The sequence below is a fragment of the Nicotiana tabacum genome, chromosome 22, assembly GCF_000715075.1.
Source record: "Nicotiana tabacum cultivar K326 chromosome 22, ASM71507v2, whole genome shotgun sequence".
NCBI classification, from domain to species: Eukaryota; Viridiplantae; Streptophyta; class Magnoliopsida; order Solanales; family Solanaceae; genus Nicotiana; species Nicotiana tabacum.
Window position 1 is genome coordinate 110,126,962 of NC_134101.1, and position 72,089 is coordinate 110,199,050.

The 72,089-nt window shown below is 36.8% G+C and overlaps 1 protein-coding gene across 6 annotated transcripts; it reads right to left on the reverse strand.

Annotated features, from left to right (window-relative positions):
• Positions 1-11,461: 11,461 nt before the first annotated feature.
• On the reverse strand, positions 11,462-54,104 carry LOC107761091 (uncharacterized). Of its 6 annotated transcripts, none has more exons than XM_075243213.1 (19): positions 53,595-53,678; positions 52,357-52,436; positions 51,293-51,357; positions 49,351-49,401; positions 41,672-42,190; positions 41,332-41,589; positions 40,791-40,856; positions 35,488-35,667; positions 34,725-34,776; positions 34,365-34,646; positions 31,811-31,921; positions 21,143-21,334; positions 20,087-20,362; positions 14,779-15,402; positions 13,748-14,238; positions 13,598-13,658; positions 13,446-13,514; positions 12,259-12,816; positions 11,462-11,974 (listed from the first exon to the last, which is right to left on the reverse strand). In XM_075243213.1, the coding sequence occupies exons 5-18, from the start codon at positions 42,118-42,120 to the stop codon at positions 12,745-12,747; spliced, it is 3,183 nt and encodes a 1,060-aa protein (XP_075099314.1). In that variant the 5' UTR covers positions 42,121-42,190; positions 49,351-49,401; positions 51,293-51,357; positions 52,357-52,436; positions 53,595-53,678; the 3' UTR covers positions 11,462-11,974; positions 12,259-12,744. The 6 variants fall into 6 exon arrangements, with proteins under 6 accessions (XP_075099314.1, XP_016434743.1, XP_075099313.1 ...); XM_016579257.2 differs by having other exon boundaries at positions 51,293-51,360; XM_075243212.1 differs by lacking the exon at positions 53,595-53,678 and adding an exon at positions 53,258-53,372 and having other exon boundaries at positions 51,293-51,360.
• Positions 54,105-72,089: the final 17,985 nt, after the last annotated feature.

Sequence of the window (72,089 nt, forward strand, 5' to 3'; positions counted from 1 at the left end):
TCTATAGCATTTACTTGGTGAGGATTTTGAACTTGTTGCAACTGTTCCTTTGCTAGTTGGTTCATTGTAGTTGTCAACTCAGCTATAGCCTGCCCACGATCATGTAACTCCTTGTGCAAATGAGTGACCATGGGGTCACCCTGGGGCACATTGTCTCTATTTTGCCAAGCAGAAGAAGTGTCAGCCATCTCGTCAATAATGTCACAAGCCTCATCATAAGACAACTTTATGAAGTTGCCCCCAGCAAGTTGGTTCACTATGCACTGGTTTGTTGTGTTAATGCCTCGGTAGAAAGTTTGTTGGATCATCGCCTCGGTCATATCATTGTTGGGGCATTCCTTTACCATTGTTCTATAGCGCTCCCAAATCTCATGTAAAGGCTCAGTGGGCTCCTGCTTGAAAGCTAAGATCTCATCTCTCAATATTGCCATATGCCCCGGTGAGAAAAATTTTGCAATAAACTTGTCCGCCAACTCATCCCAAGTAGTGATGGAATAGTTGGGAAGTCGCTCAAGCCAATCCAATACCTTCCCTCTAAGTGAAAATGGGAAGAGTCTCAACCGAAGTGCATCCTCTGACACAATTAGTTTGCTTGCTCCCCCAACAGGTATCCACGAACCCCTTAAGATGTTTGTAAGCATTTTGATTGGCAGCGCCCGTGAAATACCCACGCTGCTCCAGCAATGTCAGCATCACATTGGTAATTTGAAAATTGCACGCCCGAATTCGGGGCGGGACAATTGCACTTGCATAGCCTTGGTTTGGAAGCACTTGAGGAGCCACTCTTGGAGATGGCGGGGGAGGGTTTGGAATATTATCATTGGCCTGGCAGCCTCTCCTTTGTCCTTGAGGCACAATAGGGACCTCATCTTCAACATTGTCATCTACTTCCTCCCCGGTGGAAGATCTCCAAGAGATGCGTTGTTTAAATTTGCTGTTATTTAGTACCTGAAGTTGTGTCACACACAAATTAGTAACACAGAAGGAAAGAAGAACAATACACAAAACTATATAGATAGATAGACAAAACCGTTAGCTCCCCGGCAACGGCGCCAAAAAGTGATCGAGGCCAACCATGTACTACTATGAAGTAGCAAGAGAGGTCGAAGCAGCTTTTACCCGAGAAGGTCGGGATCGATTTCCATAGGGAGCTAGATATTGGAGTTGAGTTTCTATCTAAATGGGAATTGTGTAATTGTTCCTAATTGCACTTCCAAACATTGTTTGTTTTGGTTTTACTTCTAATTTTATATTACTACGATGTTGAATTAAGCTAAGTAAAGCTAAGATTAATCTATTGAGAGTTGATCAAATAGATAAAAGGCACTAGGGTAGTGACTTTCTCCCTAGGTGGTTAATTGACGGATTTTTGAGTCTAAGGCTAGATTGTCACATTTGGGGAGTATGATATAATCATTACACGATTTTACTCACTCTATACCTCTCGATAGTTCGTGTGATTTTGCCCGAATTGACTTTCCCAAGACCAATTGGGTATGCAAATTTGTGCAAGCAATTGAGGTTTAAGTTGGGTATTACTATCTCTAAGTTTAACCCTTTAATTGGGCTATCAATCTCTTGAATACACCCCAATTCCTTGTTGGACCAATTTCATGGACTTAGACTCTCTTTCTCAAGAAGAGCCAAAGTCTACTAGGCATAAACTAGTGTTTGCAACCACTAATTCAATATTAAAACTCTAAATTAGTCCGAACATCAAACACCCATAGACAATCAAGCATCAAAACACAAGATACATCAATTACCCACACTAGGGTTGAGCCACAACCCTAGCTGATGGGTCTAGCTACTCATAATTATAGAAGAAAATAAAGAAATAGATGAAGAAAAGCCCATAATAATTAATTACTAGATAAAACTTGAAGATTCAATGTTGAAACTAAGCTAAAATTACTCAAAATGGTAAAAGAGAGAAGTTCACGAGCGCAGCTCTGTCCCAAAATCTATCTCCTGACCTAAAAATGGGAAAAGAAACTATTTATACTAGGCTGAAAATTCTGGATAAAAATACCCCTGCGGGGCTAGTGTGGACCGCACAAAATCGAGTGTGGCCGCACTAAGGCTCTAGGCTTGACTAATCTGCTCTCTAAAGTTGGCCACCACGGACCGCACAAAATGCACTGCCGCCGCGGTGGCTTCTATTGCGGTCCGCAAAAAATGGACCGCGGACCGCATTGACCAGGTTCCCCAAAATTTCACCTCTCTGAACTTTGGCTCTACATACCACACGAAATCGAGTGTGGCCACATTGCCTGGCTGACTGAGAAGCATACTCTCTAATCTTCATCTTTGCGGACCGCACAAAATGGTGTGTGGCCGTATTGGCACTGTTTGACTCAGCTTGGTCTTGGTCTTGGTATTTGTGCAAGTTTCACTCCTTTTTGAGCTGGTTTTTTTTTGATACCTTGTCACCTTGTTGATCAAACCTGCAAATCAAGTACAACTTGTGAGCCTTTGGTACTATTTTGTACACATTTTTAATCAAAATTTAAGCAAGAAGGAGTTTAAAATGCATCATAATCCCTAGTGATCACAAGGAGAGAGAAAGAGAGGGGTAGAGAGTGAGAAGCGAGCAGAAGCAGTCGTCGATGACGGCTGCTCCTTCAACTGCCTAAGGTTCAAAGACGGGAGAGATAAGAGAATAAATAGTGGAGAATATAATAGAGAGGAAAATGATAAAGAGAGAGAGGGAGAGAGATAGGAGAGAGAAGAGAAATGGGGTTACATGTTGTTGTCATCGGAATTTCGGTCGTCGGCGGGACTGCTTTTTTGCCGACTACTGTGGGTTCCAAAATAAAGAGGTAGAGGAGATAGAGGAAGAAAGGGAGATAGAGGGAGGAGAGAATGGGTATGAAAGAGGTATTTACTTGTTGTTGCTATTGGAGACCCGCGATGATGGCCGTGAACGGCAGTGACCGTTGGGGAGGGTTGTTTGAAGAGAGAGAGTGTGGTGAGAAATTTTGGGGAAGGCCGTTCAAACGGCTACGTAATAACTAGTCCTTATTCATATACTTGCTAATAACTATATTTAAGCTTTGTTGAGATATTTGGACATTACAGTTATTGAAATGTTAGTTTATCTTTTGGTGCAAAGGTCATGATTATCTCTTACATTATGCGTTATGCTTAATCACTCTTGTTGATGTTATTTATGCTTCTCACCTTGCTTGGTATTAATTTATATATGCCTGTTGAGGGTGAATTATTATATATGACGTGTGTTTCCATCCTGTGAAGATGAGTGATTATGCACGATAGGTGTTTTCATGCTTTGAGATTGAGAGATATTGCACGATAGGTGTTTTCATGCTTTGAGATTGAGAGATATTGCACGATGGGTGTTTTCGTACTGTAAGGATGAGTGATATATGCACGACGGGTGTTTTCATGGTATTTTATATGATATATTTTACTCATTGGACTCGGCTATGTTGTTTCATGATTATCATTTTATTCTTTTGGATTTGAGTTGTGAAGACAGATTTGGTTGTGAGATTGGGAAGCATGATGGTTATTTCCTTTAGTTGCGTATTTTACTTTTCTCGTATTTGCTCTAAATATTTTTCCCATTATTTATCTTGTTATGTTATTGTTCATTCTATTGCTTATTAACTACATGGGTTTATAATGTAGGTATTTTGTCTTAGCCTCGTTACTACCTTGTCGAGGTTACGCTCGACACTTACTGAGTATCTTGGGTCAGTTGTACTCATACTATACTTCTGTACTTCTTGTGCAGATTCAAGGTTTGATGCTAGTAAAGTCCTGAGAGGTGTTAAGTTGTTTACTAGTCAAGAGACTCGAGGTAGTACTGCATACTTATTCGCATGCCTTGAAGTCTCATATCCATTATCTCTATTATTGTTTATTGTATTAGACCATATGATATTCTTTTCAGATATTGTATTTAGCATTCTAGAGCTTGTGTACTCAGTACACCAGTCTTGGGAGGTTGTTATATTATATGTGATAATTTTAGACTTATTTTGCCGTTATAGGAGATTTTACTCTTTATCTATGATAAAATGCTGCTAAATATTTACTATTGCTTTTTTATTTAATGTTATGTGTTGGCTTGCCTAGCAAGGGTTATGTGCCATCACGATCCTTTGATTAGGATTTTGGATCGTGACATAATTCTTAACAAGACTTAGGCTTGATCCCTTGTATGGTATAACGAAGTCCGCAACGCATTCCTTGGATACACATTTCTATTTCAGAAGTTTCACTAAGTTTTTCTTTACTTATGAGTCTTGCATTCCACCATCGATTGATGAAATCAATGACCCATTAGTCCTTCAACTGAAGTTTATTATGAGTTCAACCATATTCAAAGTGCACCTTATGTTATATAAGCGGTTGAGAAATTTATGTTCAAGTTGCTCCCAGCTATCAACTAAATCAGGCTCGACATTTCCTTTTTAGGAGCGGACGAAATAGTACTTGATAAGATAATCTCGATAAGTCCCAATAGAGTTGCATGTTTTAACGAAGTGTGACATGTGTTGTTTAGAATTACCTTTCAATCAAACTATTGAAACTTCAGAGGTTGATAGCCAGCCGGCATCTTCAAGCTATCAATTCTTGAAGTGTATGGTTTTGCATATGTAAAGGAAGACTTGGCAACAACTTCGTACTTATCTTTGATTATTCCCTTAATGAACTCCTCCAACCGATCAATAGCAACCAAGCATTCAGAGGATACTTGCTGATCCTTAGCAAGAGGCACTTGCCTTGTAGATGAGTCTCATTTATCTTGCACCTCAAGAAGCTTTCTAGGTGCATGACTTGTATCTCCCTCCATCATGGTTTCAACTCTATTTACTGTCTTGATAATCCAATTATCCCGATCTTGCACATTCTTCGTTAAGCCTTCAATTACTTTCGTCAATAATTACAAGTTGCTCTTCAATAGTTAAAGTGTTAGTTATTGCTGGTTGGATGACCGTCATGGATGATAGAGCAAAGCATGAATTTTTTCTTACCGTACAGTAAGTGAGCAACTCATGTGGAGTGATTGGGACAGATCTGGTGTTCAAGGCATCATCATCATCTTATGCGATCGTTTCCTTAGATCTTAGATGGGCTAAGTAGAGCTAACGTCTTTTCGACCATTTTAGTAATATTCTCTCCTTCTTCCAATTCATTTAAGAAGGATATTTCCCCTTTTAAAGTTTGTGAACCAAAGACAGGAAATGATGCGTACGGCACTAGAAATACTTGCTTTCCCAACAAGTTTGCTTTGTTCTAGAGATAAGTCCTAGACATAGTTGCCTCCATCATGCTTTCACGTCAGAGAAAAACTTGGAATCAATAGCCTTAGGAATAGAAAATTTGGAGATGACCTTCGTATGAGCCATTTCTTAAATTTTGAAGGTTACCGAGAAGAGATGAAAGGCAGAGATGGTGCCGCTGGACGTACCAAAAAATTTGTGTCTATTTCTCGTCCTTTTTATTCAAGTCAAGAAAAAGGTTAGAAGTTACAAAATATAATATGAAGAGTTTACTTGGATTGCAATCTCTAAAATGCTACTAAATCTACAAACGATATCCTCTGATTCTTCTACTCACAAACATCACTTCAAGAGCTCTTGGCTTGTTCTTGAAAAGACAAGATCCGTCACAAGAAGTTTGATGGCTGTTTACAAACCAAGATTTGAGATTTGGCTGCCACGAACCAAAGATTTGGGGACGCCCTCTTAGATTCTTGACTTGCAGTTTTGTTGTTGGATTGGATCACGAACGAAAACGCAATGTAGAGAAGCCTTTAAATGTTTGCTTCATAGCTTCTCCAGCTTTCCTCTAACTTGCTTGATGTATTACTCGTATCCCATTAACCTTATGGGAACTCTCTATTTATAATTGTAGAATAGAAGAGTTGTGATAAAGCCAAAATTATTTGCTTTAGTTTGATTCATCTATTTGAATTATGAAGCAATCTCATGTATTTACACTTGTCATGCTTGGATTGGCAAGTTACTTGACTTGGTATGCCACATCACTTATGATGGCAAGCTTCTATTGGTCATACCACATCTATCTATCTATACTATTATAAAAGTGGGAACCCCTAAATCAAAAAGTTGAATTACTTTAATATCCTTCTAAATAAATTAAAATTTTACATTTTAAATGAATTAAATAAAAAAAATTAAATTTGTATGAAGGGATGTAACCCTTCATATTAATTTCTAACTGACGGTTCCATTTTTTGCTTTTATTTTTTAATGAAATTTAATGCCTTTTCAAGGTAGAAAAGCATACTATTGGCTGGCTTTAAACTTAGTGAAACATTTTCCTATCACGCACAACTACGTTATGCTAGACATTTTCTGATCTTAATTTGAAAGCAGCATGACAGTCTTTGCAAACACGAAGATTCTTCATTATTTTGAATGTCTCTCCTGGTTACATCAAACCAAAAACAAGGGACGGGTTCTCATTATGGAGATATTTTTTTTACTCACCATTTTCACAAGCCTTGCAAACATCTCTTAATATATACTCCAACTTCTTCCTCCGAATACGGAAAAAAAAAAGGTAGCAATCATCTTCTTTTCTCACTTTTTCTCTTTTGTGTACTTGATTATTAGAGTTCACACTCTTCTTATAGTTCATTATAACTTTTTCTAAAAAAATATCGTAATAACATGTCATTGTATTCAGTGTCGCATATATGATGGTTTTTGTGTTAATTATATGTAACTGTGAGTCTTTGAGAGTGTAAAATATGGTACGTACATTGTCCATTTACACTGGTGAAAAGAAGAAGAATACGAGTCATTGTATTAATTATGATTAACTATGTTCCTGGAAAGAAGAATAAAATAAATATCTCTCTGAAATTTGGATTGAATTACCATGTGATAAGAAATATGTTGGTGATGTTTCAAATCGTCTATACAACTTTCTCATGAATCATGATGTGGTTTAAGAAACAAAATTAGTGATCGTAGAACAATTGGAATATAATGTTAAACAATTGTCTTCGTCTTCAGGCTAGAAATGACATTTGTCTAATTGGGGTTATACTTTTGTATGTGGTTAGTTGCAGGTTTTATACATAAAAGGGTAAAAGACTTTCATGATTTTCGTCATTATTTTGAACACTAATTAGGGTTGGATTTAAGATGATAATAGTTGCTAGAACGCCTTCCTATTACAATTTTTCTTTGTGCCATTTAATTCGGCTTGTTTACTTTCTTTGTAACGTACATATTGATTTTATTCCTTTTCGCTGGGTAAATAACCATTTGTGATAAAGTACATATCTTTCACCTTATCATTTCCTCTATATATACTCTTTTAAAACATATCACACCAATTCTATATTACTTAAAGAGCATGTGGATTTGATTTTTAAATTATGAGATGATATGAAATACTTTATTTACAAGGATCATATCTAGACGTGAAAATCATTTTACCGTTTTGAGATCATAAAAAATAATATTTATTTTAGTATCATTTTTACTCATTACAGTGTAATAACACTTTATAAAAATAGTGTCCTTTTAAAAGAAATATAGGGTATAGCATTTCAGTACTTTAACTTGACAATGAAATAGTGTAGTGAGTTAAGTTTGATCCATACACTTTATGAAAACGTCACTCAAATAAACAAAATATGAGGGTGTTTGACTTATGACTGAAAGTCAATATTTGAATTAGTAATATAAATGAAGAACTTGAGATATAAAATTTATTGAAATTAAATTTTGTATTTCTTCAACTCTGAGAAAATTCTTGGTGAACATGTAATTATTTTGTGTTATCTTTTCCATTTGTTGATAGTAGTAAGCAATAATATGAACGGCATGGCAGAAACTAAGAGGTTTCTATCTTCCACATTTGAAAGAATGGATGTTGGAAAAGTGAATACTATATTAGGTATCAAGATTAAAATAAATAGTGGGTTTCATGTATCCTTCAATCTTATTACATTGGAAAGTGCTAAATAATTTTAAACTTAAACATTAAAAAAGTCAGTACTCTGTTTGATCGATGTATCAAATTAATTGAAATGATGGAAGATTTGCGGCTTGATTAGATTTTGAATGCAAGCGCTATCGAAAACTCATCGAATTTTTTTATTATTAAGAAAACTAAAGATTTGAATCTGCAATACTCAAAATTTTCTATATGACTCGGTATACACGTGCAACGCACGTGTCGAGATACTAATAATTTGATATGTGGCATTAGCTTGGGCTTCAAGATTAACTAGTTGCCACTTGGTCCTTGAGCAAGTGAAATGACTCATATTCTGAAGTCCAACTAAATGGGCTAGCTTGGATAAAGTTAATTAAATGAATTTTTCCCTTCTATAGCAAAGGTTAACACCTTATTTATTTTAAATAAATATCATTTTAAAAAATTATATTCTATAGATACCTTTTAATGTTTATAGCAAAATATCTAATTTTGGTTACCTCCTACTCCTAAGCCACTAAATACGTTATTTAGTTACACTATTTTCTTTCTCTCTCTACTTTGATACATGTCATTCTCTTCCCCATTCTCTAAAAACATGATGCTCAATCTCAAAATTTATCACCCACATCACCTACCATTAGTCACAAACAGATTTAGAAGAGAAAATACAGCGACGGAGATATGTGTAGGAAGAAGAAAACGGCGTCGGAGATGGCCGCCGGCGGCCGATGAAAGTGGACTGAGCAAGTGAACAATGGGAGGCTTTGAGAAGTACCCTAAGGCAAGTCGTTATGGATTGTTAGATGGAATTTCGAATAAGGAATTTTTACATTCCTATGCAACATAGGAAACCTTATTACCCTCAACCTTTAAGGTTTGACTTAATTACATTTAGTATAACAAATTACCAATTCTATACCATAATTAATTAAGGGTATAATTAATTGTACGTTTTTTACTCCTTAATTAAAGGAATCTAAAAATTCTTCTTTGTTTATATGAGAACAGAATTTGAAGTGCTTAATCCAGGCATTCTTGGATGCAGATTCCTCCAATATTCATTCTTCGATGCAATAAGTTTCTCGTTGAAGTCTAATCTAAAATATTGCTTTTGGTTCTTCCATATATTCCAGATGGCGCTATTAGTTGTGATGGAAAATCAGTAGCAACTTTTGGTGAATAAATACTGTATTTCTTGGAAATGTTCGGTAATATTAACTGGAAATCTTACCTTAACATTTCCCAATTCAAACATCCATCAGAACCATTCCAGTTAGAGATAAGATGAAAACAGAATCAATTAGCAACAGAGAATATGCTAGATATATACTGAAAGAACATATCTTTCAGTATATTTTCTACAAAAATTCTACAAATACAACAAATCAGTTTAAGTATGTATAAAGCAGTATTATTTGTAAGGGTATCTACATAATTACTACATTTATACTAAATTGTAGACTGTTTTTTGCAGAAGATTTGCAGAAGTTTTAGTCGTTTTTGATTTGTGAAAACAGAAAACAAAGCATCTAAAATCAGAATACAAATAATCTACAATTTATCTACAAAATATCTACAAACTGGGTACATTGAATTTTAATATCCCAATTCCATTCAATTGTAGCTTAATTGGTATTTTCGACATAATTGCATTTTTTGCAGAAGTTTTAGTCGTTTTGGATTTGTGAAAACAGAAAACAAAGCATCTACAATTAGAATACAAATAATCTACAATTTATCTACAAAATATCTACAAACTGGGTACATTGAATTTTTATATCCCAATTCCCATTCAATTGTAGCATAATTGCGTTTTTTCAGAAGATTTGTAGAAGTTTTTATTTGTGAAAACAGAAAATAAAGCATCTACAATCAGAATACAAATAATCTACAATTTATCTACAATTTCTGCAATGTGTCTTCTTCTTCGAGTTTCAATCTGAAATTCAGTCAAAACCAAGTCTAATCTTAACCAAAACCCCTCAATATTGAGATATAAACTCCAAACCATATTCCCGATTATTTTCAACAACACACAATCCAAACAAATAATGATTTTTGAAAACCCAAATTTGAATTCAAAGCTTTCAAACTTTTTAATGGCTGTCAATGGTGGAATTGCTGCTCTCTTTTCATTTGCTTTGTATTACTGAAATTTGCGATTGAGAATAGAGAGAGATGTAGAGAGAATTTCTGGAAACAGAGTGTATCGCAAAAACAGAGTTTGGAAAATCTTGTTATGCGTTGTGGAAGATCAGAGTGAAGCCGACGATAATTATGGAATGTGCGTGATTTGCGTTGGGGAAGATCTGAAAAATATTTAATTCCCCTTTTTTAGCGCGCAAAATAAGGAATCATAAAGCTACAGTGATTCCTTATTTAATGCATTGTATATATTAGGTAGAAATACTATTAACATGAAGGGTAATAAGCAAACTATGAACATATTTGGTTATATAGTTTCATATATGGTATATATACGAAAACGCCTCTTCGAATAATTGTTTGCGTGAAAAGACTGCGAGTATATGGATGTTTGAGATTCGACCCAATTTTTGGGGCTTAATAATTGGCCAAATTTTAGGGTTTGTTCTTGAACAAAGATGACGGAGTTTGGGGCTGAGCAACTTGATTTTCTGTTCATATTTTTCATTGTAATTCAATGTATCTCGTTGTATTCCATGTATTTCATTGTATTCACTGTCTTTTTTTTTCATTGTATTTCAATGTATTCCGTTGTATTTTATGTATTTTATTGTATTCATTGTCTCGCCATATGTCATGAATGTATTCATATATTTTTTTTAATTAATATAATTTATATATTTAGTTGTATTATATAATTTCTCTGAAGATTGCTATGTTTTTGGGTATTTATCGGTTGAGAATCTTTTTTATAACTGAAAATACAAATTTTGTGTGTTGTAATTGAGTTTGTTGAGTTATATTAGGAGTCTATTATGTTAATTGATTCACTTTCCGTTTAAAAACAGTATAATCCCCTGTTTCACGCCGTAAATACAATCGAATACTGTTGAATACAATAATCTATCCAGCTGTAATCTCACGTTTCACGCCATGAATGCAGTCAAATACACTCGAGTACAACAACTGATTAGCTAAACTTTCTTGATTCACGCCTATATTTGCTATTGTATTCATGAGTACGGTAGCTTAAATACTTATAACAAAAAACATATCTACAATCCGTAATATAGCAAATGGTATCTATAGATAGCTAATTACCACTAAAAGATAGTGTTTTATGAAAATTTCTCTTAATTAAACTCATTTTGTACTTAAATAATTAACCTTGATTTGGGTTTAGTATTTCTTGAACTTAAGAACTTATTCAAATTTAACATGAACTTCAATCCATAAAGATTTGTATGTCTACAGTTTGACAACAAAATATTTGGATAAACGAACAACCTATTTGCGGCTTATACCAAGTTGACGCATAGACGGGCGAATCATCGAAACATATCTGCACACTAGCTAAAGATTTCCTCGGCTTATAGTTTGATGGAAAAATCAAATAAATGGACTTACATTATCTAATAATTTACATGTTAATATGGATTTCAGTTAGCATCTCTTTTACATCTATCAGAAAGATGGTTCCCCTCCAAGGATCTACTATTTCCTTCTGATGACCCAGAAAGGAAGGACAAAATTTCACACATGTACAATTCTCTGATAATAAATAATAGAAAAGGATAAAAATACTTACCCCCCTCCCTTCCTTCCACCATGTTTTATCTCACACTAAACAATCTAACCTGAAAATTTTTCCCCTCCATGATTGATCTCATTAAACATTGCAATCTGAAAGCCGTCCGAGCTTGTGATTCTCATAAGTGCGGGATCCAGATTATAATCCACGGAAATTTATCCACCATGGTGCATGGAAGAGGCAGATGAATTTAACTCCATAAAGCACCATTCCTAATGAATTCCAATTGGATATTTTATCCTGTACAAAAGTTCTGATGTTGAAATTCTTGTGAACCAGCACCTGCTTTCACATGATAAGCACAAAGAGCAATAATCAGGCAGAGTGTAAATAAATAGAGCAAGAACAAGATTAGAGTAATTAAAGATTTAAGAGGTATCAATCGTCTTTATTTCACTAGGCAAGAATGCATTTACCCACAGGAAGCAGAAGTGCTGGAAAAATGAACAAAAGGCTAAGAGAGTAAGCTGAGTCCACTAGCTTTATATTTCTGTGGGAGAAATTCACATAACTAAAGCAAACTCACACTGAGAAGTCAATGTTGTACAGAAGATAAGATTTAATACCTGAAGATGGCTTAGTAAACCAATCTGACACACCAACAATAAGGTCGAAGTGTATCCTTAGGATTCCATGTGCTGGCTAGTTCGGGACATATGACGCTTACCAAACTCACTGATGGACAAGAAGGCTTCAAATATCATCAGGAGATCTCTCATCCATGAAAAGAATGCCAATAAAATCAATGGAAACAAACTTCCATGGTTGTAATTTCAGAGGAACTTCATGAGATGACATAAGAGAAGCTCCTGAAGCATAAAACTGAGCCAGCCCAGTACAGCTACTTGGCATCCATGTTCCGGGGAGTATTATTCTTTGGTTAAACACCCATATAAATGCACACTTGCAACCATTTCATGATAATATCCTCCTTGGGCTTGCAAGTTGGCGTACTTTTCCTGCAGTTGGGCTCCATGATTATCACAAGCAGTGAGCACCAAGATTCTTCAAATGGCAATTTCATAAAGCAGAGCAAAGGATCATGTGGTAGGTCATTCATTAGACAGATGAAGTAAGCCCCGCATTTGAAGGTAAGGATTCTCCAGGAGTTTTTCATTGTTGCTCTGCAAAGAACACCATATCCCAAATGGGAATCTGTTATTACAGTTCTAACACCATTAACACTTCACGAGCACAGCTTTTGCAAATGAATGTTCCATACCAATTTTACAACTATCTACAGAAACTGATTAGCTGTACATGCAACCTACAATTAGCATTTACTTATACTTCTATATGACAGTCAACAGATTTAGCTGCAAATTGCTGCTGCCGCTGACATGGTAATATGAATCAGGACACATTAAGTCAGCAATTTTACTGACGAAGTCATGTTTCATATAGCAGATATAGGCGTCTCAGCCTTTCAGGGATACTGCATTTTAAAAAATGTCTTGAAAGCAACCAAACATCAGACCTACAGATACTAGCTACAAGAAACAATGAGGTCCAAGTGACATCAAGAACCAGCAATTCAAGACATTTGATGGAGTTGCCAGTAGATGCAACTAGTGAATGCAGCTTCCGCCAAAATCAATGATAGAACCAGAATATGCCATGATGAGGTCTGGAAACAAACTTTTGCAAGATACTGGTATTCATCATCAAGTGCACACATGGAGGGAGGACAAATACCACAAACACCAGTCCCATAAATTTTCTAACAAAGAAGGTAACAAAAAGGAGACTGCACCTGCTGAGCTCTAGAAACAAGGTTATGCAGCATGCGTTGGTAATTTTCTGGTTCCTCTGTCATCATCCTCTGCAAAATGCCAATTTCAGATTACTTCATATTGTAGAAGGACATATCATTGCCAAAGATCAGGAAAACAACAAGAAACTTGCCTTCAGAAGAAACATTGAAGAGTAATATGCCACTCTTGAGTCTGTATCATCCAATAACTCCCTGCGAAATACCCATATGTGCAAAATTGTTTATGAACCTAAATTAACTCAAATGTACTTATTTGGAGAAAAAACAAATGTAGAAATCACCTAAAGAATTCCTCCCCACCAACTTCTTTAAAAGCTGCAGGATCTGCTGTGCATTTACCAATTAAAAGTAGGAGAAGTGTGGCTCGTATGTCAGAGGTCGATCCAGGAACATTTCCTCTTCCTTTGCTTCCAACAGAAACACCTAATGCGATATTATCAGTCGCAGCACCAGCAAGTTGGATTAGCGGCCAATAAAATAAAGCAGCAGGAACACGTGCGACCAATTGCATAGGAACAATGGCCTGTCCATGGAGAAGCAGTGCCGCCATGGATGCAGTTTCTGGTTTTGGAGGATCCTTGTTTCTGAGTTTGTGGTTAGTATCTTCAATGTGTTCCTCCCAGCCAAAGTTCTCTTGCCGAGAGAAGCTTTCTCCTGGACCAAGCTTCTTATTCCAGCTAACATCTTTGATACAGGTCGTAGGATCATCCATAGATGTCACAGTTGAAGGGAGGACTTTTAGGCACAGTTGAGAAAAAAGAATTTCACACATCTGTTAAAAGGTCAGCAGAAATATTGGAGTGAGACACGGAAACTGACTATTAAAGACACAGGTAAGTAACAGCAAGAAGATACAACCACTTGTGGTGAAGTAAGTTAATTGGTAAGTAAATTGGCATTTCCTAAGATGATCACTCTATGGGCAATGCAACCCTAAACAATAGACAAAATAGGCTGGATCTTGCACTGATAATGATCATGACAATAAGTCCATAAGAGCAGAGTTATCCAAAATACTGTTGTGATTAAGGTTTGAAGTTCTCTTTTTAAGGGATGAGAGCCAAATATTTATCGTTCCTAAAAAGTATAATACTATTGCTCTCTTCAACAGAAACAAGCATTACAGAGATATGCACATAACAAGGCATAAAGGTGCAAGTGTCATCTAACTCTGTGTCCACGATTTCCATCCTCTTAAGAACACCATGTCTGAAGCGTTTCAAGATTGAATTACTTTATTATTATTATTATTATTATTATTATTATTATTATTATTATTATTATTTTACAGAGAATTGACAGAAGAAATCACCTTTAATATATTCATGCGGTCCGTTTCATTAATCTGGGCCATCAGGCACAAGGCGCTATTCATGATGTCAATGACTGCATTCGCTTTCTCGAGACGACTTTTATTATGCAGATCTCCAACCGTTTCACCACTAATTGCATGTTGGACTTCACTTTCATCTAATAAAAACTTGCAACGCATAAGAAGCCTCTCTAAAACATATAAAAAGCCCCATCGAATGAGGTTATTTTTCGATTTTAGTAGCCCACACATGAGCCATATAGATAATGGGACATCTAAATCTGGTGAATAGTCAATAACACTGGCTAGAGAAACTTTGTCCTGCAAGCTTCTGATGCTTGACCATATACTAACATCCCCTTCCTCGACAATTTCTGTGATGATCAAATCCCCCAGCCAAAGATAACCATTGTGACGACACAGAGTTCTTTCAGAATGAAGAAGAGAATGTAAGGTGGCCCAAGAGTGCTTTGCTTTCATGCCAAAACTGTTTCCATAAGCTCCATCAATCCTTTCCAGCAATTTGCATGATTTAGTTATCTGCTTCATATGAGCAAATTCCTTATCTAGATGAGTAAATGACTTTATAAGCATCTCAAAATTCTCGACAATTTTTCCCAAGAACTGCAAATGAAACAAAGGTCAGACAACAACAAGAAAGAAAAACTAATTCACTAAAAAAAGTCTCTGTGAATGGAAGGAGCATTATGTAGGCATATATGTAGGCATATAACAACATAAATAGAAGACAAAATAGTTATAACAGCCTTTAATTTCTTTGCAGAGTCGAGAAATCAAATTTATACACTCAAGTGAAAAGAAAATGACAGATTCAGAGATGCCCAACAATCCAAAAGGCTTTTCATTTGTGCGTTCAACTAGTTTATCAGCTCAGTTTAGCATGAACATTAAGAAGTCCAAACACAAAATGTGGAATGTTGTTATGGAGTTTTTGCTATAAAGTACCCAAATATCAGGCTAGATCTACCAACACTTGTCCGAAACTCCTAGGACAAAGTCCAAACACACCAGTTTTGCCACTTCTCTATCAGGCTAGATCTACCAACACTTGTCCGAAAATCCTAGGACAAAGTCTAAATCACACCAGTTTTGCCACATTTTTCAACTATTGGACCCAAGTAGGGTTGTGCATAATTTGGTAAATACCGAATTACCGTACCGAAACAGAAAATTTTGGTATTTGGTATTCAATATTATGGTATTCGGCACAGTATTTGGTTTAAGTTTTAAAAAAAAATTGGTATAAGGTATGATATTTGGTATTTCAAAATGAAATACCGAAATAACGATACCGTGCCGAAATATATATTATATTACACAATACACATATTATTAATTATAACATAAATATAAAAAATCTAAAATTTTACTTTTCTTTATTTTCTAAGTTCATCAATTAACTCTAAGCAAATAACAAGACATTTCTAATGATTAAATTTATTCCTTTATGTACAGTTTTCTCTCTCTTGGTTGATATTTGCTGGTTTTGAACAAAACTTTTGTCAACAAACATTTTTAGTTTTGTACTTTTGAGTACTTTAATTAAGAATATTACAGTCTATGACTCCATGCACTAGTTAGTATTCAAACCGAAGTTACCGAACCGAAAGGAGAAAAATCGAACCATACCGAATTTAATTAGGTATGATATTGGTATAGCATTTTATGAAATCGAATACCGAAAATACCAAGCCGAAATATCTAAATACCATACCGTACCGACCGACAAACGCCCCTAGACCCAAATCCTTAAAATTGGATACAAAGACACCAAAATATACCTAGTAGTCTTCAATTCAATGATCTCGGAGATATATATAATTTACCGTAGAAATATTCTATTTCACTCTCCCACATCCTTCTTTACGTGCCAGTATGTGACTAGCATAAATTTAAGATGCTAACTTGTCTTGCATAGTTTATAAGTAGTGGTGGAAGAAACAGGAAGAAACATAATTAAAATATAATGGTCCAAAAGTAATAAATCATGGGAACTGACTCACCTAAAAGCTTAAATTGTTGGAGATGGGACACTTTATTTATTTATATAAAGTCAGCACCATATCCGCCCCCTCTCTTCCTCCTTATTCCATATGGACCTCCACCTGATTCTCTCTTGAAACAAGCAAGTGAAAATATTTTATTGATGTAATTTGTGTGAATTGACTCATCTAAAAGCTTAACATTTATAGATGGGAGCTTTTCTATTTATTGATATCAAAGCAACAAAAAGTTAGTTTAATTGAGAATTTATTTTTAAGAAAACATTAGATGAATCGAGAAGAAATCAAAGAATGAAAGGTGATTAATCGAGTAAATTTTAATTTGAAAAGTTGTGGAAATTATGTAAAATAATATTATTAGTATAGTAGTATTAGACTAAGTTGCTCTGACACGACAGTTTAGGTGCCGCACCCGTGTCGACACAACACTAGTATGGGTGTGGGTATGGGATACCTACCGGATCTGGTCAAACAATTTTGGGTACTTTGATCACGACAATGGAAAAATTCAAGACGAGATACAATTTGATTCCTAAAATCAAAACCAAAACTAGGGTAAATTTGAAGAAAATAGCATACCTTGTCTAAAAATCAATCTTTTACTTATCTACAAGTTGAGAATAAAAAAGAAATTCACACTTTACAAGCTATACGTAAGTATACACACTTGGAAGTTCCAAAATGGACAAGCCAAATGAATTAAGACGGTATTACAGGTCCAAATCCAGTATAAGAAAGACATCATTCTAGTGAACTCCAAGAAGAAAATTAGAAAAAAGGAGTCATCCCCTACCAACAGTAACAGATGTGTTGTCTGCTTTACGAAGTTCAAAGCTGAGCAAGACGAAGACTTTTTTATGTTGTGTAAGGTTGGTGCTTTTACTTTGAATCAATTCTTAAATTGACCTTATCAAAATAAAAGTTTGAGATATTCCTTTGGTGTTTATATATTTAACTTTTCATGGAACAGATGGAAAATATGTTATTTGAATTATCTTTTTTTTTTGGTCGTCAAAAGAACTTATATTAATTTAAACAGTGACATTACAAGGAGCTAGCTGCACAGTATTACAAAATTGTAATCAAAATGTTGATCAACTGAGTGATCATATGCCAAAAAGAAAGGTGGGACTGTAGGACAAATCCGTCGTGCATGCAGACTTCACTAATCTTTGATAGGCAGTGCCTTGTTGATCAGCCAAGAATTGCGGTAACAAAAAATCTGGAGGCTGAGTGAAGATTGTTGTGCAGAGCATTTGTAATATTTGAATTATCTAAGTATGCTTTTGGAAAATTTTTTAGTCGAAATTAAAATAGAGTATTTGAATTGAACTTGAAAAAGGTTTGTGAAAATTTAAGTAGTGTTTGGAGATGGACTTTCACTTGAAAAATTATTTGTGAAATTGAAATTTTTCAAGTGGAAGCTGAAGGCTTGAAGCTTTGAAAATTTTTCCTTAATTTCACCTTCAAAATACTATTTTAATACTTTACTTGAAGTTCAAGTAATATTTCACTTAAACTTACGACCTCATAGCAAGGCTATTATTTGCAAATTATTGTTTCAGTATTCGAAATATTGAAATAACTATCTCATGGTAAGAAGGAACAAGCATTTCAATGGCATATTTTAAGATATATATGATACTACATATAAATACCAGTGCCCATGTTGCTAATTTTCGACCATTCCATGTCTTCTTTTGTTTGTTTTTTTTTATAATGGTAACATTAACATTCCATGTCTTCTTTCTGACTCCACGTTGTACATAAAGTAGTGACTGCCTCCGTGTGATGTAAAACAGTGACCAATCTTGAGGAAAAGGCAGCAAATAAAATAAAAATATCTTCAAGAACAGCTTCTAATCGCATCATGAGGTAAATTTGAATGGTGCATTCCAGGGAAAAATTTGCATATATCGTACTCCCTCCGTTCCAATTTACGTGAACAAGTTTGACTGGGCACGGAGTTTAAGGAAAAATAAAGACTTTTGAAATTTGTGGTCTTAACAAGTCAAAAGGGGGCCCAGGGTATTTGTGTGGTTATAAAAGTTTCTCATTAAGGGTAGAATTGTAAGTTTAAGCTAATTAGTTTCCAAATTTAGAACGGGGTCATTTTTTTGGAACGGCCCAAAAAGGAAATAGGTTCACATAAACTGGAACGGAGGGAGTATTAACTAATGGCTCTCTCTAATGGACTTGAAGGCGTTATTATAACGCTACTTATAGATTCTAACACCCGATCCTTCTCTATTACCTACACAATACAGATGCATACATCACTAAACTTCCACTTGACACTTATTCTATGATAAATGGGCTTGTCGCGCCCTGACATTCTTAGTAAAAACATTCAGACGGCATTTCAGCTAAACTCCCCAAAAACTAATAAAAAGATGCAAATGCCCAACATTTTGAAACATCACTAAGTTTTCTTTCTATAGATTGTATCACTAGGTGACTATATGGTAGACACCCAAATCACACAAACTCATGCAAAATAACATGTCCCTATGTTTAAGTTTTTGGCGAAACAACACCATCTGGAGGAAAACCTGAAGGGATACAGAGAAAAATATAAAATAGAAAATCTGGGCTTACTACGTGAATGTTATAGGCCATTATCATCTTGAATAATCACATCATTAGCCTAGTCTTAGATTAACTAAGATCATGAAATTTACACACAAATGGTAATAAATTTGAACAAGTAATGCCGACAAAAAAGTCAAGATGATTGAAAATAGGAGTAAAACAAACTTTTGGTTCCTTCCCGGGACTAAGAAAAGAGAATAAAAGCTCAATGCATATGGAATCTTTATCTGTAATATATAATCGCCCTGGCTTGGGGGGTACTGGATAAGTGGAAACAAGATTGGAGTGCACATAGAGAATTAATACAGGTAACGAACAAGATTACATTAGAGACCATTTTGATTGCAGGGTAGACAGGTGAATCTTCATCATACATACCTCGAAGAGGCTTAACAACGCCACAACCTCCTCCAAAAAACAAAAAGAAAGGCAACCATATAGAGAATTACTTTCACTGAGACGCAATTTCCCCTTTTATCTATATTTAGGCTATTAACTATGTGATTAATCACCAAGAAGCACAACCAAGCTACTTCTCATTAACACATCATATAATGAGAAGCATCAATCTTTTTACACTTCATCACAAAGAAGCATGGTTGGATAAGCTTTCTCAGATGTTTTTACCGCAAAAATGACACTATCATGTTTTGACGTCCAATGAGAATTAGCAAGAATGAAGTGAGCATTACCATAGCAAGTCGGTCAGAATTTGGATATTTGGACAATGCACTAGATATTGGGCGTTGCAGAAGCTCCAAGATGCCTTCCAATCCAAGCTTTACGGATATATGCAAAGCTTCAGGTGCATCTGCGAGCATAAGCAGCATAGCGACAGGTTGGACCTCATCATCACTGTAGTCTGAAGTTCCACTAGCTATGCATGACTCATTTATTTGATGCAAAGCATAATCAAAAAGCACCAGGTACAGATTCCTTCTTTCTTCCCTTGAGTTTGAAAGCACTAACTGCATTGGTCGAATAAACTTATCTTTAAGCAAAACCTATTTCTTTGTGCGACATACAAACAATCACAAGTGAGATTACTAAGCTGATACTGTAACTTTATCAGCAAAAACATCAACCATCCCCCACCCAAAATGAGGAACGAGAACAAATATAACATTCCCAACTGGAAAAGCAAATTACCATCCGACATAAGACTCCCTAATATTTGAATACATAAGACGCCCTCACATTAACATGATTTTCAATAACCCAGTTAAAGTATAACCAAACACCAACTCAGTAAACCAGAATATTTTTTGCTAACAGCTCATGAGACAACTGGAATCTTTTCACAAACTCTGCTGGGTAAAAATCATTATCCTGCTCCAACTTTGCCTAAAAAATTATTAATTAAACACCCTTTCCCCACTCAGCTTTAGATTATTCCATCTATCACAGACGAAATCTCTTCAGACATTCTGCACATCTTAAATAAATCTATCAACAACTTATAGCACATAACTGGTCAGATACAAAGAAAGCTTCTACAGATAGTCTGACCTATAACTCTGGCTTGTACCAGAAAGGCAGAAACAACATACACTTGAATTTATACAATAGACACAATATGCCAAGCAAAAGTTATTCACATATGATGGAGTCCCAGTACAACTTTATCTCCATATAATAGGTACAAAATGCCAAGCAAAAGTTATTCCCATATTATGGACTCTCAATACAACTTTACCTCCACTGTCCCTAGAAACGTAGGTAAATTATAACCATGGTTAGGAAAGTACCTCTACAAATATGAATTCAATTCCACCGATAAGATCAACCTGCTGAATAAGAAATACAGGGGTAGCTGAAAGAGCTTTATTAGATAACTCCGGAATTTCATAAAACATGTTTGTTAGCATTCCGATAAGCTTGCTGTGAACTATTTCAGCCCAAGAGTTTATCCTGCTAACAGATATAAGTACCTGAACAACCTGCACGAGTATTAAGAAAAAAGTTAGAACTCAAACATCAAGCACTTTTGAAGCTTAAATTCTTATCATAGAAACAGAAGTACAGGTGAGAAAGATTAGTATTAAATGCAACAACAACAACAACAACAACCACCTAGTAAAATCCCACAAGTGGGGATCTGGGGAGGGTAGAGTGCATCAGACCTTACCCCTACACCCGGAGGGGTAGAGGCTGTTTCCGAAAGACCCTCGGCTCAAGAAGAAGAAAAATAAACAATAGACGATAGACATTAGTATTAAATGCACAACCGTCATTTCATTGGTCATACGGATATTCATTTAGGGATCACCAATTATAACAGTGGGCGTTGACACTCATATTTACCATTATATGAAAGGGAAAACTAAGAGACTAATTGAAGCAAATAAGGCAGCACCTGAGGTCATTGAGGACAAAATACAATAAAATACTTAAGGTAAAAGCATCCAACTTATCCTGCATTTTCATGTGCTTATAATCTCTTTAGTTTACAGCTGAATAATATCTATATTTGTATAGATTCCTGTTAGAAAATAAATAACACAAGAGCGGATTGAGAGAAAACTCAGCTAGATTATTCCCTCAAGCCATTGGGGTTTAAATAGCAAAGTGTACATATTATAAGAAAAGATAGAGAATCAATTTACAATCAAGCTATATACAAGATCCTAGAATATTTTAGAATATCTACGAGATTCTAACACAAGCTGATGCATATAAACCATATGTACCAAGCTTGTTACAAATGCAGCCGACATGAGAACCAGTGCGTGATTTGGTGAAAATACCTACACGCTGATCATTTGACTTCACGAATTTTATAAATAATATTTCTCGAGAGTATCTTCTCTCCGATGAAGTGACAATCGATCTCAATGTGTTTAGTTCTCTCATTGAAACACTGGATTTGATGCAATATAAAGAGCAGCTTGGTTATCGTCTCACAATCTCCATTTGACTGAATTCTTTAAACTTCAATGCTTTGAACACAAGTTTAATCCAAATCAATTCGCAAGTTGCCACAGCCATTGCGCCATATTCAGCTTCAGCACTAGATCGAGCAACCACATTCTGTTTCTTTTCCAAAATACCAAATTACCTCGTACCAGAACGCAATATTCAGATGTAGACCGCCTATCGGAAGGTGATCCTGCCCAATCAGCGTCTTTGTATCCAACATCTGCTCATGACCTCGATCCTCAAAGCAGATTGTAAGTATCGAATAAAACGAACAACTGCATTGCAGTGACTATCACACAGAGGGTCCATAAACTGACTTACAACACTCACAGGAAAGGCAATGTCAGGTCGAGTCACGGTGACATAGTTCAACTTTTTTTTTTGATGAAGTAATTGGTTTCATTACTGGCATCAAGAAGATGCATAAATTACAAAAGAGTGTTGCAATTGTTAGCTCCTTACAAATGGTTATACTAGTACTAGGGAGCTAACAAAATTCAAAAACTATCAGGGGAGTCTATAGGGGATAGATACGCCCAGCTATCCAAATACATGAGGTATCTAGTCTTGAGTTTGTGGGGAGAAGTTGATACTCCACCTGTTGTTTCTCTCATTCCAAATGCTCCAAAAAATAGCTGCAGGTGTCATCTTCCATACTTTCCTGATGGTGCTATCAACTTTCCAGTAATTCCAAGACTCAAAAGCATCCCTGATATTATGTGGCATGACCCATCTAAGTCCAAAGAGTGATATAAACATACTCCATAAATCTGTTGCAACGTGGCATTGAAGAAAAAGATGGTTGTGAGTTTCTGCCTCCCTCTGGCACATGTAGCATCTATTCACAATCTGAAAATTCCTCTTGGCTAAGTTGTCTTGTGTCAGACGAGCCTCATAAAGTGCAGTCCAGTTGAAGCAGATGACTTTGGGTGGCAACTTGATTTTCCATATTAACTTCCAAGGCCAATGGTTAGTTATTACATTGTGAGTTTCTGCTAGCTTGTAGGCTGCTTTGACCGAGTACTTTCCTGCATCTGCACTACCCCATTTGAACTGGTCAGGTACTAGAGTGTTGCTTGAGAAATTGTTGAGTGAGGAAAGGAGTCTGAACAGATCCTCATATTCCCAATCTTGCAAGTTCCTTCTAAATGTTATGTTCCATGAGTTGCCTTCTCTGCACTGAGGAACTGTTGAGTCTGGATCACTAACCATTTGAAAGAGAGCAAGGTAGTCATTCCTTAGGGGTGTGTTGCCTAGCCATTTGTCCTTCCAGAATTTTATTTGCTATCCATCTCCAACTGCGAAGTGTTGGTTTTGTGAGAACTCCTCCCAGAGTTTGCAGATGCTCTTCCAAACTCCAACTCCATGTGGTGCTCTAGATAGCTTGGTGCACCAGTGGCTTTGGGATCCATGCTTGGCATTGACAACTTTCTTCCATAGGCTCTGCTCCTCCTGTGTATATCTCCAAAGCCATTTCATCAATAAGCATTTGTTGTGCAAAGCTAAGTCCCTGACCCCTAGTCCACCTTGGTGCTTTGGTAAGATAACTTTAGACCACTTTACCAGGTGAAACTTGACCATCTTTAGTCTCTTCCCATAGAAAGTTCCTTCTGATCTTGTCAAGCTGCTTCAGGACCTTACTAGGCATTGGAAAGAGTGACATCTGATAGGTTGGGATGCTGTCTAGGACACTACTGATTAGAGTTAGTCTTCCACCCATAGACAAATATTGCAGCTGCCAAGAAACAAGTTTCTTTTCAAATTTCTCAATGACCCCACTCCATATAGCTTCTGACCTGAACTTTGCCCCTAGTGGAAGTCCCAGGTAAAAAGTTGGTAAACATCCAGTATTGCAGCCTAAAATTCCAGCCAAGTCTTCTAAATTATGCACCTCATTAATAGGTAGATTACACTTTTGAGCATGTTAATGTGAAGACCGGAAATAGCTTCAAATATAAGAAGGGTTAGATTTAGATAGAGCACTAGACTTCTGTCTGCCCCACAGAAAATGAGAAATATTGATCGTGCTTCCTCGCCCAACATCAAAACCTTTCAACCATTGCAGCTGCTTAGCTTTATCCAACATCCTACTGAGTCCTTCCATTGCTAATATGAATAGGACTGGTGAGAGTAGGTCTCCCTGTCTCAATCCCCTCTGTGAAGAGAAAAAACCAACTGGGCTCCTGTTGATTAAAATGGAGTACTTCACAATGGAGATACTGAACTTGATCCATTTTAACCATCTTTCTCCAAATCCCATTTGACTGAGAATGGAAATGAGGTAGGACCAGTTAAGTTGATCAAAGGCTTTTTCTATGTCCAACTTACATAGAATCCCTGCATCCCCTTGCTTTAACTGCCAATCAAGGACCTCGTTTGCTATCAACGAAGCATCTGTAATCTGCCTTCCTTGGATGAATGCATTCTGTTGATTTGAGACCAATTTTCCCATTACTTTCTTCAACCTTTCAGCTAGGACTTTAGCTATGATCTTGTACACACTGCCAATTAGACTAATTGGTCTATAGTCCCTTAGCTCCATTGCCTCTTTCTTTTTAGGAATGAGCGCAATGAAGGATGCATTACATGACCTAACCATCCAACAATGCTGGTGATAGTAACTCATAGCTGAAAGTATGTCATGTTTAATGAACTCTCATGAGGGCTGGTAGAAAGCCATTGTGTACCCGTCAGGCCCTGGTGCTTTGTCAGGAGCACTAGAGTTAATAGCTGCAAGAACCTCCTCCTCATTGAAAGATGCCTCCAGCCCCTCCTTTTCTTCTTCTGTAATGGTTGCGATTTCTTCAAAATTACCAGATGGCCTCCAACTTTCCTGCTCAGTGTACAAGTTTTCAAAAAAAATCCAGCGTCTCCTGCTTTATCTACTCCTTATCTTCTATGATCTCATCCCCGACCATGAGTTTGTCTATGCAATTGCTTCTTCTATGAGAGTTGGCAATCTTCTGGAAGTACTTGGTGTTTCTGTCCCTTTCCTTAAGCCGAAGACACCTTGATTTCTGCCTCCATGAAATTTCTTCTGCTTTGGCTAACTCTTGTAGTTCTATTCTTATACTAACCAATTGGTTAGCCTCAGATAAAGTCAACTACCTGTCTTTTGCAGCCTGTTCTAGTGCCATGAGTTCCTTTAGTGCCCTGTTTTTCCTGGTTTCCACCTTCCCAAACTCTTCCCTGTTCCAGGTAGTGATATCCTTCTTTAGGCTTTTTAGCTTTTGCATAAGGATAAAGTCAGCACTACCAGTAAATGTGTAATTGTGCCACCAGCTCTTTAGTTTGCCTAGAAATCCTTCTAATTGAAGCCACATGTTTTCAAACTTAAAGAAGGAAGGAGTTGCATCCCAGTCACCACTCTCCAAAATAATTGGTCTATGATCTGAAATTACCTTAGGCAAGGCAATCTGTCTCACAACATTAAAAGAGTCATTCCAATCATTGGAGATAAGGAACCTGTCAATTCTCGAAGCCTGCAAACAATTGTCTCCTTTAGACCAGGTATATTGAGCCCCCTCTATAAAGGTAAATCAATAATATCTAGGTCTTGAATAACATCAGAGAACAACTTCATTGCCTTTGATCTTCTAGTACAATTCAGCCTCACTCTCAAACCTAACAACATTGAAGTCACCTCCCACTACCCAATGATCTTCCCAAAGTTCCCTTATTCCTGCAATCTCACTCCACATTACTTCTCTCTCTGGATTGTTGTGTGGTCCATAGATTCCTGTGAAGCACCATCTAAACACTTCTATGGTGCTTTCTAACATACAAGGGATGGAATAAGACCCCCGGTGTGCATCTAATTTGACCCACTTTCTTTTGTCCCAAATCACCACAATCCCTCCACTAGTACCACTAGCTTTTAACTCCACCCAATCAGCCCCTCTATTCCCCCATAATTGTTGAATCATTCTAGTAGAGCAATCTTCTACCTTAGTCTCCTGCAAACACAAAATATCCACCCTCCACTTCTGAATGAGAGATTTAATGGTGCTTCTTTTCCAATCCTCATTCAATCCCCGCACATTCCAACTCAAGATTTTTAGCTTCATCCAGAACATGAATGGTATTGCCTACCCCTTAACCTGTTGCCCTCTTCTGTCATAATTAATCCCACATGCTAATCTTTTCCTTTCCCCCTCTCCTCTATTCCTCCTCTCCTTACCTGCCTTTTGTTTTGATTCCTGTAGTTGGATTTGGACTTGTCTTCGCTGCTCCATCCTTAGAATTATGTTCAGAAGATCATGCTCAAACCCTGCCGCATTCACCCCAAAGGCCTTGCATGCCTTGACCATAGTGAGTTTGGTCCATTTTGAAGTCTCGATTAGGGATGGAGTATCAATTAGTTGTTCGCTAGGACCTCCCTCATACCATGTTAGTGGAAGGGCTTCACATACTGCCTGAGAAGAAAAGTTCGTGTCTGAGCTAGTTGCTGGAACCAAATCCATTGTTGGCGAGTGTATGCAAAGTGACCAGTGGACTCTCTCTTCTGGGATCCCTTCATCATCTGCGTCTGAAGGGGAGTTTTCTGAACTCTGGTTTGCCAAAGCCATAGGGCAAGATTGTGTCGTGCTCTGTTCCTTCGAGAATGAGGGTTCAGCTAGCTACCTATACCTTCTAGGATTGCTAAAGGGCTCCCCCTCGTTGTAGGAGTTTAATATTCGGCTCCATAGGAGTGTCAATGGGTCTACAACCTGCCATACTTGTCTCCTGAAGATTGTCTAAGGCTTACTTACGTTGTGAGATGACAACATCTTATTTGGACTGCGCGACCTTAATGCCTAGGAAATACTTCAATATGCCCAGGTCCTTCGTCTTGAAATGCTGAAGGAAATGTTGCTTCAATTTAATTATACCATCTTCATCATTGCCCGTGATAAATATATCATTAACATACACAACCAAGTAAATGCACAAATTATGAGCAATATGGCGATAGAATACAAAATGATCAGCCTCACTACGAGTCTTACCAAATTCGTGAATGAGTATGCTGAACTTACCAAACCATGTTCGGGAAGACTGTTTGAAACCATATAGGGACCAGCACAACTGGCACACAAGACAACTAGATTTTCTCTAAGCAACAAAATCAAGTGGTTGCTCATGAAGAAAACCATTCGTAAAGTCCAACTGACAAAGAGGCCAATGGCTAACAGCAGTCATGGACAGAAAACGACAGACATATGTTATTTTAGCTATGGAAGAGAAAGTATCATCATAATCAAGCCCAAATATTGAGTACAAACTTTGGCAACAAGGCAGACTTTAAGTCGATCAATTTGACCATCTGGACCAACTTTTACTGAATACACCCACCGACAAGATTCCCCGGAGATAGATGAACAAGCTCCTCAGTGGCAAGTACATGTAAAGCAGACATCTCTTCAGTCATAGCGTGTTGCCCTCCAAGATGAGATAACACTTCACCAGTGGACTTAGGGATAGAAATATAGCACACACAAAGGCATAATAGGGTAATGATAAACGATGATAACTCAAACCAATGTACTATGGGTTAGGATTAAGAGTAGATCCAATACCTTTCCGGAGAGGGATTGGTGGACTAGGAGACAATTTCGCAATAGGTGAAGGATCCGATAAAGGACATGATGGTGGACGCTGACTGTGATGATAAGTTAGGAATGGTAGAGTGGTAGAAGATGGAACTAGAGATATAGGTGGCAGAGCTGGAATTATAGGTGGTGGGGATGGAGCTGTAGGTGATGAAACCATAGCTATTGGTGGTGGAGGCAAGGAGGAAAGTGAAGGAGAGATAGTGACTGAATCTCCAAAACATGGAACTGGTAATACCTCAGAAATGAACACCTAAACTTGTGAAGTATGATTGGTTTTCAAAGAAGTGACATTAGGAGGCATAAGGCACCACTTGAAGGTCTGGTGAATAACATTGCTATCTTTTTTGCATCATCAGGAAACCTAGAAATACACATATAAGAGCACAGGGAGCTAACTTAACTTTTCGTGGAGTAAGGTTATGAACAAAGCACGTGCTCCCGACGACAAAAGGTGGAAGGGAGAACAAAGGTTAGTGGGAAAACAAGACAAAAAATAGAACTTGATTCTAAATAGCCGAGGATGGCATACAATTAATAAGATAACAAGCTGAGAGAACTGCATCCCCCAAAACGCAACCAATGATGAGATTGTATGAGTACGGTACATGCAGTCGCAATGAGATGCCTAGTATTCCTTTCATCTACCCCATTTTGTTGAGATGTGTAGGGATAAGATATTTGATGAATGATCCCATGAGAATTCATGAACTATTGGAATGGAGAAGACAAATACTCTGGGGCATTATCACTACAAAATATGCAGATAGAAACCCCAAACTAAATTATTTCAGTGTGGAATGTCGGAAAATAGAAAATAACTCAAATTGATTTTTCATCAAAAATATCCTAAGTGCACCTGGAATAATTATTAATAAAACTGACAGAGTTACAGATTATCAAGGTAGAACTGACCCGACTAGGACCCCAAACATCTGAATTTGGACTAAAGCGAAAAGTGACTCTGCCCAATTATCAAGACGTTGAGGGAAATGGAACGAGTATGCTTACCGAACTGACATGACTCACATTCTAGAGTGGACAAGCGAGAGAAACCGAGTACTATTTTCTGAAGTTCTGATAAAGTGGGATATCCCAACTGTTTATGCAATAAAGCTAATAAATCGGTAACATGACAAGCTATTAAAGGAGGACAAGATGTGAGTCCATGTGACTTGGCAAAAATAAGGTAACAAAATCCATTTGATTCACCCACCAATATAATCTTCCCCATACTACGTTCCTGTATATAAACAAAGTCATCAAGAAATAAAACAAAGCAGTTAAGTGATTTGGCTAAGCGACTAATTAGATATGAGATTAAAAGGATTACTGGGAACATAAAGAACTAAATTCAAAGGCGAGGAAGTGAACTTGCTTGACCTATTTCAATTGCAATGGTTTGAGACCCATTGACTATTATGACTATTGGAAGTGATTGAGAATAGAAAATAGTAGTGAAAATAGATTTATTACTAAAAATGTGACCAGATGCTCCCGAATCAATAACTCAACTACTGGGAGAAGAAGTTTGAGAGACACAAGTTACGCTATTACTTATCTGAACAACAGAAGCTATCTCAGACGATGTCTGCTTGTGTGCTTTATATCGAAGGAATTTGATGCAATCTGATAAAGAAATCATCCGACAATTCAAAGTGTTGGATCCTATTTTGGCGCAACCAAATTGCTCAAATCTAGGAAGCTGCCCAAATCAAAACAGAATCTGATAATTGTAGCCAAAAATCAAGGTCACAGTGGCTGAATTTGAACTTGCCGGAAAAAGTCACCTGAATATTTTGAAAGTGGCTGGAATTGCGAAAGATATGATGTTTGAGCTTAGAATGGCTAGGCAATCCCAAGGAGTAGGAACCAGCCTTGGGAAGTTGCCGAAAAACTGAGGATTTGCAGGAAAAAGTAATCTAAACTTTGCCGAAACCTTAGCCTATGATCAGAATGTTCTGAAAACTGGATGGGTGGCGTTGGAATAGTGAGTCGCACCCCAAGAAGTCAAGGTCGAAATCTGAAAATCGCAGGAAAATAGCTCACGTACTCGGCGCATGAGATAGATCTCACTGGAGCTTTTCTCCTTTGTACGGCGCATGGAAGCGCGTGAGAGCTCCTCTTCCGGCTGGGATGACTGGATTTTCTCGCCATAGGAAGCTTGATCTGGTAGTGGTGCTGGTTTATGCACAGCAACTACAGAAATAGAGATAAGTTGGAAGCTTGACCTGGTAGTGGTGCTGGTTTATGCACAGCAACTACAGAAATAGAGATAAGTTGGAACAGTACGTACAATTGCCGGAATATTGCACAGTGATTCCCTAGAAATCACTGATAAATGCACAGCGAGTTTTAACACAAGTTCTCTGATACCATGTTAGGAAATAAGACAAGGAAGAACTGATTGGGAGAAACTCAGCTTGATTATTCTCTCACGCCATTGGGGTTTAAATAGTAAGTGCACATATTCTAAGAAAGGAAAGAGAATCAATCACATTCAAAATACAATCAAGATATATTCTATTTACAAGATCCTAGAATATTCTAGAACATCTATGAGATTATAACAATTCCAAACTCATACTTTTGTTTATCTGATATTCCCTCTATTCCATTTTATGTGGTAATATGTCTAATTAATTTGTTACAAAAAGATTAGAAACAATTTGACTTTAACCTTTTCATTTTACCCGTAATGGCACGCTATTATAGCCACAAAAGTCTTATGACATATTTAAGACCAAAAGTTCCAAAAGGTTTTTTTCTTTCTTAAACTCCTTGCACAATCAAACTACACTAGGTAAATTGAAACTGAGGGAGTAATTATTTTCCTTATTTCTTTCAAACAAATCAACTTCATTTATCAATATCCTTTTTTTATAAACAACAAAAGCAGATATTGTGTTTGCCTCTCTACCATTGCAGCAGCAGCAACAACAACAACAACAACAAACCCAGTGTAATCCTACAAGTGGGGTACGGGAGGGTAGAGTGTACCACGACCTTACCCCGGCTAAAGAAAAGATGAAAAAGAAGCAATAGCAATAACAACAATCAGTAAACAACAACACGATAATAGATCAACCGAAGCGAAGGAAACAAGAATAGGAATAAGAATGAGAAACAGAAACCCCAAGTAGTAAAGGAAAACTAAGCGTAAGAAAATACAAGAGCAATATCAACAATACTGATATGTGAAAGAAATACGTTGCATTACCTACTATCCTTCTACCCTAATCCTCGGCCTCCACACCCTTCTATCAAGGGTCATGTCCTCAGTAAGCTGAAGTTGCACCCATGTCTTGCCTAATCACTTCCCCACAATACCTCCTTTGGTCTACCTCACCTCTCCTTATACCCTCTAAAAGTAACCTCTACATCTCCTCACCGGGGAAACTGTGTCCTTCCTCTTCACGTGCCCGAACCACCTTGAACTCACTTCCCGCATTTACCACTCTACCATTCTCTCCCTAAATACCAAAATTGGTTCACCAGCTAGGGTTCGAACTCATGGAATTTATTGATAAGTAATATATTCAACTGATAAATCATTTATCAGTCATATCAGAGTACCTACTTCCTTTCCCTATGTTTAGTTTTGTTCCGCCAATCAAGAAGTTAAATGCCCCACTATACACACCTTCCCTCCATTTTCTGGAATATTATGGAAGTCCACTCAAATCCTTTTTCTTTTATAATGGTATAATGTCTTACGTTAATGATCAGCACCAAGATGGTACTGAAAAGATTACACAAACCGGACTTGTCCAGATTACTAGACAAAAGACTCTAGTAAGTCCAGAAAATGAAACACATCAGTATTCTCCATGAAAAAACAATAACAAGCCAAGGTAAAGACTCACCAAGAAATGTCAACAATAACAAGCCAAGGTAAAGACTCACCCTTATGTCAAGACCTTTAAGTCTCCTCCTCCTTATTCTGCCTCTATCACAGACAAAATATAGTAAACAACTCAGAGCAGAAGCCCAGATGGATTCTTCCAATTCTTCTATCTGTTCATCACAGTGTAAATAGACTTAGAACGAGAATAGCAATTAGCACTTAAGTAGCATCATCGCACAATGCTATTAATTAAAGATATAAAGTTTGAGAACAAGTGAGAAGTAGGAGATGATGCTGGATCAAGGAACCATTGCTTTCAACCTAATAAATCTGAGCATGAGAAGCACAGTTCCATCTACTTACGAGGTACAGGTGTTTATGAGCCCATGATTCCATGTTCATTATATCAGACACATTTGAAAGGAATTTGCAACATACTATATAAACAAAAAGAAAGTACTCCAATATGGAGAAACTTTCTTATTCCAGTTTGCCTCAGTGACTTGTTACGGAAATGAATGGAACATAAGGCCTTTGAGGGGTTGAAACTTAAGTTACACAACTTGGAAGATTACTTTCTGTTAGTGCATTATTTTGGTGGCTGAAACATGCAATCCTGATGTTAGTGGATCTTGCCAATTTTTAGGATAACCAGAGAGGTTGTTCAGTACACCAGATGGGATAAGCTAGAATGGCAATCCCTTCAGATTTTCAGATTGGATGGTAGGGAGGTCATACCGACCAAATTGGATTGCAGTCCAGTGTTTGGCAAACAGGTATAACAGGTAACCGTAAAATCAACTATATCTTCTCATTTCCATGTAAACTCCGAGGTTTAGCTAGTTTGGAAAAACAGAGTAAACTCCCAATATGTCTCCAACTTATTCTTGAAGCAACCATTTTCTCCTCGCCTAGCATTTCGTTTATATTGCATCCTCAACTTATAAGATTTTGCCTTTAACTAGTCCTTCCAGCCATCGTTGGCCATATATATGGTGTTTCATCCATTTTGGGCTCCTACGCTAATACTAATTCTATAACTGCTATCTTGCACATGTGGGGATCCTGAGTGACTATGCATAGATCATCTCCTTTTGTGGTTCACTCTACTGACATCATTCCCACTTTTATTATCCCTTTCCAGTACAGTAATGAAACAAGAACCTGGACATATGAGTACCACCTGATGCTTCACAAAGCTAAACATCGAAAAAAAAATCTGTCCAAAAATGAAAAGGCAAAAAAAGAAAAAGGAACAATAGACAAGCAGAAAATGAAAAGAATAAAAATAGAAGAACAGACAAGCTATTCTTCATTGTTCAACCACAAAGCTGGTGGGCGCCCACTGAACCCCCTTCCCTCTGGGTCACAGCCCTTTCTTAGACATCCTGATCCCTCCTCTCTCTTGACTTCTTTCACTAATCTGCAAATCCGTGACCTCCCAGAGAGGCACTGGCTGTGATTCTTTTGAATAACAGATGATGAGGTAAATTTCTGTGAATCTCTTTTTCATTGTTGTTCCTTATTTACACTTGCTCTTCCTTTTATGTATTTTTCTTCAGAATTGATCTATAAACAATAATCTTTCAACAACTACCCTTGTTAGCATCACATGTCATTATGTCATGCTCGATCCCAGCTTCAATTTGTCCACCAGATGCCAGAAGGACATGGCAAACACCACTGATGAATTCAGGATGCAATGGCAACAAGGTCAGAGCCAAGGAAAAAATTGTACCTTCAGGAATAATTTGGCAACCAATTAAGCAATTCACAAAACCCAAACTAACTCAAAAATCAGGTGTAGGACTAAGCCAGTGAATCAGTACCCCAGCTCAGTATTAAGAACTTTCCAACTAAAGTACAACGGCCTACTCAATAACTGACCAGTTATTCCTCAACATTAAAGGTTAAATCTTGATTCAGCTTAATCAAAGAACTTCTAGCCTAAAACTTTAACCTTTGGAGTGGACGGCAATTCAGAGTTGTGAGCGCTCAAGCTATGTAACAATGCGTGCAAATCTCAATTATCAACATTATATACTAAATTCCTTTTTTTTAGAAGGTGAAATTTTATTAATATGCAGTATCAAGAGAATACTACAGCAAGAAAAAAAACACTAGACTTGGTACATCAGATCTCAATAAAATCTAACAAGTCTAGCACATCCTGAAAATTAAAAACACAATTTCCACTCCTCCAATAGTACAGATTTTGAATGCATCTAAATTTCAGAACTTGAAATTGCTCCTTTTTGCCACCAAAACATCTCCTATTTCTCTCCATCCAAATTGTCCATGCATAGCATAATGGGACATTTATAATAAATTATGATAAAATAGAAGAACAAAAAATAAGATTCCGGGAAATCAAATCTTACAAAAATCTCTCTTTCCACATTGAGGCGCTCGATATAGAGGCAACCAAAAGAAAATAACAGAAGAAAGGGACAAAATCAAATCTAAAACCAACAACTAGTAAAAGAAACGGTCGTTTCTTGTGCAACTCGGTCAAAATAAACATTAAAAATGATGACCGAGAAATTACAAACATACACACACACTCATGTACACACACGCACAGAGAGAGCTTTGACTGTTGGGCACAATTACCTGGACAAGATGAAGAAGGATCTCGTAGAGGATGCCTAAGATCCAACACTCAAACTTATCAATGGCTGAGGAATTTTTAACTTTCTTAAGATAATCTGATTTTTTATTTCCCTCCAGAGAAAGTTGAATTTCATTGTCCAAATAAGTTTCTTTACAATACTCTTCAATTGTCGAAGCATCATCTGTTGTTGGAGGCTCCAATAAATGAGCATGAACTCCAAGATTCAAAATTAAATCAAAGGCCCGAGTCTTTGATTCCAAACGAGAAGAAGTCATCATTTCCTACGGTCAATTTTCACAAAAGTTAGTATACTGCATATCATCTACACAATAGAGCGGCCATCTAGAACAAGGCAGCACCTCAAGCATGGACAGGGCAAGAGGAGCAGCAGTCTCAGAATCCAAAACATACCTACAAAACCACGATTAGAAAAGATTACCCTTGGGAAAAACTACCAAAATGGAACTAAAATCATTTGTCATGGAAATGTGAAGTTAATACACCACTAAACATAAAATGGTACTCTTAGACGTAACTCAGTACCACTGGTCTGCATGTCCCATAAGGTCCATATTAGGCCAATTAAGATCCATATTAGCTCTTCATAGAAAAGATCCATACCACGTCAAATAATTTCTACTTGTCAAGTGTAAGATAAGAAGAAAAAGAAAAGAGAGACATTTGCAGCACTTGCATTATCAAAAAGTTAATACTAAAATTAAACTACTGTTACAAGACAAGTAGGACTGCAAATTTGTCCTAGTCCAAAACCCATGAACATGAATGGCAAGGTATGGAATCATTGAATGCTGTTGGCTACTCAGTCAAGGATCAGATTTCAAAATCAAGAAGCTGGAAGAGTGCATTCAATGTTGATACTCATAACACATAAGCATTTATGATATTGAGCATGCAGTAAAAATTATGCCAATGCTGTACTTTGATGTTTGAGAAGAAAGTGACTTTCTACGACAGAACTGATTCTACTTTGCTGCCGATTTACACTACTAAAGGTAAATCAAATTACCTTTTAGGGGATAATATATAGAAATAAACAAGATTTAAGTTATGGTTGTCACAGTTTATTGTAAAAGTTCTAGATGCAGGGAAAGGAGCACATACATGTCAATTACAAGTTTGACAAGTACGCTGACAGCCACATCCATTGATGGCTTTCCACTGTTGTTACTTAGTTTAGATGAAACAGTCATCAGATAAGTATTTGGAGCAGAAGTCTCAGAGCAGGCTGCAGCAATAACCTCGTACACCTCCATGGGATTCAGTCGCAGAGGCTGTTGTTCACTGAAAACAGTAAAATATTAGGAGTCAAGAGTGACAGAAAGGGAGGAAATTAGGTAGTGGGAGATGGATGAATAACTAGAAGGAGAGCAACAATGAACATATTATTAAAGAAAGTAAACACAATGACCAAACATATTAAAGAAGACCTACAACAAACTGATAAACCATGTTCTTGAAGAGAGAACATTTCTTCAAGTAGAAACAACTTTCAGTATCATATCTATCATCTCTGAAAATAATTTCTACCTGCAGACACACTTTACCTCCTATTATTTAAGAATCTCAATGATTAAATCCCCTGGTTTAGAAATCTTCTACCCTTGTGAGGATTTCAACATCAGCAATTTTCCCATTATTTTAACTTTTCCAGGTGATAGAAAGAGCGGAAAACCCCAAAAAGTAACTACGGATACAATACAAGTACCCTCTGTTTTAGTTTGCTAATTCATAGTGTATTTTGACAAACGAGGACGAAGCACCGATGGCCATGTCAGGTCGATCGACACTGGTCTCGAGATAGACAAAGGATCAATTTAGCAAAGCTAAAGTTTGCACTTGTAAGACAAGGAAGAAGCAACGTGAAATTCGGCAAAATAATGGATATGAAGAGAAAAGACAGGAGGTCATCTATCTTTGTTAATTGCTCATCAGCAGCTGAATAAGGATGCCCACACTTAGACTACTGTACAAATCGTATCTGTAAAGCAGGTAAACAGAGAAGGTATTAGCTAGAAGTACTTTAAATTCATGGAGGGGGGGACAGACCAACTTCCCCAGGAGGAGGGAAATTTAAAAGATTCTAGTAAACCAGCCGTATAAACTAATATGACCCAAGATAGCCAACATGCGCTTTGGTCCAATTGGAGGCTACTTCCGTAATTGGGCAGATACATGTGCAATTTGGCCAACAGTTGAAGACTATATTGTATTTGGTGGCTATACTTGTAATACTTAGCTCCTTAGTTTAGTATAGGGGTATTTTGGTCAAGTTTGTGGTTAGCCAAATACCCACTCTAGTATAAATAGCCCTTAAGGCTTTCATTTTAGGTTAGACATTTGATGATTGATAAGTTCTCTTTTGAGATGCGTAATGGTTGATTCCCATTGTTGATGACTTGTTCAAGATGTGTGGAATCACACTTCCACCTGAAGGTATTCCTGTAGTTTAGGCTCACTTTGTTTTACAATTATTGGGTGATTGATTATATCAATTATTTTGTAACTACTACTTTGTGGGGTCTATTCTCAAATTCTATCATTTATCTTTAATTTATTGTATTCCCCATTTTAATTCGCACCATTTTGGTATCAGAGCTTCGATTAATGTTTGTTTCTACATACACTGTCTAGGATTTGACTTATCAAATCAAAAAAAAAAAAAAAAACCTAAAATTTCCACACAAAAAAATAGAAATCGATATATATGTTCTTTTGTTCTAAATCTAAACTGAATTTATCTATTTCTTCATATCTCCTTGTTGACCTTGGTCTTCTAAACTTGTGAAGCTCAGCTTTGTTTTACTGAAAGTTGAAGGGAATTCTGAGCTAAATGAATTAAAACCAGAAATTCATCTTTGATTTCTGGGATTGGTTGAGTTTGAATCGACTTGAGGGTGTTATTGCCTTGTGGACTGAAATTTGTGTTAGTTGAAAGTGTGCTTCAGTTCAAAAACTGATTTGCTGCTGAAAATCGCTTGAGTTCTGCTGAGTTAGCTGCTGTTTTGAGACCCCTTGTGATGAAATATTCAGTTGGTATTGGCATAGCACCATATTTCTATATTGCTGAATGGAAGAAAACTGTTTTGTCTTTAATATTTTTGCTGCTATAGTTATGCCATTTCAGTCCAGAATTCCTGCACAGTTTTATACCAGAATTTGCACCAGTTAGCTGCAAATTTCTGCAGAGAAGGAACGCAATTTGGGACAGTATTTGACAGCAAATTTCTGAATTGTACATCAGTTCTCTGTGCACTAAGAATTCGAAATTCTGAACAGTGAGCGGTTGAAGTTTGCCGCTGTTTGTGGTAAAGTTGAGGAGTAAATTGATAGCTGAATTCTCCTATTTTTTTGCTGTACTTCTTAACTGCTTGTACTTTTCTATGTGTTCTTTACTGGTTTGGTAGAACTGGTTCATAGCTATTGAGAGTTTTGAAGTTTGGTTAACATCTGTTGTTTGCTTCTGAGTTTTGAGGTAAGATTCTTGAGATTGGACTGGTCTTGAGGTGAATGGAAACTAAGTTTTACACCAGTTTGAGGAAGCTGCTGATTGCTACCAGTTTCTGTTCACTATTGAGATCCTTATAATTTGATTTTGATTGAAATCCTTATAATTTGAGGTTCTGCAGTTTCAGATAAGTTCCTGCACTGTTCACCAGAAATTTCAGGTTGTTTGACTGCAGTTTTGTGCCCAGTTTCTGTCAATTTCTGATCAGAATCTTGCCAGAAAGTTTCACAGCAGTCTTGCAACTAATTTGTTGAGTTTGGACCAAACTGAGTTGGAGAACAAGTGACAATATCCCTGGCAGTTTGAGTGACAGTCTGCACAGTTCAGTTGTATTGATTGGGGGCCCTGCATTGTTTGCCTTCTAGTGGGAACTGATTGAAGATTAGTAGTGAATTCCAATAGGAATTTCATTTGTGTAATACTGCAAAATCTCTTACAACTGTGAGCTGTTGCAGTCGTGAGAACTTCCCAGAATTTCCGGTTGCACGGATTAATTCTCCTTACTTCAGTTTCTGCCTTATCTCTTAACCTTGCTAGAATACAACTTGGTATTTGATCCATACTAGCGATAATCTAGTTTACTTTGAGTGCATATTGTATGTTGTGCTACTTCTTTTGTGCTTTTCTCTTTATTTTGGTTGTGAATTATTTGGCTTCTCTGTTTGCTTTGATTGTGCCTTTCTTTCATGTCAACATAACTTCCACTCAAGGTTTGAAGGTTGATGAAAAGCAAGACGCTTCTAGCTATGCCAAATTGAAACTTGAAGTCAAGAGTTTTTCCAATGACTCAATGGGAACTCTTGAGCCTATTGTACTCCTAATGAAATAAATGAGAGAGAAAAGATAGAGATGAGTAAGGGAAAGAAAAGTGGCAATCCTAGAGAGGAAAAAGGAAAGCATGATTTGCAAAATGAGAGTTGATTGTCACAAGGAGAAAAGGCAAAAATTGAAAAGAAAAATGAAAAGAGAGAGAGAAAACAAGATGAGATAAGAGAAAAACAAGTGTGTGAGTGAGAGTATATCTTAATAGCTCCTTCTTCCTTTAGTTGTTTAGATTCTTTTGTAGCTAATTGTGAAGATGAGCCAATTGAGGAGATAGCACGGGAAGAACTTCATGACTTGGGCAATGCAAAAGAAGTTGAAGTTTCTTCTTCAAATAAGCAAGTGAGCTTAAATTTGGAAGACCAAGGTAAAGAGGTTTCTATAGGTGCTTATTAAGGTAAAATGGCTAATCCTAACTCTCTAGTTACTTCAAATGACATTGTTAGTGACTTGATTGTGAGCGATAATTTAACTAGTGATATTCAAGATTCTTTACTTTGTGATGACATGCAAAAGGAAAGTTGTGACCATACACTAGTTGAATATGATTTTGGAGATAAAATTGTTAATTATTGTGAACTTGAAAAGCTTCAAATTACTATTGTGCCATTGGTTGGAAACCATGAATTTGAAGGTGTTTCCTTGAATGCTTGCCATGAAATTAAATTTATTTTTTCTTTAGCTACAAGAAACACTTTTGAGAGTGAAAATTTGATAGAGGATGAATGTCTCTTCATCTCTTGGCTAGTGAGTTTTGTTGTTGGGATTCTTCATCTTGTGAAGTTATGAATTTGTTGTGTAATCGAATTATTGAGGACATGTGTCTTTGTGAAAGTGAATTGATGAGCTTTATCGATCCATCTTTGGATAATTGTTCTAGTTTACAAGTAAGTTAACATCCTTGTGTGTTTGAGAGTGAAATTGAATCCTTCAAGTTTAATATGAATGATTCTCGCTTGTATCTTCTTGATGCATTTGTGAAAGATGAAGTTGAGAAAGGTGCTCTTTGTCTTAAAAATGAAAATCTTTCCACGTTTGATGCATGCGATCTCAATGAAAATGCTACTTTTTGAGCAATCTAACTCCTTTCTTTATTGTGAAGGGTATCAATGCAGAGCTTTCTTGTTCCTTTGAAGAGGAGAGTTGGCTAGGTATTTGGCTAACATCTAAGTTACTCGGACACGGATGCGGGTGTCAAACACGGGTGCATATTTAAAGGTCAGATCCTTCGAGATGTAAATTCTACGATTTGGGGATACGGATCCTAGTACAGATACGGATGTCCTCCTAGTACACGGATACGAGTGTCGGGATCCGGCTAAAAATAATTCAAAAAAAATAAAAATGTATCTAGATTATGAGAAATATTGTGGAACACTTACGGATAGCTTGTAAAGCGTGGATTTCTTTTTTATTCTCAAGTTGTAGATAAGTAAAGGATTGATTTCCTAGATAAGATATGTTATTTTCTTCAAATTTATCCTAGTATTGGTTCTAATTTCAGGAATCAAATTGTATCTCGTCTCGAATTTTTTCGTCCGTCGCGGTCAAAGTACCCAAAATTATTTGACCAGATCCGATACGGATTTCATACCACACCCATATTAGTGTCATGTCGACATGGGTGCGGCTCATAAACTACCGTGTCGGAGCAACTTAGGCTAACATGACCAAATTACTCCTATACTAACCTAAGGAGATAAGTATTATAAGTATAGCCACCAAACACAATGTAGTTTCAATTGTTGGCCAAATTGCAAATGTAGCCGCCCAATTACGAAAGTGGCCTCCAATTGGATCCAATGGCTTATTGGCTATCTTGGGTCGTATCATCTCCTTTATCTTTCATTTCTTGTATTCCGCACTTTAATTCATATCATAAACGAAATAGAATAAATTGGCCACCAAATTTGAAGAATCAATGGTTAGACATAAGAACTCAAGATCATCTACAATTTGAAAAGCGTAAAATTTCTTGATCTCGCATTGAAAAAGTTGCTTATAGAGATAACTAAGCACTTGAATTATTTTAAAGAAAATGCCACACTTTTTTAGTAAGTAACGCCTCAAGATATACCTGTAGTGTCGATACTGGAAAAGCGGCTTTGCACGGGGACGGAAAGTGCTCACCGGAGAATCCTCCCTGATTTATACATATATAAGGAAAGAAGAGTTAGTATTACAAAAATTAGAGCTTCAATGGTTTAGATTCATTATTTTGCATGACTTGAGATTATACTATTGCTCTTTTAGAGGTACATCGTTGAGATAAAGAAGGGTTTTCAACACTTCTGATAATACAGATTACGGAGTCCATTTTTCTATAACTTTAAGTAAAAGCTCCACATGCTTTTGTACCTATATACTATGCAAGATATAATAGCATGTAAAAATAAGCACCAATGCTGAAACAAATAAAAATCAACTTGTACATCAGCTTGCACAAAGCACATCTAGTGCGAAAGAAGACATCGAATTCACTGGACAAAATGAATCCCCTTTCACTTCCATTAAGAATTTGAGATTGTTTTTTATCATGTTACAAAGCATGCTCAAGCAACATTAAGATGCAAAAATTCAAAAAGATATAGAAGAGAAACAGTGCCAGTTAAATTTACCATAGTTGTTGAGGCCCTGGTTTAGAACGTTTTAGAGCTGTTATTGCTCTTAAGTGGGCACGAGCAGACGCAGAATTGGTCACAGTCGTGAGCAGTGAAGGCTGTAAAAGTTGATCTAGATAAGGCATCTCCGTACTGCCAAAGATTTTCCAAGGCTCACCCTTCATTTTAGCTTCCATGTCACCAACAAGAAGAGCTGCTGCACCTACTTCAAGGAAATTATGTGCACTGACATCTTTGGGATTCAAAAGATGGTCACTGAATGTTGAGGTTTCCATAATTAGTAAATGCCACGCTGAGTGAATAGAAATTGCAGACCGCTAGCAAACAAATTAACTACCTTATGGATAGAGATGGTGATGATTGTTGATCTCTGCACCAACGCCACTTGAAAACATCAAAAGCAGTGAATTCATGATCTTCCATTCTATTAATTTCTTCAGCAATTGGTGACTCTGAAGTTGAAACAGTAGACACATCTTTATTCTCCAATAATTCTTTACCATTTGCAGGGCTAAGTTGTGAGTTGAAGGATTTGCTCAATAAAGATGAAAGTGTGGGAAGTGCTTGTCTTGACGCAGATGGTGCTCCAGCAAAAGCCGCTGGTTGAAATGACCGTTTTGGGATATATTGCGCAACTAGAGAACGAACATAATTTAAGGACTTCACAAGTGCTCCTGATGCATAACTTGAAACAGGTAAAGGTGATACAGTAGTTGATGTTGTAGATGCACCACTTTGTTGACTTAAAGAACGTGACCATGGAGCCAATTTTCGGTTGGGACCCATATCACATTCAGAAATGATGCTTACACAAAATCGGTCGATCTGTACCAATGTTTCCTCGCTGGGTTTATATCTGTAACAAACATAAACCAGAGTTGTAATGGTGAGAGATTTATGGTTTTTCATGGTAAGAGAAGTAAATGACCATAGTATTCAGCTGAAATTAGGATATTATAAGCACGGTAAACATGAAATTTGAGAAGGTCACTTGAATTGGCCAAACTAATGTTTTGTGAGAGGGGAAAAGTCAGGATTGATTATGAGAGGAGACAATGTAACTACATCATCAGCGGGCTATAACTACTCTTCCTTGGATCTGATTCAGCCAATTTCCTATACTGTAATCGCTTTAATTATCAGTGGGCTATATTGTAATCAGTTCCATAGGTCGCTCATTGTTTATCAATTCAAGTTTAATTAAAGTGATTACAATATACGAAATTGGCTGAATCAGATCCAAGGAAGAGTAGTTATAGCCCGCTGATGATGTAATTACATTGTCTCCTCTCATATTTCGAATCAGAAATTTGTTGCAACCAAATTTACGCTTCACACTGATGAGTAAATGTAATGTAGGTTATAGTAAGTTTATCGCTCCAAGGACTGAAACTATAGCATGACTTTTATAATGAATTCGTTTGTCATAGTTAATTCTTATAACCAGCAATCATTTCTTCATGTTATCTTTCCACTCTGTCAAATTCCCACATAGATGAATGATCATCAAAATGATCTTTTTCAGAAACTTTACTTCCATTTATATTTCTGTAATTCAAAACCCTTTACAACTGGTTGACAACTGGAAGTTTGAAGCATCTATTTCCTGATTTATATGTCTAAACCAACAGGGAGTAAGGAGGTATGGGGTACTCGGGATGGAATATAACTTTCAAAAGGCTGCTACAGGATTGGAAATGCCCGGAATAACAGAATTCTACATTACCTCAAATCAATTGAGAGGATTACAAGAAGGAGAAGATACTCTTACATGGAGGAAACATAGCAGTGAGATTTACACAATTAGCACAGCATACAAGGACCGGAATCAGGAGTGATCTCAAATCAACTTATGGTCATGGAAACATATTTGGAAAGTGATACCCCCTCTGTTAGGAGGGCGTGGAGGTCGAGGATTAGTGTAGAAGGTTAGTGGGTAGTTTCTTAGTTTCTCACTGATAGTCTTAGAAGCACACATGTCCCTTTTTATTCTTAGATTTGTATTGCGTTATGTGGTTTTGTTCGCCTCAAGTATTGTATTCCATGTTGCTGTTATTTGGTACTACTTATCCTTCATCTCCCTCTTTTTCTTCTCTCTTCCTTTCTTGCTTTTTCTTCTTCCTCCTCTTCTTCCTCTTTTTCTTCTTCTTCTTCTCACCCTTTCCGAGCCGATGGTCTATTAGAAACAGCCTCTCTACCTGCATTAGGTAGGGGTAAGGTCTGCGTCCCTCCCCAGACTCCACGTGTTGGGAACATACTAGGTTTGTTGTTGTTGATACTCTCTCTATTCCAGTTTATGTGAACATATTTCCTTTTTGGTCCGTTCCAAAAAAAAAGACCCATTTCTAAATTTGGAAACAATTTAACTTAAACTACCAATTCTACCCACAACGAGAAACTTTTATAACCACACAAATACTCTGACATGTTTAACACCACAAGTTTCAAAAGAATTATAGTCATATAAATATTCTTACTTGTTTAGGACCACAAATTTCAAATGTTTTTTTTTTCCTTTAACTCTGTGCCTAGTCAAACAGGTTCACATAAATTGAAACGTAGGGAGTACCATACAAAGTGGCATGTCTCACTTGGCTAGTGGCTAATGAAGCAGTGCTCACTCGGAAAAATCTAAGGAGAAGGGGAATGCCAATTTGCTTGAGATGTTATGTGTGGACAAGATGAAGAGACAATAAGCCATCTGTTTCTACATTGTAGTGTGACTAGTCAGTTGTGGGAATTGTTTATCAATCTCAAGGGTATTAGATGGACAATGCCAGGAAGAACTTCTGAACTTTTGTCTAGTTGGAATACAGGGGAAAGCTCTACTTCTACAAAGAACAAATGGAAAATTGTCCCGACAGGTATTTGGTGGACTATTTGGGGAAAAAATAGGAATTCAAGGTGTTTTGAAGATACAAATAGCTCTACAGATTGTGAGAAGGCACGGAAGAAAATATGATATATTGATAGTGTGGTCAATACAATACAAGAGGTCCTTATTTATAGCTATACTATACAAGGACATACTACTCCTATTCCAATGTGGGACAAGACTACATTATGTACATATCTAACACTCCCCTCAAGCCGGTGCATACACATCATATGTACCGAGCTTGTTACACATGTAACTAATACGAGAACCAGTAAGAGACTTAGTGAAAATATGTGCTAGTTGATCATTTGACTTTACAAACTTTGTAACAACATCTCCTGAAAGTATTTTTTCTCTGACAAAGTGACAGTCGATCTCAATGTGTTTAGTCCTCTCATGGAACACCGGATTTGACGCAATATGAAGAGCAGCTTGATTATCACACACTAGTTCCATCCTGCTGATTTCTCCGAACTTTAACTCCTTGAGCAACTGCTTGACCCAAACTAACTCACACGTTGCCATGGCCCGATATTCCGCTTCGGCGCTAGATCGAGCAACTACATTTTGTTTCTTGCTCTTCCACGAGACCAAATTACCTCCTACTAGAACACAATATCCAGATGTAGATCGTCTATCAAAAGGTGATCCTGCCCAATCAGCATCTGTGTATCCAACAATCTGCTCGTGGCCTCGATTCTCGAATAGTAATTATTTGCCTGGAGCTGACTTTATATACCGAAGAATGCGAACAACTGCATCCCGGTGACTATCACATGGAGAATCCATAAACTGACTTACAACACTCACCGGAAAAGAAATGTGAGGTCTAGTCACTGTGAGGTAATTCAATTTGCCAACCAAGCTCCTATATCTCGTAGGGTCTCTAAGAGGCTCCCCTGTCCAGGCAGAAGCTTAGCATTCGGATCCATATGAGAGTCAATAGGTCTGCAACCCATCATTCCAGTCTCCTCAAGAATGTCTAAGGCATACTTCCGCTGTGAAATAACAATGCCTGAGCTAGACTGAGCGACCTCAATACCTAGAAAATACTTCAGTCTGCCCAGATCCTTAGTTTGGAAGTGCTGAAAGAGATGTTGCTTCAGATTAGTAATACCATCCTGATCGTTGCTAGTAATAACAATATCATCAACATAAACCACCAGATAAATACACAGATTCGGAGCAGAATGCTGATAAAACACAGAGTGATCAGCCTCACTACGAGTCATGGCGAACTCCTGAATAATTGTGCTGAACTTACCAAACCAGGCTCGAGGGGACTGTTTCAAACCATATAGTGACCTGCGCAATCTGCATACACAACCACTAAACTCCCCGTGAGCAACAAAACCAGGTGGTTGCTCCATATAAACTTCCTCGTCAAGATCACAGTGGAGAAAAGCATTCTTAATGTCTAACTGATAAAGAGGCCAATGACATACAGCAGTCATGGACAAAAAAAGACGAACAGATGCTACTTTAGTCACGGGAGAGAAAGTATCACTATAATCAAGCCCAAAAATCTGAGTATATCCTTTTGCAACAAGACGAGCCTTAAGCCGATCAACCTGGCCATTCGGGCCGACTTTGACTGCATAAACCCAATGACAACCAACGGTAGACTTACCTACAGGAAGAGGAACAACTTCCCAAGTGCCACTCGCATGTAAAGTAGACATCTCGTCAATCATAGCATGTCGGCATCCAGGATGAGATAGTGCCTCACCTGTAGACTTAGGAATAGAAACAGTGGACAAAGAAGATATAAAAGCATAATGAGGTGACGACAGACGATGATAACTTAGACCAACATAGTGGGGATTAGGATTAAGTGTGGACCGTACACCTTTGCGGAGTGCAATTGGTTGACTAAGAGGAAACAAGTCCGCAGTAGGTGCAGAATCTGATACAGGATGTGAATCACCTGGGCATGATGCTGGATGTGGACGGCGATGATAAGTCAAGAGTGGCGGAGCTACAGAAGGTTGAACTGGATTATGTGGAGGAATTGGACCTATAGGTGGTGGAACTGGAGCTATAGATGGTGGAACGGGAGCTATAGGTGGTGGAGCTGGAGATGTAGAGGAAGATGGATGGGAGATAGTGACTGAATCTCCAAAAGAAGAGACTAGTAGTACCTCAGAAATATCCAAGTGATTACCTGGACCTGTGAAGTATGATTGGGTTTCAAAGAAGGTAACATCGGCGGACATAAGGTACCGCTGGAGGTCAGGAGAATAGCATCGATACCCCTTTTGCATTCTCGAGAAACCAAGACATACGCACTTAAGAGCACAGGGAGCTAACTTATCTGTTCCTGGAGTAAGGTTATGGACAAAACAAGTGCTTCCAAAGACACGGGGTGGAAGAGAGAACAAAGGTAAGTGGGGAAATATAACAGAGAATAGAACTTGGTTCTGGATAGCTGAAGATGGCATACGATTAATAAGATAGCAAGATGTAAGAACTGCATCCCCCAAAAACGCAACGAAGCATGAGACTGTATGAGTAGAGTACGAGCAATTTCAATAAGATGTCTATTCTTTCTTTCAGTTACCCCATTTTGTTGAGATGTTTACGGGCAAGATGTTTGATGAATAATCCCATGAGATTTCATAAACTGCTGAAATGGGAAAGACAAATACTCTCGGGCATTATCACTACGAAATGTGCGAATAGGAACCCCAAATTGATTTTGAATTTCAGCGTGAAAGGTCTGGAAAATAGAAAACAACTCAGATCGATTTTTTATCAAAAATATCCAGGTGCACCTAGAATAGTCATCAATGAAACTAACAAAGTAGCGGAATCCTAAGGTAGAACTGACCCGACTAGGACCCCAAACATCTGAATGGACTAAAGTATAAGGTGACTCTGCTCGATTATCAATACGTCGAGGAAAATGAGAGCGAGTATACTTACCAAGCTGACAAGACTCACACTCTAGAGCTGACAAGTGAGATAAACCAGGTACCATTTTCTGAAGTTTTGACAAACTAGGATGTGCCAACCGTTTATGTAATAAATCTGGTGAGTTGTTGAAGGAAGACAAGATGTGAGTCTATGTGATTTAGCAAGGATAAGGTAATAAAGTCCATTTGATTCACGCTCGGTACCAATGATCCGCCCTGTACTGCGTTCCTGTATAAAAACATGGTCATCAAGAAATAAAACGGCACATTTAAGTGATTTGGCTAGACGACTAACAGCTATGAGATTAAAAAGACTATTAGGGACATAAAGAACTGAATCTAAAGGTAAGGAAGGAATTGGGCTTGCTTGACCTATTGCAGTTGTCATGGTTTGAGACCCATTAGCCATTGTGACTCTTGGAAGAGATTGAGAATACGAAATAGTAGTGAAAAGAGATTTGTTACCAGAAATATGATCTGATGCACCTGAATCAATGACCCAAGACTCAGAGGATGAAGATTGAGAGACACAAGTCACGTTATTACATGTTTGAACAACGGAAGCTATCTCTGAAAATGTCTGCTTACCTGCTTTGTAATGAAGAAACTCAAAATAATCCACTAAAGAAACCATCCGACTATTCGAAGTATCGGTTCCCATGTCGCTACAATTAATAGTAGTAGGGTTAACTTGAAATAGTGAAAATTAGTAACTCCTTTGGGAAAACTGAAGAAATCGCTGAGAAAACACTGTTTACAGCAGGAAAACAGAACACTGTTCTGCACCGGAAAACATTGTTCACTCCAGAAATACCGTAGCTTTCGGAATATTACTGTAGCAGCCGGAAAAAATTCAAAGTGGTCGGAATGAAATAAAAACAGCAAGGGTAAGATCAGAATTACCAGACGACCCAACTGTTCTGAAGAAACTTCTTCAAAAAATTGTCGGAAGTCCACTTCTGAAATCACTGTTCACGCCGGGAAAAAAAAGTGGTCGGAATTTGGTGTAACCTGGATGGGTAGGCTCGGAATTGCAAGGGGAACAATCTGTCCTGAAGAATCGTCGCCAAAAAATGGCCGCAAGGTGGCCCACGCGACGACAGAACTTCGCCGGAAAATTTTCTTCCGACCGCTACACTACCGCCGGAGATTTTCACTGGGGTTTGGTCGCCGGACAGTGACTACTCTTGTGGTAGTGTTGGATTTTGCACAACATTAACCGAGACAAAGCAGACGCAAAACAACTTTGAAAAGTCACCGGAAAAAAAGGGTTCCGGTGACTGATTTCACTTCCCCTAATTGTTGGAATTTATGCACAGCGATAAATCTCTCACAATAGCTCTGATACCCTGTGAGAAGGCACGGAAGAAAATATGATATATTGATATTGTGTGTTCAATACAATACAAGAGGTCCTTATTTATAGCTATACTATACAAGGACATACTACTCTTATTCCAATGTGGGACAAGACTACATTATGTACGTATCTAACAAAAATCAAGATGAATTATACAATAACATACCCAGTGAAATCCCACAAGTGGGTTTGGGGAGGTTAGTGCGTACGCAGACCTTAGTCCTACCTTGTGTAGGTAGAAAGGTTGTTTCCGATACACCCTCGACTCAAGGCAAGCATAGTCACAGCAGTTTAGAGAAAGAAATACAATCTTGAAGAAGTCAATGGAAAAGAAGTTGTAACAACAGCAAAGTAATTATAAAACCAAAAGGAAGCTTGTATGTTCTTCCCTACAAGAATTGAAACTAGAACTTGGTAATTTATGAAGAGTTTGTTTGTTTACAAAGTGCTCTCTTAACCTAAAATAATTTATTTGCTTTTTGTATGTTCTCTTTTGACCTGTAACAGTAGTTTTTTTTTAAAAGATTCTTTTGATACAAAAAACTTAATAGCTCAACTCCATTGGAATTACTTTTTAACAGTTTGTGAGTGAATGCTGGATCAACTTATTCATTCTACTAATACTGCAATAAATTCTAATAAAAAATTGTCTTTAAAGCAATATCATGTTCATGCAAATTGAGTATGATGAATTCAAAGGTGGGAACAGAAAGCTGTCACAAAATACTGATAAAAAAAAGAAAGCTGTTATAAAATGTATAATGATGACAATCTCAATAAGCTAAATGCCAGTGGTCCAGTGAGATATGAACCTTGGATTTTCAATGGGAAAGAAAGAAACATAAGTTACAGGACAAAACTACCTTAAGAGATACCGTTTCAACAGCGCCACACATTTTGCTACAACTGCTGGGCTGATTCAAAATTAAAAAGGGAAAAAAAGGACATAAGTTGGACAGAGTACAAAGTAATAGTAATAGGAAATGTGAACATCCAATAGGCAATAAAGCAGAAAAAATTATCAAGAGGGGAGAAATGTAGTTTCAGAAGTATAATGCCTACAGAACAGTTCAAAATTACAGAAGAAAATTGCTGCTACAATAAACTATTAATGATCTTTTTCTTCCGAGCTTCAGCTGTAACAAAATTTCTTCACACTAAAAGAGCAAAGGAGAGCATCAGCAAACTGCCATGATATTTAAGTTTAGCGTGAACTAGGATCCAGCAGATACTTTTTGCAGTAAGCTACAAATACTAATGATTCTCATGTATATACATACAGAAAGCAATAACATAAACAATACATTTCTTACTGATTGATTATTTTTCTTATTTTCCTTCTTCACAGAAAAATATCGTATAATTATGGGTATGTTATAAGCTTTTTACCTATATTTTAAGTTTATGGTAGTAATCTTTTTTGCAGAAAAAGGTTTTCCTTGTTCGCCTATGTAGAGCTTTTATCAAAAAAATTATCTTTCTTTACATCTAAGAGAAAAACATCTAGCAACTTCCATAGTGAATTACTTTATGACCAGAGATGTTGCACTTCTTACGAACTTTTTAGTTTGTGATTAAGCAAATAAATACGCAATGACTCCTTGATTGTGAAGTACTTTCACATAATAGATGTATCAAGAAGGTTAGATTTCACATACAAAAAGAGGAATAACATCCAATTATCCAATATCCTATCAAGCTATCTTGCAAGCACCAAATTTGAGTTAGTGGGCCTTACAGGTTTACATCAAGGTTTGGGATGGGAGATGCTTCCCATCAACTGGGCTGCTAACTTTCCTAACTAAAACATTTATGAATTACTGTGTTCTACCGTGTTAGGAAGAAAGTCTTGTTCCTTGACAAATACAAAAATATTCCTAGTACAGAAATCAAAGCACGTGCATACTTTACCCTGCATCTCATGAAGGGCATATTGGAAAAAATATAAAATTATACCAATATACAGAATTAACTACAGAAAAAAGAGACTAACAAAAAAAAATTATATTAACACAATATAGTCTCGAATGGAGAAATAACACTATAAAACTTAGCCTCCACTTCAATATACATTAAATACCTTTCGTCCACTATTTTTCCTTACTACTTTAGCTTTTAGATCCTATGCCGTACCATTTAAAATTTTATCACTTTTAATAATTATCTTTCCACGTCCGTAGGCTTCTAGATAGTTTTTTCCTAGGAAGTGGACTTTTTAAATAGTAGTCTTAAATATTTTTAGATAACATCAAATACCTCACCTTTTGAAGAGGCGATTTTCTTTAGTCCTTCAGAAGTTAGGAAGATAATGGTAATGAACCTGATCATATTCATACCAATTTGGGTATATTTGGTTGTATGCTTCAGGAGTATGATGTTCATCCGTGGTAACTCAAAATATTGACTTGGATTAAAAACCAAACACTAAAGGAAGTAGTTCTTATTATATTAGGTTAAATTCCTCTAAATTGATGGTGATCAACTTTCACAACTTGTTTGTGACCTCCATCTTTTAAAAACTAAAGACTGCTATGGAAAAAGAATTGGAAATTAGTATGACACCAAAAACATACTGTCTCAGTCAATACTATTGTGTTAACTAAGTTTCATAAGCCATGTAGGTTGTAAATCAGGCAGTAATAGAAAAGCGTAGTAATTTCAACGGTAATGAAACTGCTCATATTCCATACCGATTTGGGTATATTTGGTTGTATGTTCAGGTTTACGATGTTCATCCGTGGTAACTCAAAACTTGGATTAAAAATCAAACACTAAAGGAAGTAGTTATTAGATTAGGCCAAATACCTCTAAATTGATGGTGATCAACTTTGACAACTTGTTTGTGACCTTCATCTTTTAAAAACTAAAAACTTCTACGGAAAAAGAATTGGAAATTAGTATGACACCAAAAACATATTGTGCTAGATCAATGTTACTGTGTTTTAAGATTCATAAGCCATGTAGGTTGTAAATCAGGTAGTAATAGAAAATCGTAGTAATTTTGAACTAAACAATATAGTGCAATGATGCTTATCAAAAATGAACAAAATAAAATACAGGGTGACGCAGTTCGATTGAAGAATATCACCATTTCACACTCAGAATTAAGATACTATCAAAATCCAGTCCAGAAAGGGTAGATACTCCAAAATACTTTTTACTGGGATTGCTTTTCAAGGCTTTGGATCAAATTGCAAAAGCTACTAATGGAAATGCATTTAAATTCTTAACATAATATGCTTTTTAGGCGCGCCACGAGAGGGTAATGTTTCTCTTTTTCTTCCTGCAAGAGAGGACATCAGGCATGCATTTAGTGGTTTGTTAGTTTCCTGCTAACTAAAAATAGTAACGAACAATGATATTTAGGCGCACGCATCAACTTATGAGCTTGTGTTATTTCATTTTTTGTTTATGGGAATTTGCCTATAATATTGCATTAACTTAGCCTATAAAAAGTCCTACTTTTCCCTTACAAAAATTTGACATCATTGTCCCAAAGTGCCAATCAAAGTTGCATGGTACATGTTGCATTCCTTACATATTTCTCATGAGAAAGGATTTGTACTGATTTAACTTCATCTCAACAAGTGCTCATATACATTCTACCATACTAGAAGATAAGACATAAAAAGAAACACTCATCAGAAACCTCTTATAATCAGTTCTAAATCTACATGAAAAGAATAAGATAATCCTTGTCCCTTGATAACTTTATAATCAAAAGAATGGCAATTAGCTCAAATTTGAAATTCAGCACAGAAAAAATTCAGCATAGTTATGGCAGCATAAGACTGATACAGAAGTATACTCCTTTGAACTACATAGGCATGTTAGTGTACCATTGCATCTATCAACAAAATATTGTATACCTGCGTTCGCGCTCTGCTATTGTATGATCCAAAATAACAACATAAGCCAAGTCAGTGGTTGGATATGCTGCCAGATATTCCTGTAAAAAGATAAGCTCATATAATGAATGCAATTTCTCATCCGATTTTGTAATTTTAGAAACATCAAGTGCTGGTCCATAGGATTTCAATGAATCCATACTACATGATTACCATAATATAGAAGGACATATGCCAAACAGTGTGCATCTTTACCAATGCAATTATGCTAAAAGAGCTAGTACACCATAATCCAGTAACCACTTAAGTTTCACTTTAAATGACTCCTATTAAGAAGAAAAAAATCCCCTGCTAAGACAAGTTATTTACTTTTCTTGTTAAGATTTGGGGCAAGAAAAACAGCATATGTGATCATTCAACTATTATTCATTCCACCATTAATATTCATAACGTGATAGTTCACTTGTAAAAATGTAGCACTTACCTTTTAACTAGTTCGAGTCCCATTAATTCAGTTACTAAATAAAAGCACAACTATGGAAACATAAATAGCATGTCAGGAATTGGATGCGACAACATATAAGAAGGGATTATCCTCAAAATTCCGACACGAAAAAACTTTGACCATATAGGCTTATAGAATGCCCAAATATGATAGCTTCTAAGTTTTAGGGTAACTGCAAAGTCTTCAATTGAGTATGAAATAAAATAGATGCATTTCAACTTAGAAACTGTTTTGATATTTGCCGTCATGGCAAGAGTCTCTATATCAGTCTGAACACACAGATTGTATGTCATGATAAGATTATCTTCATGTATTTGTTAATCCAATAAGTTGGGAACGGTTCTTTTTGCTTACAGAATTATTAGTCAAATTGGCGAAATTAGTTAAAGCTTTTCAAAATAAAGCTAGCATCCAAACCTCACACTTGCTCCTTTGATCTTTTGCAGCTTATAAGTTTTGGTGTTTGTTTGTCTCCTTTTCCAATACCCAGAAAGACTGCAGCTGAATCCCCTATCTTAAGACATACTAACTAAATGACTATATTACACTTAACAACATCATAAATCCAAAAGTCCTAGACATTCCGCACCCAATTTCCTAGATTAAGACGCAACTACTCATTACATCAGCAAACGTAAAAGGGAAACTCGAGCTTTAAATAAAAATGCAGGTATAAAATATCAAAAAGTAGAAATCAAAACTAGTGTAGTAAACCCTAGATTCAATAGTGTAAAAAGAGGATCGAAAGTCTGACCCGAAGCGTTCGAGAAGCTTCGGAGGCAGTGGCGGAGGGGGTCCCATGGTGAGCAGGAGAAGAAGAAGAGAGACAATCAGCGACAGCTCTGCGAAGTGGCTCAGGTGGCTTCTTAAGCGAAGAAGATCTCAATCTAGAAGCTCCTCCGCCTCCCAAAGGCAACCTGGAGCTGGCTGGGCTCCGAGATGGACTGTAGATCGCCGACATCGATTGCTATGTGATGGAGATGTTTCGAGGTGGATGCTATAGATACACGGGATAAATGTCGTATTCAACTAAGCTAACTCTGAATTTGTCCTTGCTCCATTTGAAAAAGAGTTTGTAATCTGTGTCTGTGTGTGTCTGTGTGTGTGTGTGAGAGAGAGAGAGAGAGGGGGGGGGTGAGATGTGGAATGGGCAAAGTGCAAGAGTATTATTAGCTGTATGTCTTGCGGTATGAATGTAATTAGAGCGTAGTTTCATTATTAGCTGGCAGTCGCTAAGTTAAATGCGGGCACTTTCAACTTGCTGCCAGGGTTTTTCCCCCATAATTCCTCTTCCTCTTTTTGTATTTTCTTTTTCTTTCCTTTCTTTATTTTTTATTCTCGTCATGGATCACGGTTACATTTATTGTCAGTTTAAATGTAATGATCCAAATCTGGATTTAGGTCAAGTCACTGCTCAACCAAACTAACTCATACTAAAATCATAGAAATAGACAAGATGGGATCTATTTATACTATATTAAAAACACGAAGGTCATTAGCGAAATGTAGTTCGTCTTTTTTACCCTTTTAAAACAGAGTTCACACTAGACAAAATAGTCATATAATTATTTCGTTAATATCTGAATATTCATTAATTTATTTTCCTAATATATAGAAATAGTCATTTAATTTTTTCCTAATCATAAATTCTTTCCTTTTCGAATTGTATAGGCAAAACTTCTATAAAAGAGCTATTATTCCAAGTCTCGATTTCCATATTCTCTTTTTCTGAATACAAACAATTTATATTTATTCATGCTCGGATTTTTTGACTTTTTAATTATGATAATTACTTTTTGAGTTGTGTTTAACTCTCTGATATTTGACCAACTAAGAACATAAACTATGCTAGCATGCATACTACCTCTTGTTTTAGGAGTATTATTTGTTAGTTCTGATCCGATGACATTTTTTCTTTATTAATTAGTAGGAATAGTTGTTATCAACCATTGTTGCACGCAGATGTTGTGGTTGTTAATAAGCATGAATATCAGTTAAAAAGAATATGCATTTCATCGCGAAGAAAAAGGAAAACGAAAAGGCCATTATTACGTTTCTTATTATTTCTTGGTAGTTTGTTTATGTTGACCAACTTAAAATCTTCTTTTGCTTAAAGTCTTGCAATACTCTATTTAGACAGATTTATTGTAGACAACATAGTGTAATATATATAGAAACCGTGATATGATAATTAACTAGCCTTAGAATCTGCAATTGTAACCACGTTAGTAATTTTGTGAAGAAAAGATTTGATAATGTGCTAAAATCAAGCAATGACTAGCCCTGGCAAAATACACATAGATAGTACAAGTAAAAGTCATTTCTACATTATTATTGAATACACAGAGCTGCCATAATTTCTTTTTGACAATAATTCGGGTTTTATATAAAGATAGTTTTTATTTGCTCTTTATCTTAAAATCTTCTACACCAACTTCTCCATTATTTTCCCTTAACATATCTTTTTCAATTTCATGTTTTGGACTCGAAGGATTTCAAATGTGAGATAATTTGTCTGGGTGATTCAATAAAAATAATTAGTTAGAAATTTGATGTATGTCTTATTAGTTCCCTATTATTTTTTCTACGCTTAATAAGTAACAATACTAATTTTTTCCAGATTTTAAAAAATTTACCGACATTTAAGTTTTTTCCTAATATTAAGGAGTTTAAATCAATCAAGAATTTATGTATAGATACTTCTTCCTTATTTTATTTGTATTATGCATCTACACTATAATGCTTTTCTTATTGCATTCGTAAACTTAAGTCCTATTTCATATTTAACTCTTGTTTCATGAGTTGCAAAGCCTAAAAAAATGAGGAGAGAATAAATAGGAATGAATTTGATTTGAACCACTACTTATCAAATTAGGTAAAAATTCCTAATATGAACCATTACTATATATATAATCTATTGAGAATTTACCACTTCATTGATATAAGCCAATAAACACATAAAATTACACCAACTTAAATATATGAACTTACGCAAGTTACTTTACATATATAAGACGACTTGAAATGATAGAATAATCATTAAATTATACTTAATTCTTATATGATTAATAAAGAAACATAAATAAACATTGCAGTTATGTATGTAATAAAGGAGTCCTAAAATAAGAGCACACTCATGTACAAATTTAAAATAGGAAAATACCACCTATATATTGGAATACACCAAACAATTACTATATTAGTAAACTTATACTTTGTTTTAACTTTTCTTTTATGATAACTCAATCAAAATTTTCAGTTTAAAATTTATGTTATTCTTTTAAAATTTAATATTCATTAATACGAGGTTCACGGCAACGCGCGTACCCTAAAGACTAGTACTATATTAAAAGCACGAAACCCCTATCAAAATGTTATTCATCTTTTTTACTCTCATAAGTAAATTTTATGCCAGATAAAATTGTAATTACAAACACTAATAAACAAAATTTCAAAGAAAAATAAAAAAGTGCCGTTTTATTACCTTTTTTTTTTTGTTGAGTGCAACTTTTCTTTATTAAAGTTTAAGATTCTGCAACTAATTAGGATTCGTTATAGGTTTAGAATTTGTTGGCAATTAGATTTTATTGACGTGTCTTTTATTTATTTAGGTTTCGCTTCTTTTCTATGTTTAGATTTAAGATCCAGTAATTTTTTTTAGGGGGAGAGACCAGTTTTATAGGGTCATTGACGTTGTTGAAGAAGCCAACATGACACATTCTTTTCATAAACTCTTGAGCCAAGGTGTGTAAAGGTAAATTTACTTGTAATTTAAGGTAAATTTTCTAACTTTTAGTCTGTTTTTGGATTTATGTAATAATAGACCTCCGTATTGATAAACAATGTTTCATATAAATTGTCAATTCAAAAGTGATTATTCAGAAAATAGGTTTGGTATTTTAACTCATACCAATTAAAGCTCTTATTAATTCAAGATTACTTTTGCCTATATTTTATAAGTATACCTACTAATAGCTATGCCTGCTCAAGTTTTTCATATATATTAAGTAAGATAAAACAAATTCGTTTAACCCAATTCAAGTACAGTTAGTACAAAAAAGGTGATCGATATAAGAAAAATTGCTTTTTCCCTTTCGGTATTAGAACAATTTTAGAACATGGCACGATTGCAGATTTCCGAGGACATGACCTGTCACGACCCAATTCCCGAACCCGGTCGTGATGGCGCCTCTCGTGAAGACAAGACCAGCCATACCAAAACGGGACACCTCTTTAAGCAGTTAATTATCATAAACAGTAATAAACATAATATAATATCCATAGGTTGCGAAAACTTTAACGATAACAACAGTGGAAACCATCACGACACAACCCAAACCAGGGTGTCACAAGTCATGAGCTACTACATAATCTGCTATAGGTCTACAAAGTACGGAATCCGATACAAAAGTCTGAAGAAAACATAAATGATAGAGGATAGGAGAGACAAGGGGCTGCGGACGTCAACAGTTACCTCGTAACTCCAAATCACTGCCTAGCCTGGAAAGAATCAGCGCTCAGGTGCGGACTCTGCTATGCCTAAATCTGCACACACGGTGCAGGGAGTAATGTGAGTACTCCGACTCAGTGAGTAATAATTATAAATAATGGCTGAAAGTATGAAAACACGTAAAGGCACAAGGCAATTCCATATCAAGCAGTAAAATCACTTAAAGCAATAAATCAGTGAAAAAATCAAATGATATTCCTTTTTAAAACAAGTAAAACAGGTAATTTAACAGGTAAATAACAAGTAGAAATCCGCCCCTCGGGCACAGTATCAATCGCTCAGAACAGTATCAGCCCCTCGGGCTCAGTATCAATCACTCAGAACAGTATCAGCCCCTCGGGCTCACTCTCAGATCATAATAGGTACCCGCGCTCACTGTGGGTGTGCAGACTCCGGAGGGGCCCCTTACGGCCCAAGCGCTATATCAAGCCACCTCGTGGCATCATCACTTGGCATCATCACTCAGCATATCCTCACATCACTCAAGCCACCGCATGGCATAAATAGTATCTCAGGCCCTCGGCCTCATATCACTCAGCATATCCTCACATATGGCCCTCGGCCTCACTCAGTCCAGAAATCATCATAAGCCCCTTGGGCATTAGTAAAACAGTAGTTCTCAGCCCAAAACATGATGTAGAAATATCATTTAAGTTTCAAATCTGAGTAAAAGTGGCTGAGTTTGTAAAACAGTAGATATCAACAGGACTGAGTTCAAATAATAAGTCAAGCAGTGAGGAAACAGTGATAAAAATTCCCGAAGGGTTCAAATAGTTGGCACGAAGCCCAAATATGGCAATCAGCCCAAATCATGATGATAACAAATGAATTTCAGTCAAATACGCGGTAAAATCATCAATCGAGACGGACCAAGTCACAATCCCCAGTAGTAAAAGACCCCACGCTCATCATCCAATGCGTATCTTGCCTCAATATAGCACTACGATGTACAATATGGGGTTTCAAACCCTCAGGACATCATTTACAACCATTACTCACCTCGAACTGGCTAATTCTCTAGCTCGCGGCGCCTTTGCCCCTCGAATTGGCCTCCACGCACTCGAATCTATCTAAAATCAGAACGAATACGTCACAATATGCTAAGGGAACAAAGCCCAAGCGAAAACATTCGAAAATATCAAAAAACCCGAAATTAGCAAAACCCGAGCCCTGGGCCCACGTCTTGAAATCGGGTAAAATTTACGTTTTCAGAATCCTCATACCCTCACGAGTCTAACCATATCAAAATTATCCAATTCCGATATCATTTGGTCCTTCAAATCATCATTTTATATTTTTGAAAGGTTTCACAATTTTTTTCCCAAATTCCATCCCAAATCACGAATTAAATGATGAATTCAGTAATAAATTCATGTATTATAGCCAAATCTGAGTTAAAATCACTTACCCCGATGAATTTCTTGAAAAACCTTCGAAAAATCGCCAAAATCCGAGCTCTCTAGGTCAAAATATTAAATAAAACCCAAAACCTCGTATTTATAGGGTACCCCTCAGATTTCAGCCTCCGCGGGCCGCACAAAAATGACCGCAAGCCGCACAAGCCAGTGCGGTCTGCGCAAAAACAACCGCGGTCGCACAAGCCTTCCTCTGCAGTGACAGACTTTTGTATTTTGGTCATAACTTTCGCTACATATGTCCAAATTGTGATATCTTTACATTTATGGAAACTAGACATGAAGGGTTACAACTTTCGTTTTTGAATCACCTCAAAATTCCTTGTAGATCAAAAGATATGTGCTTCCGAAGTTGGACCAGTGGGAAGGTTCTTCACCGCGACCGCGACCCCTTTTGTGCAGTCCGCGCGACACCTACCGCGCCCACTTTTGTGTGGTCCGCACAGCATTCACCGCGGGCACACTCATTTTTTTGTGTGGACCGCGTGGGTGAGTTCCGGGGCCTGCAACCCTTCTGGACCTGCTACGGCTATGATTTTCGCACTAAAACATCCCGGAACCCCCGAAACTTCAAACTAATTGTACCAACACATCCCATGATATCGTTCAAACTTGTTCAACACTTTGGAATGCTTATAACAACATTAAATCACCAATTTAACATAGGATTCAAGCCTAAGAACTCCAAGAACTCTTAAATTATGTTTTCGATCAAAAGGTCTATCAAATCTCGTCCGAATGACCTGAAATTTTGCACACACATCCCAAATGACACAACGAAGCTACTGCAACTCTCGGAATTTCATTCCGACCCCTATATCAAAATCTCTCCTATCAACCAGAATTTGCCAAAATATCAATTTCGCCAATTTAAACCTAAATCTTCTCTACAACTCCAAAACCCATTCCGATCGCGCTCCTAATTCACAAATCACCTCCCGAAGCTAACCGAACCATCGGAACTCACTTCCGAGCCTTCTAACACATAAGTCAACATCCGGTTGACTTTTCCAACTTAAGCCTTCTTAAAAGAGACTAAGTGTCTCATTTCTTACCAAATCCTCTCCGAACTCGAACTAATCAACCCGATCACATAAAACACGAATAACGAAGCGTAAAGTAGTTGAAATGGGGAAAACGTTGCAGTAATTCATGAGACGACTGGTTGGGTCGTCACATGACTTGATAGGAAGGTCTAGAGGTCAAGCATTAAGGTTGTATGTTAGGGGGCAGTCGAGCTTTTTCTACTTCATACCAGGTGAGGCAGGTTTGATAGGGTTGATCTTAGATGGTTAGGGTTTAATGTTGAATCCACACTATCATTTCTATTTATCATAGCCCTGGGCCTAATTACTAGGTATTATTATTGTATGTCATCTATTTTATGATTTTTCTACTTTTATTACTATTTCTATGGTTTTTGCTGACGTTACTGATGAATTGTCTCTTCTTGTTTTACTTCCTTCTTCCTGAGTCGAGAGTCTATCGAAAACAGCCTCTCTGCCCTATGGGATAAGGGTAAGGTCTATAGGTGTTAAACGGGCCGGGTCAGCCCGGTTCCGGCCCGGCCTAGACCAGTTAAAACCGGAACCGACCTGGACCGATTAAAGGGGGCTAGGTTGGGCTGGGTTAGGGGGGACACGCGGGTTGCACCGTTCACATTTTAAATACTGGTTACCCTGACCGGTACAACCCGTTAGATGAACAGTGCCGTTAAATCGGTTAATCGGCCCGGCCCGGACCGACCCAGACCGGTTTAACGGTAAAAAAAAATTATTTTTTTTTTAAAATTTGGGCCCAGATCTGACCGTTAGCAATGGTCCATTTCAGAAAATGGTTGTTGCCCAACGGGTGAATTGCATAATTATCCCAATTTTGGATTTTTTAAAAAAATTACCCCCCCTTTCAAAAACTATAAATACCCCTCTTCTTCCTCATTTTTTCACTCATCTCTCAATTCTCAATCTCAATTCTCATATTCTCTCATTCTTCACTCTTCATTATTCACCTATTAAAGTGCAATCAACTATTTGGCTATTTTTTTAGAATTTAATTTATTATAGTATTTATTTTTTGAAGTTTGAACAATTGAACTTCAAAATTGGAACAATTGACGTTTCTTCGTGATAACATTGAAGTTGCGAAATCATCAAATGCTCAATTTATTGCCGAATTCGGTGCACTCCCTCCAACTCATTCTCTTATTTACTATTTTATTTGCGTATTTATTTATTTGGTTGTTAGTAGTTAAATTTTTACAATATGTTTAATGCTGCAAAAAGAGTTTATAACAAGGTTACTAATCGGGGAAATAAAAAAAGAGGCAGTACTTCAACTTCAGCATCTGGTAGTAATTTAAATACCTCTCAAAATATTCCTGAAACGTTACTTGATAATAATATAGATTATGAACAATTGCAGGAAGATTTGGGTATAGATGATAATGAATTAGAAATGGAAGATGAGATACCACTTACACCTAGTAGTGTTGGAGTTGCTGGCAGGGGTGGTGGTCGTAGTGCTAGTAGTAGATCACCTGTGGCCCGACTAGTAATCGTAGAAAATGAAGTAAGGTTGGAAATTTTTTGAGGAAATAGAAGGTACTGATAGAGTTAAATGCAAACTTTGTAATGATACTTTTAAACATAAGACTGGGAGACAATTAGGGGGGACTGGGACACTTAGTAAACATATGAGAATTGAGCATCCTATAGAATGGGGATCTGATAGAGATGGAAATCAATTAACTCTAAACCCTACTACTGGTGGTCTTGTGAAATATGATAAAATGAAGGATCGTGAGGAGTTAGAAAAAATGATTGTTTTGGGTTGTCTACCTTTTTCTTTTGCTTCTTCATCATATCTTATTATGTATATTCAAAGGATTTACAATCTTTTATTTAAAGGTATCCTTATAAGTACTTGTAGAGCTGATATCTTTAGAGTTCATGGACAATATCAAACATACATACGTTATTTGTTTAGCCACCTTCCTTGTAGAGTTTCTCTAACTTCTGATATTGGCCATGATGTTAATGGAAATGATTATTTGACAATTATATGTCATTCGATAGATGATACTACTTATATACAAAAACGCATTATCGCTTTTAGATATGATGAAGATCAGAGTCATACTGCTGTGTTTATAAGTAGTACTATTTGTGAAGTTGTTGAATTTTATAATCTCAAGCAAAAAGTATTGTGTATGTCTTTTGATAATGCTTCTAACAACCGCTATTTCAATATTAAAACTGCATTTGAAACCACCTCTTGATGAAATTTTTCATGTTAGGTGTGCATGTCATATTTATAATTTAATTGTTAAAAGTGGCCTTGATTTATTTTCAACTGAGATTACTCATGTTAGAAGAGCAGATGGTGTTATTCAAGGAAATAATAGACAATCTAGAATAAAGGAACTTAAGAATAAGTGTGTTCAGTATAACCTTAAACCCAGATTCATGCCAGACGAAATTATTACTAGATGGAATTATACATATATATTTTTAAAATGTTGCTACAAATATAGATTCCCAATAACTGAAGTTGCTAATGTGCATTGTACTGATCCAAACCGTATGTTAACAACTACTACTTGGGAGGTCATTAATGATATTGTTAAATTTTTACATAAATTTTATACAGCTACTGTTGAGTTTTCTGGAGCATATTACCCTACTGTTACTATGACTTTAGTACATATAGCTGAAATTTCTTTTCTACTCTTTGAATTTAAGAAGAAAGAAAAATATAGGGATGTTGTTGAAAAAATGCAAGCAAAATTCAAAAAATATTTCTTTCCAATTCCTCCGATTTACTTAATTGGTGCTGTTTTAAATCCTTCTATTAAGATGTCTGATTGTCACCAATTAATGAATGCTTTATATACTTATATGGAGATTGGACCAACTGAAACCCCAGATTTATATACTTGTATGAACAAGCTAAATGAATATTTACAACAATTATATAATTATTATGCAAATGTAATTGATGATGCTGCTCTTAATGTAGGCAATGTTAATCCAACTATGCATTGTACCACTTCTGCTACTGTGGATGATGAAGAAGGCCTTGATAGTTTTAATATTTTTTCTACATTTTCTAACACTCAAACCAGTAGCAGGAACATTGATGAACTTCAATTCTACTTGCAAAAGCAAAAAGAGCCTCGCACAAAGGAATTTTCACCGTTGGGATGGTGGCATGAGAATGGAAAGCAATTTCCTGTTCTTTTCGCTATGGCTCAGGACGTGCTGAATGTGCCAATTTCAACTGTTGCATCAGAAAGTGAATTTAGCCAAGCAAGACAACAACTTGGAGACACCCGTTACTCATTGGGAAGCAATGCTTTGGAAGTTTTAGTATGTTTCAGAGATTGGATTAGATCGGAACAAAGAAATCAAGGACGTGAAGATGTTGATAGCCCAGAAGACGAGGAACTTGGAGATATATTAACACATGGTAACCCATCCGAATTTAACACTCCAGAAGAAGGTCACTCAGTTCATATTGATTATGAAGAACTTACTAAGGCAATGACCTTTGATTTACTCTTTTTTGGTTAATTTACTTGTTGTTAAATGTAAACCTTTCAATTTGTAAGTTTGAATTTTGAAATAAATGTAGCACTTGCAATTTATAAGTGCAATTTTTTCCTATCTTCCTTGTATTCTTTATATTAATACAAAACTTACAATAATTATACAAAATACAAAAAAAAATTAAAAAAATACACTAAACCTGACCCAGCCCTCTCAACCCGTAACCCTTACGGTTCAATTTTTACCCGAATGAACCCGAACTCGTTAAACTCGGTAAGCCTCAACCCGTAACTGGCCCGGACCATAACCCGTACGGGTCCAAAAAATCCCAACCCAGCCCGGCCCGACCCACCCGTTTAACATTCTTAGTAATGTCTGCAGACTATCCTCCCCAGACCCCACTTTGCGGGATTTTAGTAGGTCGTTGTTATTGTTGTTGTGATTTACGAGTTACGTTCTATCATCAGCTAATTTTATGTTACCTCTATATAAAATACAGATAATATTTATATGAAATAGTTTCCCTTCTAAAATATAGACGATACGCATAAAAAATGTGCAAATACAAGATAGTAACCGATGCTACTCTGCTTTACCACCATTAACAATGAAGTTATTGAAATAAAAATCTTTTTATGTTCTCCAATCGTATTAGGTACTCTCTACTGATTCTATTAATTGAACCTGCACATCACCGGCTATGTTCTATTAAATTTTACTATATATCATCTGAAACATGTATTACATGACTCGATATCACGAAGCCTCTTAGCGAACCGTCGTTCATCTTTTTTACCCTTTAAATTAGTTTTCACATTGGACATAGCAATTGAATTATGTTTCTAATATTTATGACTTTGAAATCTATTAAATTTTTATTATTAAATCTTTCCTTATTTGATACATAAAAAATCTTAATATTTAGAATTTTAAAATTGATTGTTATTTGACCTTATATAAATCTTTTCCATATTTTAACTATGTAATAACTTTTCATGTCAACTTTTCTAATATTTAGTACTTTGATATCTAACTTTTGTTTTATAAATGTAGATTTATTAGCTTTGAAACTTATAAACAATGAAACTGTACCCAACATTAAGAAGAAAAATTCTTAGAATCCTAGGTAAATACAGAAAAGGTAAGAAATGTATATATTCCTAAAATTTAGACGTAAATAAAAAGGAAGTCAACTAATAATAGAATTCTAGATTCTAATGCAAAAAATACACTCTTCAATTGGAATTCTCTTGCTCACCACAATATTATTCACAATATATTCTTCCAACTCGATCGTGTTCCTTCTACAATAAAAAAATTAATGATCTGGAAGGGATATTACGTTTCACATATGTTACCCTTTTTAAATAACTCTTGCGGTAAATTGAGATGGGAAGAACAAGACAATTTTGGTTTCTGATTTGAGCATAGCCAACAACTGAAGAAGCTAGGTATTTTGACAAATATTTTGTGAATTCTTATGAGGTATATACATTCCTCCAATATTTTTGTTTGTTTCGTTGTTTATTCTATTGAGTCTCTTCCATTGCTTATTATATGCATATACATCATGATACATAATATATATGGTACTCTTCCAGGAATTGAGTAAATAAAATTTAAGAAATGCTTGATTTAGTGGTATTCAAATTTCAATAATAATGTTTACTTTACTAATACTTGAAATGCTTATGTGATACTCATTTGGAATATACATATTTTCGGAACTTCAATCTAATATAGAAAATAATTTTCTTTTTATGAATTACATTTTTTATTCTTTCATAATTTCGTATGAAATGCTAACCATTGACGGTTCCAACTGTAATTTTCTGTTTCTTTCAGAATATTTTAGAACAAAATATTTTTAGCAATATAACTTTTTGTGTACAAACTAATGCAAATATCTAAGTGATATGAAACACTTGCCATTTATACGTGGGGAAAAAAGTAAAAAGAAACCAAGGTTTTGATGGATAGAAAACCATATATACATGTATTTTGTGAAGTTAAAATATAAATATAACATAATGGAAAAATTGGTAAAAACTTTTTCATAAGAAAACAAACAAGCAAAAGTATTTTAATAGAATATTTATGTAATTTTCTTAAAATTTTTTATTCATTGGGACGGTATACACACGCAACGCGCGTACCCAAAGGCTAGTACTACTAAATATGTCTTATATAGATAAAAAAAAAAATGTGAAAACGAAGCATAATATCAAAACATCTAATACAACCCAATGAAAAGCTTAGTTATGGAGTACTAGAATATGAGTACGAAGTACAAGACCCAACTCAAAAACTAAGGTCTAAACTAAACATAAAGATAGAACTAAAATTGCCTCGCGAAAAAGTAATAATGGCTAAGATAAGTTCAGCTGTTGGATCATCCTCAATAGAACCTGCACACATGCATTAATTGTGAGTTAAAAAGATCCGGCAAGATCATCCACTCGATCTCCGAACTTAACCCTCACACAAGTCTTTAAAAATTGCTTGATAATGCATACTTAAGTAATACAAAGCAATACAAGTATAAAATAGTATACGAGTAAAGCATGTGAGATACCATGAATACTAAACAAGGTAACATGAAAAATGCTACTACTTGAGAACTGTTAAAATTGCTATGGGTTATGAGTTTGCTCACTCAAATGTGAATCCGGCTTTGGAGCGTGGGTTGCCTGCTAAGGAACCATGTTAATTTGTATGGGTCCACCAAACTGTAGAGTATCTGGTCCTCTACAAGATTCTGCTGAGAATGCTAATAAAACAGTATGTAAATGAGGCAGGAGATTTTTACGTGGAAAAATCTCACACAAGGTAATCAAAAAATCACGACCTACACCTGTAGGCTTTTAACTTCACTAACTTGTAGTCTACCTATTACAAGCCACTTTACAATAATTCCTATTGCAAAGGATTTACTCAACTAACTTGTGGTACTCTTACCACAAGCCACTTTGCGACTTCCTAGTAACAAAGGCTTTTTCTAACTTGTGATGCTCTCACCACAAGCCACTTTGTAACTCTACAATTACAAAGACTTTTCTTTATGACTAAATCTAGTCACAACATAAACTCAAGGAGTTTACGGATTTTCAAAAGGATTCCTAATCAAACACTTCTAGGTAAGCAGTTTAGGAGATACAATAAGTACAACGACAAGGTTACAACTCAACTAGGACAACAACAGGCTATTTTTTTGGAACTGGTCCGTAGTTGCGTTCAACCTTATTCTTCAAGTTTGTGAGGATTAATTTCTTCTGTTTTTGCAAGATGCTTGAATGAGAAACAGAAACCTTCCAGTGATGTTTTGTATAAAGCTCATTGTAGGTACATCTTGATCACATCACTTGAAATGATGTGAGTACTTTGTCTGGTTAGAGAATGAGTGGGCGGACAGTGCAGTGTGGCAGAAACAGTGCCGTCAGTCACTTCATTTCCAGTTGTATCCAATTGAATCTGTATTGTTATGTGGAAACCACAAGAGTATCAGGTTCGTGTGTGGGTTCCTAGCTCCTGAAGCAATCGCAGTTCACCTTTAGCTGGAATCCGTTAAAGCTTGCAACAATCCAAGTAGGTCAGGTTCTCTATCTGGTTCTTAATAGTAAGTTTGTTAGATCATCAAAAATAAGGCAAAAGTATTTAAAGTCTATCAACTTCCCCCTTTTTGATGATGGCAAACTTAACATTTATAGGGTGGAATTTGAGCAGTAAGAACCAATTTCAAAGTATCAGGGAACTTAGGAGAACACATAGTTCCCCTTGAGACTATGCTTTATCGTAACAATAGTTTACATGGTCAGAGCATTAAGAACCAGTTCCCCCATGTGTTTCCCCCTGAGTCCTATTTCCCCCTTTTCGCATCATTAAAAAGAACAACAACATAAAGAAGTTCAGCTAAGCTAACTCATGTCATATATGTGCACACAATCATGATAGAGAATAGAACACCGAGAGAGAGTACTGACATAATAAAATGAGGATTTATATTAATAACGATTTAATATGCCTCTGTCTTTGAAAAAGGCGAGAGGTAACATTTGGACTTGCTAATGGGAGTAGTAGCGTTTCATCCCAACCATCAAAAAAAGAAAACAAAAAAGACATCTGCCAAACCATCAACAAAGAACCAAAAAAAAAAAAAGAAACATATCCAGAAAATTGGTCATTGAAGGGGTACTTAGGGGGCATTAGGAGTAAAAGGCTTGGTAGCTGCAGCAAGTGTCTATAGAACGAGGTCTATTCAGGAGTTTCCTGACTTTTGCTCATTGAGCAGTTCTGCCTTCAGGTTCTCAACTTGCGCCTTGAGATCAGCATTCTCTTGTGTCAAACGAGCCACTTCATCATTCGACATGGGAAACCCTCGGGCTTGATGACCTTCCAGGATAGCATTCCTGGCCTTTAACCGACGAATTTCCTCAGCTGCATTGTTTTTGATAAGCTGAGAAATGATTGATGTACTTCCTAGCCCTCCATACTTTTCCACACACTCGCACTCTTCCAAAGTTGTCTGTGAGAAGGTCTGCTTCGAGTCCCCACTTTACCTATTCCTAGTGGAACTTTAAAGAATTTGAACACTGGAGTAAGCAAGAATCCATAGGGAAGGCCATGATTATCGTCCTTGAAGGTGGCAATGTGTTCTATCATAATAGTAGGCAGACTCACAAGATTGAAACCGTCCAGTTGCTCCATTAGGAATAGGTCGGACTTAGAAGTCATTGACCTCCTTTGCGCTCTAGGCAACAGGACTTTGTTAACCAATTCAAACAACTGGTAAACAGGGAGTAGTGTTTTCTTATGGATTTGGTCCCCATTCTGATTAGCATTGTCTTTCACCACTGCATTTCTGAATATATACTGACAAATATCTCGTACACTCGACACCCCAACTGTAGGAACTTTTAAAATCTATCCAAGCAATTTTACATCAAAGACGAGTCCACCCCATTGACCAAAGCATAGACATGGTCAGTATCAACTGGAAAGAGGCTAGCAAAGAAACTTTGTACCTCCTCCTCATACACCTTAGGTGCATCAATGTGAAATAGATGCACCCATTGTTGAAACTCGACCATTTCCAGAATTTGGCGCATTTCGTCCATCTCAAAGATTGCTGGGTCAAACGTACGACCCAGCAGAACTTTTTGATGCCTCAGGCACTTAGAGCCAAGGCTGACTTCACTTCTCATTTTCTTCACAGAACTAGGTTCTTCAATAGATTCAGACTTGCGTTTCCCAAACTTCTCTCCACTGACTTTGCCTTTTCCCTTGGACTTGACTAGTACATCCTCATCATACATGGAAAACTCACTCACTGCCTCCTTCATCTTAGACTTAGATGTTGACCCTTTCTCCATTGAAATAGGCTTTGCCTTTTTCGAGGACCGCCTAACAAGTGAACCAGGTTCCTCTGGAGTTCCCTCTTCTACCTCGACTACAGGGATAGCCTCATCACTTATAGGTACACCATCCTTCACCAACTTTCTTCTTTTCTTCTTACTACTCTTCTTGCTCTTTTGAAGAGCAGAGTCGTAGGCCACTTTGACTTGAAGCCTGGTAGTAGGTCGTTTGATTTTAGTCTCAGGGATGTACACACCCCTTCGCTTACTTATGAATGCATCAAGAGCCACATTATCCAGGTCTTCTTCATTATTGGATTGCATTTCAGGTGCTTGAATTCCTAGGGCACAACATCGAATATAGGAACAATAGTGTCTTGGGGATGAGAGCCCTGACCTGGGTCCTTCGGTGAGGGATCAGGTTCCTTATGTGATGCCCCAGTAGTATCTGCTACTACATCCCCTTCAACAGCCACAATGGCTCCTTCTTCCTCCACACCGTGTGTCTCATTTTTCCGGGATGTAATTTCATGCAATACCCCATCAGTGGATACTACAAACACAGTTAAAACATCTTTTTCTTCTTCAACCGGTGCTTCCACAACCATGGAATCGGTGGCAATGATGGCAGAACCCTTTGTGAACTCAATATTTTGACCTTGTTCTCCACTTAAGTTTTGACTGGTGGGAACAAGAGACAATGGGGAGAACGAAATAGTAGTTTCAAGGGTTTCTGAGTTGGAAAGAGATTGGGAAATTGGGGAAGGTGTGACTGCATCAGCAGGAGTGATAGAGAGTGAGGAAGGCTTAGTCAAAATGAAAGCTTCCATATATGGGTCAGTGGTAGTTACAGCTGAGGTTGAGAGATCGGAAGTTTTCTCAGCCATTGAAAGAAGTAGTGTGACAATCCGTCCCTTTTGGATGATTCTAGTATAGGACTTATGGTTAAGAAGAGCAGAAGAGAGGGTTTCTAAAAGGAGAGGATAGTTATGAGGGGAGAGGAATAAGCACTGGTTCTGAAACAACGATTGGGCATGCAAAATTGCAATGTTTCAGAGGGAGAGGAACATTTTGAATTGAAGGACGTGACAGCAGGATCTGAAAAGTTGATGACATGGCAGCTGTATTTTGTACCCTTTTTAAGACGTATATTAAAAGGATGCACAGAACTACTAACCTTTAGTACATGAACCTGGTTCTTAATTTTTTTTTGTTTTGAAAAGAATCAATCCTCTTTTATCATTCATGCACTGCATCTATCGCCTCTATGCTCATCATGCGTGTTTACTTGCAATGATATTAAAGTGAGTTAGACATGGCCAAAAAACACTTTGAGCTAGTTATTTCTTAAGGATAAGAGTCAGCCAAAGAGGAAACAGGTTCTTAATTTGGCTTCAACAGTCTCAACTTTATTTCTTTCAAATTATTCCCTACTTAGTGCCTTGGTGAAAATGTCTGCAATTTGCTTCTGTGTTGCAGAAGTTCATACATATCAACCCTTCCTCCACATTTATCTCTCAGAAAATGATGCCTCACATCAATATGTTTTGTCCTTTTATGTTGAAATGGATTCTTGGCCATGTTGAGTGCACTGATGTTGTCACATAGAAGGGGCACACTCTCAGTGAGTACCCCAAAATCCTCCATTTGCTACTTGATCCATAGAAGTTGAGTACATCAAGATGTTGCAGCTACATATTCAGCTTCAGCTGTTGACAGAGCCACTGAATTCTGCTTCCTTGTTCCCCAAGAGATAATACATGAACCTAAGAAGTGAGCCATTTCAGAAGTGCTTTTTCTGTCCACCAAATAACCTACATAGTCTGCATCAGCATACCTAATCAGATTAAAATTATCACCTGATGGATACTACAACACCAGGTCCTGTGTTCCTTTGAGATATCTCAGTATTCTTTTGGCAGCTTTCAAGTGAGATTCCTTGGGATTTGATTGAAACCTCGCACATAGCCCCACGTTGAAAACAATGCAGCGAGATAGAGGAGAGACCTAATAATGCCTCTATACATTGTTTGATTCACAGGAGATCCAGTTTCATCCATGTCCAGTCGAGTGGTAGTTGCAATGAGAATGTCTATCACCTTTGATGCTTCTATGTCAAACCTCTTCAAGAGTTCCCTGATATATTTTTGCTGACAATTGGAAGTACCCTTTGGTGACTTTTACTTGAAGACCCAATAAGTTTAATTCTCCCATCATGCTCATTTCAAATTCACTTCCCATAAGTTTTGCAAATTCTTCACAAAGAGAGTCAGCTGTTGCTCCAAAAATGATATCATCAACATAAACCTAAACGATGAGCAGGTTTGTTTTTTGTTTCTTTAAGAAAAGAGTGTTGTCAATTTTCCCTCTTTTAAAACCATTTTTTCTAAGAGGAACTTTGACAGTCTTTCATACCAAGCTCGATGAGCCTGCTTTAGCCCATACAGAGCTTTGTCAAGTTTGAACACATATTCAGGGTGCTCATGACATTCAAACCCTGGGGGTTGCTTCACATAGACTTCTTGCTTAAGGAGTCCATTCAAAAATGCACTCTTGACATCCATTTGGAACAAGGTGAATTCCATATGAGATGCAAAAGCGATTAGAATTCTGATAGCTTCCATGCGAGCCACTGGAGCAAACGTTTCATCATAGTCAATTCCTTCCTCTTGATTGTAGCCTTGGACCACTAGCCTGGCCTTGTTCCTTGTGGTAACTCCATGTTCATCAAGCTTGTTTCTGAATACCCAACTGGTTCTGGTAATGGTTCGATCTGGGGGTCTAGGTACTAGGTGCCACACATTGTTTCTCTCAAACTGATGCAGCTCGTCTTGCATGGCTATAATCCAATCTGCATCTTTCAAGGCTTCCTTGGGAGAGAAAGGCTGAGAAGGCAAGTGAATTTCTGGCTCTTGACCTGTTTTGTACTCCGGAATCTACAGGGGTAATGATGTTATCTATAGGGTGAGAGGTTTGGTGTCTCCAATTAGACGCCTGAGGTTCATTCTGAGAGGAGGAAGGTATGTTTGGCTAATTTTCCTCTATCTTTCTCTTAGGTGCTAGTGGAGTTCCCTGAACTGCATCAACCACCCTTTCTTCAGTTTCAGTGGTTGTAATTGAAGTGCTTGGTTCTGTTGATGATGAGATAGTGTTGCGTTCATTTGGCTCCTTTACTTGACTCATCATATCTGCCTTTCCATTTGTCATGTTAATGACTTCATCAAGAAAGAGTAAGGGTTCTGCATCTTGATCTTCCTCGACACTCTTCTCAAATGATGGATAGGATTCATAAAAAATAACATGGACACTTTCCTCAACACATTGACTCCACTTGTTATATATCTTGTACCCCTTGCTTTGAGAGGAGTAACCAAGAAATATTCCTTCATCACTTTTGCATCGAATTTACCAAGCTGATCCTTTCCA

Excerpts from the sequence above, each read along its gene's own strand:
- LOC107761091 (XM_016579256.2), bottom strand. The coding sequence starts at position 53,801 with ATGTCGGCGATCTACAGTCCATCTCGGAGCCCAGCCAGCTCCAGGTTG. Across the intron at positions 42,191-49,350 it reads TTGAAACGGTATCTCTTAAG|ATATAAACCCAGCGAGGAAA; the intron begins GTAGTTTTGTCC and ends TGTTTGTTACAG. Across the intron at positions 34,777-35,487 it reads GTCAAACTTGTAATTGACAT|GTATGTTTTGGATTCTGAGA; the intron begins GTATGTGCTCCT and ends GTGGTTTTGTAG.